The 72,089-nt window shown below is 33.7% G+C and overlaps 1 long non-coding RNA gene across 1 annotated transcript; it reads left to right on the top strand.

Annotated features, from left to right (window-relative positions):
- Positions 1-21,853: 21,853 nt before the first annotated feature.
- Positions 21,854-55,573, top strand: LOC119622486 (uncharacterized). The gene is made up of 4 exons (XR_005239098.1): positions 21,854-21,893; positions 23,633-23,667; positions 25,423-25,454; positions 55,282-55,573. It is a non-coding gene; the product is annotated as an uncharacterized lncRNA (long non-coding RNA).
- Positions 55,574-72,089: the final 16,516 nt, after the last annotated feature.

Genomic DNA, 72,089 nt, shown 5'->3' with positions numbered 1-72,089 from the left:
TAAAGAGGGATTGGGTGATTTAATTATATGTTTTTCAGAAAATTTTGGAAATGTTTTCAAGTAATGTATTTCAGTGATGTGAATTTAATTGCTACATTCACTGGACTACTGGGCCTCTAAATGCAAAATGTGCCTATATTTGTACATGTTTTAATTTAATGTAATCTAATTTTCAGAAGCTATGTCTGAATAGGCATGATGAAAATGTGGAGTTTTTACAATTATTTAAGATTCACCCTGACTATATCTGATGCACTTCTGCTTTAAATAGGAAATTAAAAAGTTAATTAGATGCTTAATAGCCTGCCATTGTGGGCAGTTAGAATCAGGAATACAGCATCACTAGGTATCTCCAGCCCTGTAACCAGGGATCCTAAGGATTTTACCAGGATGGCATCCCTTTGCAGAGGAAAGCCCCTTAATCTCATAGTTCATTTGTGCAGCTTCTAAAATCCTCTTGCTCAAATGGGTTGCTGTGAAGGTTGGTGGTTTAAGTAAAGGACGGGGGTTGCCTCTGGAGATACCAGCATGGAGAAATGTAAGACACCAGTCATAGATATTTGTACTTTCAGTTGCAGATTCTCCAATACTAAGTAGTAGAGAAACAGATTAGAAATATTCCTAGGCTGTAAAGTGCAGTGGTTAAGAGCACAGGCTCTGTTGTCTGAAGCAGACTTGGATTCAGACAAGATCTCCCAGACTCTAGCTGGACATTCTTGATGGTTTATTTCATCTATATAAGCCTCAGTTTTTTTATTTGTAAAATGGGGTAAAGCAGGGCCAATAGTACCCAATCCATAGCTGGTTGCAATGCCTCCATAATTTAGATAATTGATGATAAGCACAGTGCCTGTGCTAAGTGCTCTATAAATGTGAGTAGTATAATAGGCATGGGGCCTGGATTTGGTGATATCATACAGCCGTGGGTCACAATGCTGCCTGCACATTAGAATCACCGGGGGAACTTTTAAGACGTGCCAATGCCCAGGCCCACTCCCGGATATTAATTCAATTTAAAGCTCCCCAGGTGATTCTAATGTGCAGGCAAGGTTGCGCCCCACTGCCATAGTCCCTCAGACTTTCAAATCTATCAGGGCTTTTAGTAATCAGCTAAACCAATGCCCACATTTTACAGCTGGGGATGAGGACCAGCATAGTGTAATGATTTGTCTGGGATCATTTTTAGTAAGTGGCAGAGATGGTGCTGGAACAGGAGCTTACTGATTCCTAGCCCAGAGCACTTTCCCCTCCACTAAATAAATCAAAACCTGGCATATTTTCTATGATTGTTTTAGGTATTTTGTAATTTATTAAGTTAACTAGTAATGAGATTTAGTGTCAAGTGGTTAAAAGAGTCTGGTCACCATACCATGCTCCTTTGAGATGATAGTATTCCTAGAGCTTTATTGATGGTACTTCTCTTATTTGACAACCCTAAGATAAAAGAGAAAATAAATGATTTTAATAGAAAAGGGGGCTGTGTACGTGATCTTCAATGCTGTGTTATTCTTTGGGGTTGATCCCGGCACAAAGAAGCAAAACCATTTCTCTGTCGTGCCCAACTTTCTTAGGTACAAGCTACAGGTAGCTGATGGGCATAAACTGATCTCCAAAAAGCTGGAGGACTGGAGAGCAGTTTCAAGGCTGCGGATTTCCAAGTGTTCCTCCTTCCCTCCCTTCTGTTGCCCTAGTTACACAGCTGCTGGAACAGCACCACTAATTAGGTGATGTCCCTTGTTCCCCACCATCTGGATGTCACGGCCCAGTCCCAGCCCGAGTCTCCCTTGTGACTCTCCTTCCTGGCATTGTGTACTATGCTCTCAATCCCTGCAAAGTGCTCTGTGATCCTGCCCACACTGGAGCTCATTGTGGGGTTCAGTGGTTGAGCAGGTGTCACAAGGGAAAGTGCCAGGGTCCTTGTCCAGAAAAGACTCTGAAGTGTCCAGTAACCAAGATAAGAACAGCGAAGCTGAAGTTAAATCTTGTGTCACTAAATTTAGATATCTTCTCAGGAAGTAGTAACAATTCAATTGTTTTACTAAATTCTCAAAATGTATGAAGCTTGCAAATATACTTGTGAAATCAGAGAGTTTACACAGTATTAGGATATGCCTTACTGTATATATTGTAAAATATTAATTCTCTCTGTTTTTCTTACATTTGTAAGTTAGAATGTTATTTTCAAGCCTTTCTGTATCTCTGTTTTCTAAATCCAAATTTCTTAATTTTTTCATGGAGTCTTCACTACATCTAGTCTAAATATGTGTGCATATTTAAGTAAACCAAGACAATATGTATTCTAATATTTATACTTCAAGAAGATTCATAGTAATTTAAGAGGTCTTGATAGGAATTGAAAACACATTGTATTTTTATATTTATTTTTATATGTGATACTAAGTTAAGGTTTGCTTAATAATTTGTAGAAACCACTGCTCTTAAAGAGAATGAACTGTATCTAGGCTAAAATTCCCAGATTCATCCTTCTTCTGCCAAATGTTATTAGCAGCAAGTTAAAAGTGGGCCTGCTGTCACTGTGACCCCAGCTGACCTCTTAATTTCTTGAGTTCAAGTCCAATTAACCTCTACGAAGAGGCACAACTGCTCTAACCAGACAGGTCAATAGAATCCAATAGTAATCATTTCATCTTCTGCCTTGTCAAAGGGTGGCCCTCCCACCTAACCCATTTCACACAAAGGTGGTCATTTATCACCGTTTAGAGAACTGTACTGAGCTGTGTCCTACCCCTGCCTGAAGTACATTCATCAATCGTGTGGACAGGAGCTGGGGCGTCCCTTGATGTGGACGGGCCCAGCAGAAGGTGCTACTAGAAAACCTTCCTTGTCTGGACAACCTGTTGGTGCTCTTTGCAAAATGACACCCAAAGTTTGAACCCAGAAGGCAACTGAAACTGATTAATGGGTATTTCCTTCAAGGAAAGACTCCTCCCAATTCCTACCCCCATTAATCTATAAAGACTTTCTTTCTGGGAAGGTTAGACATTGTTATGATAATTTTTAAAAGACTTACTTTGAAAGTCCTGGTGAAACAAGACATTCAAAAGCAATAGACATTTATAACCAAAACTAGTTCCTAACTAGGCTGCTTTTGGAAAAGTGAGGGGTAGAGCTTTAACGGTGTAGTTAACATTTAAATCCCATTTTCTAGACAATTCCTCACAAATTCTAGATGTTCATTATGATATATCAATTTTTAGAAGTGGTTCTTTGCAATTATTTATTTATTTATTTATTTATTTATTTTGGTCTGGAGAGGCCTTGGTTTTGCTCCAGTGTTACTTAACTTAAAAAATTTGGCTTATTAGAAATTGAACTCTAAAAAAAATCTAAAACCAAATTATGTTAACATATTTTCAGTGTTTCCAATTAAATAAGATATCAGTGTGGAAACCTGATATTTTATTTATATTCCTATGTCAGGGCTATATACACAGGTATCTACTTATTTGCTTATGCTTTGTATTTTATCATTTATATTAATGTGAAAATTAAGAAGAATTAACAAGAAACTAGTTATTGAGAGAATATATAATGTCTGCCTTGGCAGACATTTAAAACTAACAAACACAATAATTCAATGTATTTTTTTTACTTCTAAGTTGGATCTCTTGGGGCTCAGTGAGTTTTTTTTTTTTTTTTTTTTTTTTTGTAAAAAAACAAAAAATTACCAAGGTTCAGAGTCCATCAGCATCGCTAACATATTGAATATATCTTGCCCTTCATTTTCCTTCTGTTTCTTTTTTACATTTCACTTCTTCTCTTACCCCCAAAGAGCATTAACTGCAAGGTACAAGCAGGAACATAAAATTGGTAGAATTAACAATTCCAGTTCCAGACTAAGTCACTCTCCAAAGTAAGACCACTAAAGAATCCTGGATTCTAAGGTATAAGGAATTGATCCCTTGCTTTCCAGATCAGCACTGTCCGATATAACTTTCTGTGAAGATGAAAGTGTTATATAACTCTGCTGTCTAATAATGGAACCAATACACCCATATGTGCCTTCTGAGCACTTGAAATGGATGAATGCTACTGAGGGACGGACACATAGTACCTAGAATACCCTCAGTCTTCACTAGGTAGGACTTAGCAGGTTGATTCTTTCCTTGAAATTGGAAAAAAAGTCTTAGACTCTCAAATGTACAATTAACCTTAAAGTCTGTGTGTGCCTTTCTTTACATTCTCATTGAGTCTGTGGCTTTAAGTGACACATGCATGGAGAGGATACACTGATCTTCATGACCCATAAACAAGACCTTTGTCTCAGCATGGGTAGTAACATAGCTATGCAAAAATTAGTGTTATCTACAATAGGAGTTAAAATAGAAACTTTTATGTTATCTTACCACCTTCCAGGTGGCTAGTCTCAAAGTGATCTGAGGCTAGTGTTCATGGATTAACTCATAAATGTAAAGGAATTAGGTCATTTTTAACACACAAAAAATGATTGTTCCTCATATTTCATGCACATATTTCTTATGGTTAACCAAATGTCTTCTGCAAATAAGTTGACACTGGATATAAATATTTTAAGACATACAGAATTGACATAAGTAAAAATGTAGGCAGCTTTTGAATTACTGTTATGGAGATATGAAATATTGTTTCTGTGAATTAGCCAACTATCCTCCTATGATTGTTCAAATGCATGAGACACAAAACAGCAGTGAAAAAAATCCCTCTAATTTAGTTGTTCAGTTTCCTACTGTCTTGTATTAAAAGCTACCTAATAGAATTTATAGTTGGAGAAACCTTTTAGGCAGCACTCTTTGTATTTTTTATTAAGTCCAAACCCAGAGAATCTACTTAATGTCAATTTTGTACAATGGTTATACTGCACAGCATATTTTATTTTAAATCTGCAGGACATGATGATAAATTGATAATTGACCCCAAGGCCATTATAAATAAAGAGGACCTGTTTTTCATTAGTACAGTAATACGTAGTCATAAGGGAAAGAAGACCAATGCTAATTTAGCCTCGAAAAGTGAGCAATCAAGAACTCGTGGTTTTAAAAACACACGTTTAAAGAAGGCAAATTTCTAGTTGTGAACAGTAAAAGAAAATTCAATTATAGGAACATGTGATTAGAAACATGCCAAGAGCAGTTTGTGTTGTGTGCTGATAAATAGAACATTCTTAACTGTGTTTACTTTAAAAAAAAAAAGTCTAACTGAGAAATAAACTAAATAATGTCAGGTAGGACAATTCCTGGTGGCATTTTTGTTTAGAGTATGTAAATGTAATTTTCTCCCCTTAACGTCCCCACCCTAGAAGCAGTTTTCATAAAAGTTCATTCATGTGGAGACATCTGTTTAAACATGCTCCCCAGACCTATATGAATTTTATATCACCATATGTAGACTACCTGTCTTAGCTCTACTGACTCTTGCTTCTTTAATAAATAAACAAAATTTGTTGTGAGACTCTTGTTATAAGCAAAGATACCATGAAGAATGCAAAGTCTATAAAATATAGACACTGATCTTGAGCATCCAAATATAAAGAAAATGAACATACCTAGAAGTTAACATTTTATAAATATAATAGCAGGTACTAATCAAGTATTCGCCCATTCAAAAATATAGAGATAGCATTAATTCGTGAGAACTAAAAAGTCTATCAAGAAATATGTGGTGTTTAGAAATAGTCTTGAATGATAAGCAGAATTTTAATTGCATGGTATTTGGGAGGTTTTGTTCTTCAAAGGATTCTATCAGGAATATAAAAAGACAATCCAAAGAATAGAGAAAACTGTTTACAAAATCTCTATCTAATAAGGCTTGGTATATCTAAAAGAATATACACAAATGACCCGCAAGCACATACGAGGACACTTATCATCTTAGTAATTTGGTAAATGCAAATAAAAACCACAATGAGGTACCACATTTTAGCCATTGTGATGGCTAAAATAAAAAAAGGCAGACAATGAAAAGCATTGGTGTGGATATGAGGAAATTGCTTCTGGAATACCAAATGGTGTAGCCATGTAGCCACTTTGGAAAACAACTTTTCAGTTCCTCGAGAAGTTTAATACAGAGTAACATAGGACCTAGCATTTCACTCCTAAGCATGTGCACAAGAGAATAGAAAACATTTGCCCACACAAAAACTTGCACATAAATGTTTATATTAGCATTATTTAAAATATCCTCAAAGTAGAAATAACCCCAATATCCATGAAGTGATGAATGGATAAACAAAATGTACAATATCCACACAGTGAAATATTATTCAACCATAAATAGAAATGAGGTACTGATACATGCTATAACATGCATGAACCTTAAAAATGTTATGCTGAATGAAAGAAGCTGGACACAAAGGCCCTATGTTGCATGATCTCATTTATTTGAATGATCTAGAGTTGAGAAATCCATAGAAACAGAAAAGAGTCAGGTGTGGTGGCTCACACCTGTAATTCCAGTACTTTGGGAGGCCAAGGTAGGCAGATCACTTGAGCCCAGGAGTTCAAGACCACTCTGGACAACATGGAGAAACCCTGTCTAACCAAAAAATACAAAAATTAGCAAGGTGTGGTGTGCACCTGTGGTCCCAGCTACTTGGGAGGCTAAGGTGGGAGGATCATTTGAACCTGGGAGGTGGAGTTTTCAGTGAGCCCAGATCACACCACTGTACTCCAGGCTGGGAGACAGTGAGACCCTGTCTCAATAAATAAATAAATAAATAAATAAATAAATAAAAAGAAAGAAAGTAGATGTGTAGTTTCCATAGACTAGGGGGAAGGAAAAGTGGGGAGTGACTGCTAATGGGTATAGGATTTCTTTTTGAGGTGATAGTGATGATGGTTGCACAACTTTATGAATATGCTAATAACCACTTAATTGTACATTTAAAAGGTTTAATTTTATAGTGTGTGAATTATATAGCAATTTAAAAAATAGGATACAAGAGGGCACATAGGTTGAGTGGATAGTATAAACAAAGGTGGGAAACTGAAGAGAAATCGGATATATTTGGAACAAGGTAAGTAATCTTGGTGATTGTAGTTTTGGATGGTTATGCAGATAGAGAGGTAGACATGTAGATAGATAGGCAGACAGACAGACAGACAGAGATAAAATGGTAGTGCTAACATGTCAAATAAAGGAAAGATCAGGGAGTGCTTCCACAGGACAGGCTAAAGAGTTTGTCATTTATTTGTTGATATTAAGCAGTCAAATTAATTTGGTAGTAGTGCTATTTTAATCTAAATTGGAAAGAGAAAAAGCTGGAAGGAGCATATCAGCTACTCACAATAAACAGCAGTTGCTCTGAAAGATAAGAAAGTGTCACACCTGATGGTTGAGGTAATGTGTGGAGAGGGTCAAGATAGTGGGCTAAAGAATCAGAAATGACTCAGAGAAACAGCTTCCCTGAGCCAAGAATTTCTCTCTGACCAGAAGAAAATGTCTCCTGGTCTTTATCATGGATACCAAATAAAATGAAGTCTATATCTTTTTAGAAGTATAAAAAGAGGAATTTTATCCTTTACTCCAGAAATGTTATTAGATGTCAGTTATGATTCTTCTTGAGGTTTTGCTAATAATTTTAACAAAGTCTTTTTAAATTAAAAAAAATAATAACAGAAACACAAACTAATGAACAATGAGAAAGTTTAGTCTTACTGAGAGTTAGGAATTTAGTTAAATTTTTTTTTTTTTTTTTTTTGAGGCGGAGTCTCGCTCTGTCGCCCAGGCTGGGGTGCAGTGGCCAGATCTCGGCTCACTGCAAGCTCCGCCTCCCGGGTTCCCGCCATTCTCCTGCCTCAGCCTCCCGAGTAGCTGGGACTACAGGCGCCCGCCACCTCGCCCGGCTAGTTTTTTGTATTTTTTAGTAGAGATGGGGTTTCACCGTGTTAGCCAGGATGGTCTCGATCTCCTGACCTCATGATCCGCCCATCTCGGCCTCCCAAAGTGCTGGGATTACAGTTAGTTAAATTTTTAAAGGAACTAGAGGCTACAATAAGTCTTAGAGCCGGCCAGGTGCGGTGGCTCATGCCTGTAATCCCAGCACTTTGGGAGGCCAAGGCGGGTGGATCACGAGGTCAGGAGATCGAGACCATCCTGGCCAACATGGTGAAAGCCCATCTCTATTAAAAATACACAAATTGGCCTGGTGTGGTGACGCGCATCTGTAGTCCCAGCTACTCAGGCAGCTGAGGCAGGAGAATCACTCGAACACAGACAGAGGTTACAGTTGGCTGAGATCACGCCACTGCACTCCAGCCTGGGCAACAGAGCAAGACTTTGTCTCAAAACAAACAAACAAACAAACAAAAATCTGAGAGTAAGTGGAAAGCATCCGTGGGACAAGGACTATTTCAATTCATGTGCTGGGTGGGCAAATTCCCCTTAATGATGAAAGGAAGTAAGTTAATTTTATCTGTGGAAGACTTTAGAGAGGATAGAGACAGAGCACAACCAAAGATAACTGATCAAAGGGCATCGCTGTCTCTAGCTGGGATCAATGGCCAGCTGGCACAGCAAATTGTCCTCTGATATCCAAGGGTGTCCACTACATATTGCAGAATTCCGCTGGTCCTGAATATATTATTATTTATAAGAATTTGCATATGGAACAATGGACAATTAAGTTATAAATTTTTTGCACATATATTTCAGAAAAGAAAAGGACAAGGACTGGAGCATTTCCTGAGAATGTTTGCCCAGGAAAGCTAAGTTTGCATTAAAATATAGATAGGCAAATAGAAACAGAGAAAGTATTTTTGGTAAGTAGGTTCCATGACAGGCAAAAGAAGGCAATGACTATATTTTAGCAGAAAAATGATATAGAAAAAAATAAGTTTAAAAATATCTAACACATCAAGGAAAGAACTCAGTGTGCTATTCGATGAACATGAATGGTGAGGACCCTGCCTAAGTACCAGTGAAATTCCAGCATCTGCAGCAGATGATTTGATATGGCAGACCATTGAGTGATTCCAGGAAGAAGCAATAATGCCCTTTTATCAAGTCAGGGGCAGTAAAAATGGAGAAGAAAGTTGAATTTAAGTGAAGTTTGAGGAAATCATTAAATGTGGCTGATTCAGAAGTGTGGACAGCCTTGGATGTCAGAAAGAATATTTAAGATGATAAAAGAGAGACAGCAAAGATGTGGGGCATGAAGAAAATGTTCCTCCACAAAACAACTGCATGATTCTCTGCTAGGCTGACTAATAATATGGTGACAGTATTAACAAAGAAAGAAAACTTTAGAAAGGAGACACCACTGGCCGGGCGCGGTGGCTCACGCCTGTAATCCCAGCACTTTGGGAGGCCGAGGTGGGTGGATCACGAGGTCAGGAGATTAAGACCATCCTGGCTAACATGGTGAAACCACATCTCTACTAAAAATACAAAAAATTAGCCAGGCGTGGTGGCAGGTGCCTGTAGTCCCAGCTACTCGGGAGGCTGAGGCAGGAGAATGGCGTGAACCCCGGGGGGCGAAGCTTGCAGTGAACTGAGATCTCGCCACTGCACTCCAGCCTGGGCAACAGAGCGAGACTCTGTCTCAATAAATAAATAAATAAATAAATAAATAAATAAATAAATAAAGGAGCTCACCATGCCAGAAATTCCCAAAAACATTTGAAAGGCCACATAGCAGTGTTTGCAGCCATGAGAAAACCAAAAGTAGAGAGTATTCTGAGTCATGATGAAAAATTTGGTGACCTTGGATCCAGGGATCCCTGTACGAAGGAGCTATTGGAGAGGAAGAAGATGAGGGAAGATGCTGAAGATAGTATGAAAACTTCAGATTTTGTTCCATAGGCAATGGGGGCCAGTGAAAGTTGTAGAGCTGGGGAATAACAGGATTATATTTACATTCTAGAAAGGTTAATTTTGTGGTAGGATCTGAGAGTGAAGGGGTGAGAAGGCTGCCTAGAATCTTGCCGTCTTCTGATGAGAGACTGAGATGATGAGGACCTCCTCTGGGGCTGGCTGAGGATATGGAGAAACAGGAACAGATTTTGGAGCTGTTTAAGAGCTTAAATCACCAGAAAGAAGTGATGTGATAGAGGGAGAAAGTGAGAGGGAATGGAAGCTATCAAGGAAGACTGGAAGGTTTCTGGTTTGTGTGACATGAAATGGATGTGTCGTTTGGGAAGATATGAAAGACTGGAAGAGAAGGAGGTCTCAGGTGGAAGAGGGGCAGACAATAAATTCATGTTGGTGTATGTTAAAAATGAGTTGCAAACAGCACTTTACTTTGAGTTCTATAGAACATTTCCAGAGACATGGCTGCTCTGCATCTTCAACTTGATGAAAGAAAGGCAATTAGTCTATACTTTTCTCTGCATCCAAAGATGCAGTATGGGAATGATTCCTTTAGGTTTTAACAGGGTCAGTAGTGCAATTTAATTGCTTTAGAGCCCTTCATCTTTTTTATTTACATAAGGAATATTTGGATTCCTGAACTAATCTTGTACATTTCTGTGCTACTGATTGTTCTTTCGGTGGTGGTGTTAGAATTGAGCTAGTTATTAACAGTTCTCTGTTGAAAGAGCCCACAGGGAGGAGAGGTGAGCTGAGCATTTGAAATTCAGGATCTGGTTAATGTTGTCAGCTCAGTGGCTTTGAGAATATTCACAGATAAGCAACTCAGAAGAATCATACTTGTATTGTAGGCCCTCAGGTATTCAGGAAATAGATCTTCTCCTGTGATTCAATAGCCATAATCCAAATTAAACATCTGGCTTCTCCAATGTGTATTTTTGAATCGGTGTGTCATTTCTTCATAGACATATCAAGTCATTACTATGTGGTAAGATTTTATACAGAAGATTCTCTTCTCAAAACCTTTACATATGACCCTTTTAAAGCATAACATTGTTTTAGGTGTGAAGTTTTGTTATACAATACAAGGATGCAGCCTTTAATTTTCTACCTTTAAGACACCGATTTAAATTTACATTACGATGTAATTGATTGAGAAGGTGGAGGGACAAAGTCCTTAGGCCATGGGTACCTGAGGGGATGTTGAATCAGGGGAGATAATTGGAGTAAGAATAAGACTACAACCTCCCAAATATAAACTTTGTTTCTGTCTCATTATTTCTATTATCTCTCAGTCTAAGTCTCCAGACTTTGTATGTGTGTTTGTGCATAAAGAGTTTAGGAAATATTAAAAAAGCAGCAAGGTTAATGAGAAAAGGTCAAGAACAGGAGTTTGAAAATCCTGTTTCTGAAACTATAAATCCCTGAAACTGTCACAACCTGAATGTTCACTCTCTGATGATTCTCTCACCGGACAGGACAGTGAATGGGAACACCAGAGGGAAACTGAAAGTGATGATTGTGGGGATGATGATAAGTATGAGTTGGATAGATGCATAAAATATAAGTCTGTAGGTATACTTTGTAATAGCCACACATGTCTTTTGAGAAATCTAAAAGTAGAAAGAACAGGGTGACTCTTTTGGTATTAGATTTTTTAAAATAGATAATTTAATTGGATTTTAAAATTAACTAGAAACGTTGCAGATCCAAATACCTTACAAATAATCTTTGGACCAAAAAGAAAGAAAAAGCAAGAAAGGAGAGAGGGAAAGAAGGAAGGAAGGAAGGAAGAAAGTAAGGAAGGAGAAAAGCATAAAATAATTTTTTATTTTATAAATAATGAGTTTCTAAATAATTTATCAATATAATATAAACATTTTATAAAATAAAAATGAAAAGCCTGCAATCTAAAAAATAGTAAAAATTAAAAAGCCTGCAATCAGCCTACTCATTAGAGTACACAGCAAAGAGTAATTGAATTAAAATTATTGATTTGTCTTAAGAATCTGTTTAGTGAGGCTATCTACCTATATTTATTTCTGTCTTGTCTCCACTAACCTGTTGTTACTGAAATAAGTGTGAAATAAGCAAATACACGCACATTTACTATTGCAAACAGGCTGCCCACAATCTAATTAGACAAAACTCTGCCCATCTGCTCTGCATTATCATGGGGCCTGCTCAAATGGATGCTGTTTCATTACTAAAAGGCAGAGAGATGCAAATTGAATTGAGCTGGACTTCCTCTCAGACAGAGACCAGGGCATGAAGTCAAACCCTTGCTGTGATCTAACAAAGCACCACTGGGAAAAAGTGGGATGAGAGGGGATTTCTTTTTCTAAGGCCACATGTCTAGTACCTACTAGAGGCCATAAGGGAGTGTTCATCCTATTGTTTAGTACAAGGCTACATGAGTCACCACAATATAAAGCTTGTTCACTATGCAAATTGTTGATTTTGGTACTTAGTCCCTTGTCACAGTTGCCCTTTTATTAGCTATATGCCGTGGCATGTTGAATCGGATTCAACATGAGTGAGATAATAGCTAGCAGGACAGACATAAGAGTTTGTTTCATAGAGTTAGCAATTTGCATTTAGTCCTAAGGTATATACAGAGATTAATTAAAATATATTGATGAAACTATTGTTCAACGAAGGCTCCATGGTATGCAACAATGTTCAAGACCCCATTTTTGGTGACATTCCTGACCAGTTTTAGACTGGTTTTGACAAATCTCTATGAATAGGGATAATTACTTGCTGACGTTTTCAAAAGATTTTAAAAACCCTTTGGCTTTAAAAATTTGTAAATTTAGAGCAAGAAAAAAGCTAATATAGTGTATTAAAAGTTCTGCATTTTGATCTTGGAAATAGGCTTTGAAATGACATTTTCCTCCATATGATGAATTTGTGCCATTTTCTTCAGTAAAAGCTATTTTCCTGCACAAATGGATGCATTTTATCCTGGATTCCATTCATACTTATTTTTTTGAAATGTTTATCTCTTTGTAGAAATGCACTCTAATAAGGATCCAGTCTTCCAAGCTTCAATAGGAGCAAAAAAATTAGATTTTATGTTAAATTTAAAGGTTTTTCCTGTAAGTATTTTTCCTGATAAAAGGTTACACTGTATCAAAAGAGAACTACATACAACTGGTAAAATCTTAAAAACTGGAGACATATGGTGACAGACTCAATGTTTCTTTTTGTGCTTTCAGTGACAGGTGAGCCTGAAGTAGGGGGAGCAACAGTTCCATGTCCCAAGTCTTCCCTATTGTATGCTATTCTCCACTCAAAGAGTTCATTCCCAGGTTACCTCCAGATACTCAGACTTTCTGGGTCAATAAAGCCCATTCCTAGGCTCCCAGGGAAGAATCAGATGAACAGTTCTATCCTGCAGGAATAATTGTTGAGATTCAAAGTGTTTTGTTACACTGCTCCTAAAAGACTGTAATTCCATTTTCTACAGATTGGAGTCATCATTTCCAAATGGGGAAGAAATATCATTTAGTATTGAAACAGCAGACATTTGTGTCTCATGAAACTGTCCCAAACTCATAATAGACATCAATGAGTGATTATAAAAGCCCTGTTAACCTAATACTCAGTGTCCCTGTTGTAATCATTACCCTCTGATAAAATGAAAACTCTTTGCTTTCCTTGCTCTGGCATCTGGAAGACCTACCATGAATTTCAAATAGAAGTCGCTATTTGAGCTCCACAGGAGTAAATCCATTGTGCTGACCTAGAAGTTAAGAAGATGAACATAGGCAGATGTTGTGGTAACTTTGCTATTTCGTTAGATTGAATAAAACGCATACCAAATAGTGTTCAAATCCAACAATCCCTTTTGCTTACACAGCTTCCTTGGACTCAACTCCACCTTTTGTGAATCTCTGTATTGTGGTATCTGTGATCTGAATACCTGCAGTTCCTTTTGCTTTTTGAGTATCCTATTTGGCTGTTCCTTCCATTTATTAAAAACTTATCAGCCTGGACTGTATAACTAATTTCCCCTTCAGTTGTTAATCTCACTATTCTCTGTTGTCACAGATGTGCAACACCCGGTTCACTTGTTCTAACATTCAGTTTTTGGGGTTTTTTTGTTGGTCATTGGTCATTGTCATTTGCTTTTTTCTTTCTTTCTTGTGTTCTTTTTCTTATTCCTTTTCTTTTCTCTCTTTTTCTTTTTCTTAGAGACAAGGTCTCACTGTGTCACCCAAGCTGGAGTGCAGTAGCACGATCATGGCTCACCGCAGCCTTGACCTCCTGGGCTGAAGTGGTCCTTCCACCTCAGCTTCCCAAGTAGCTGGGACTACAGGTGTGTGCCACTGTGCCTAGAAAATTTCTGTATTGACCTCCAGGACTCAAGTGATCAGCTCATCTTGGCCTCCCAAAGAGCTGGGATTATAGGCATGAGCCACCGCACCTGGCTACCTTTTTTCCTTTTTGTTGAGCAAGTAAATCTGTATTCCATTACTTTGCTTGTATATAGCTCTACCTACTCATCTGACTAGACTTGTCTGTATAATGACAAATATATATGTTTTTTAAAGTTTCTCTATTAGCTTTGTGTCCAGAACAAAGTCCACTCTCTGAGTCTTTCTTGCTGCCTCTCTCTATTGTTGATCACAAGTCACTCTAACAACTTACTATGCATTTAACTTTTGGCACAAAAAAAAAATCTGTGCTTTTGGTAAATGTTACACATGAAGTTATGTTTGTAAAGGTTTAGGTGTAAAATAAGGTTGTGAATGGGCATTTGAGGAGAAATTGCAACCTTGCCACTGCTACTGATATTATAGGATTTAAGTTGCAGCCTCTGCTTCTGGGATCAGCTCTGGGCACAAGCAGGAAAAAGACAGCAGTGATAAATTTTTAGACAATACAGCAAACAATTTAACCTGATCCAACTCTTAACTAATTATTAAATCTTTACACCAAAAGATTTATGGAGATAGAAATATCACTTTTTTATTTTGTTGAAGTTTTGAACTTTTAGAGACAAAATCTTTGATGTTAATTGAAGCAAGCCTAGTGCATCCCAAACCTGCACTAGGACTTTGGTTAGCTGCATATTCTGGGGAGAGATTGCCCAGAAAAATGAAAGTGATAAATAAATCAGTTTGAATTATATTATTTTGAATTTTGTTTCTAACATATATTAAACTAATGACTAGATAATACCTTTAATTCATTTTAGTTATAAAATAACACATGAAGACTTTTGAATATATTGTTAACAGATATATTGCTTCTTATCTAGGGAATATTTGAACAAGAATTGGGAAAGGAGGAGAGATAGAAATATTACTTCAGAAGTAGATGCCTGAGAGGAAGACCACACATATTTGGTGCGTAACTCATTCCATCTTTTATGAAAGAATCTATGTAAGACAAGGAACTAAAACTCTAGTGTCTCAGGGGGCCAGGCCTGTGATATAAAGGAATGAAGTCAGCTCGTTGTTGGCAAGAAGTAGAGACTGGAAAACTGGAAAGCACATGGCCTGCTATTCAGATCCACCTATTTGTGATCATCTTACGGTATTTCAAAGGAAGCCAGAAAGTCAGATTAGCATGTGGAATCATTCATTATTCAAATTTCATTCAAATGTTTGAAAACCTTATAGGCCCCTCCTCCCTGCCGAATATCTGTAGTCTCCATTGTAGCCTGTGGGCTGCCAGTTTATAATCTCAAATATAAGCTTTATCAAACTTATTTCATATCCATTTGAACTATAATTCTCTGCTTCCAATGAGGACTAGTCCATGTTAATTAGGTCCCATTGAAGCTGGTATTTAATAAGGACTCAAAATACATTTGTTGAAAACATGCTGAGAATTGCCTATTACAGTATAATCGCACTGTCCTCTTTACACTCTTATAGCACATTGGGCTAATGTAGCTGATTGCTAAAATGGGGTTATAGACACACCCATTCTATAAACCTTAGTGAATAGTTTAACTGTATATTTTTGATTATTAAAAATAAGTAGAAATTAAATTTGCCATTGCAGCATATTGGTGATTAGAAATTCTCAATTTTATGCAATTGATAATGTTTATTTTTAAAAATGTAAATGGTGATTAAATGTTCTAAGATCAGCAATTTTTACTTTGTTTACATTTTCCTTCTCACACAAATAAATCAGTTTATGCATTTATTTTCCACCAGAGTTTGTTATTTGGTTTTGCAGAGTTGAGTAACACAGAGGAATGCATGACATAGCACATGAAACCAAGATCTCTTAGAGCAATATTATGAAACCTGTTTTCGGGCCTGCAGTGCCCCCCAAGGCCATAGATTCTTGTGTTTGATCATTTCCTTGAATTGTTTTCAATTTATTTGAATGAAGTGTTCAAATTTGTACTTATTATCAATAACTTATTTAGATATTTGGATGCCATTTATGAAATTATTTTTTGGTTGCTGTTTATTTTTTAATTTGAAGGGAGAGAGTTTGTGTAATCATTATCAGTGTTAAACTTGCAGTCAAAGAATAAATCAGGGGGAATTATTTAGTTATCAGGTTTTTAATTTGTATTTTTATTGCATGATTTTAATGTCTGTATGAATCTCCTTTGTTCTCTTTTCATATGTCTGCACACAAAATGGGCTGACATCATTCTCCAGTGATTCATTAGGTACCGCAAACACCTATGTATCACCTGCAAAAACGTTTACTGGTGCAAGCAAAACCTTCCAGCAATCTCAAACAGATCTTTAAGGGCTGGGTTTTTGTTGTTGTTGTTTGTTTGTTTGTTTTAATTTTAAGGGTTATAAGTACCTGTTCCTGAGGTGGAATATCTTGTTGCATCTTCTCTGAAGCTAGATAGAGGCTGAATCTGGACTCCAGGAGTTCATTGACTGTTTAGGGTGTTCACTGTCATAGAGGCAACACTTGAGAAATAGTTACCTCTTCCCACCTGAGCTGGACTGCTTTGGCAGTGTACGGATTATGTATGGAGGGTGCTACTCCAACTGAACTATTGAATTCTATTATCAGCTTTGCTATAAAGCCATATTTTATGGTGGAGGCAGTTAGTAGTCATAACCACCGTTTGATACTACCTCTTCTGTAGGCTGTTCTATCAGCCAGTGGTATTACTTTATATTCATACATATCATGAGATTTTGTTCAGTGTGTGCAAGTTGTGGTAAGACAGCTTTAGTGATATATTAACCAAAGGTAAGACGTCTCAGTGAAACGAGGATTGATACCCATGGCCAAAGTTTGCGTGACTATGAGGAATGTGTTGCCTACATACAGGAGGTGTTCATGCTTCAGGTTGGAATTGCAGTCAGTGAATGAGAATAGAAGAAAATGGGAATAAGACATGGAGGAGAAGTTTTCAATCTACCAATTTTAAAGTCTAAAAGCCCGAGAGCTTAAAAGTCTTAGTCTGATATCTGAAAGGTTTATATCTATGTGTTTATATCTAAAGGTTTATATATAAAAGTTTATATCTAAAACCTGAACAGAAGTTTGGTGGTAGATATTTATTAGGGAACCATTTTTACATTGGATCAAAACATGTAAGATAGGTAACAGTAATTTCTTCTGCTTCAATGACTGTGATAACAAGACATATTAGCCAGAAAAAAAAAAAAAAAGAATGTATTAAAACATAGAGTTGAGTCATTTTTATGAAAAAATATACCTTAGCTTAAGGAGTATGTCTAAGAAGGTGGTGGGGCTCAGAACATGATACCCCAAAGTATGTTGTCTTGGCATGCTGAGTACTTTGAACTAAAGGAGATTAGAAGGCCTCAGAAACAAGTTCTCTCTGACCTTCTCCTGACCTCTTGTCTCCTGTCTCTCTTTCCCATCCGAAGAGAGTCATGGAAACCAGAATTCCTCTTCCCTTAGGGGGATCATAGAAACCAGAAGTCTTTTTCCTAAAAGCAATACCTAAAACCTAGAAAGGTCACTCCCTCCCTTCTTTCTTCTCCCTTGAAGGCCCTTGTTCCAGAAGACCCTTGCTCCATACCATATGTGGGGGAAGGAATGCTACACAGAGAGGCCAAGAAGAATCTGAATAGCCAGGCCTTTCCTGGTTCCACCCTCAGTCTATTACCATTCGATTATTTCCTTTTGTCCAATCACATTTCTACATGACTATCCATTTTTCATTGAACTTAAGTATAACAAAGGACAGTTTTTCTTTGAGTCTTTCCTTTCTGAAGCCTCCCATGTCATGTAAAACTTTGAATAAATACATTTGTTACACTCTTCTCTTAGTAGTCTTTTGTCATAGGAGTGTCAGTTATGACCCTTATGATGGGTGGTGAAAGGTATCACACCTTTCCACTTCTAAAAAGGTAACTGCTATTTCTGCCCTTAAAAGTTTGTTTAGATTGATTTAAGGCCAGAGGATTTCTTAGATATGGTTAACTAAACGAAACATAAATATGAGATACATATATTTTTCATCATTTCTGTGAAAATATATAGTGCTAACTTTTTTTCATTGAAATTGTTCAATACCCTAGTTACATCAGATTATCACTGTGTAAGAATCATAAGTAAAAAAAGGAGATTTAACTAATATAAAATTTATGAAAAAGGACTTTATTCATAGTTTAAGAAAAATAATTTTTGTTTTTCATTTTTGTGTCCAAGAGCTTTTAAGAGTGTCTATGAAGTAAGAATTGTAATGCCTACTTGACTGCTGGGTGAGAATAAGATATGTGATGATATGTGAAAACTACCACCAAAATGTCTAGAAACTTTAGGTGATCAATAAATGTTTATTTCTCTACCTCATCTCCACTATGTCCCCTTCCTTCCACCTTACTTTTTAAATCTGCCTCTTATTTGGACCATTTGAGGTCAGTATTTTACAAGACATATTACTTGATGAGTTTCAAATATCCTTATTTTCTACCTTTAATTGCTTGAAGTGTCTCATCTTAAGCAAGGTATACATTTGGCTATTTTACATAAATAAATACTGTTTTTTAAGTCCTGTATTCCAAATGCCCCTGGGTCATTTGAACTATATATAGCAGATCACACTTAGTTCTCCAAATAGGACATAAACTTTGACAATGTGCTTCTGATCATTCTGCTTATATTTCCTGGTATGTCATTAATTGCTCTATTGCTTTGGTATTCAAAGTATTTGAAAATATCTTATTTTTGACATTTATAGTACATTCAAATAACTTTTATTCTCTGATAAATAATGACTTTTTTCAGAATGGAGATTGTGTTACTTTTAACTTTGTATCTCGGGTGCATAACACAGAACCTGGTCTTTATTAGGAATGAAATAATGGATTGTTGAGTAAATTAGACCACGAACTGTTAACCAAATATAGAAATCAATGAGAGCTGTGAAGCCATGCTCCAACAAAGTAGGTTTAAACCTTTGATTAATGTCCTGGTGAATGAAGGATGGGATTTAGATACTCAACAAAGAGCAAGAGTGTACCTAGGATGGAGTGGTACTAAACCCAACTCTTCCCTTTTACCCCTTCTAATCAGGAAACATACCACAATGCAGGTAAGTAAGAGTTACGATCTTTAGAAGTAACCATGAAAATATATTTTAAAAATAAGAAAATCATTTCTAAATTTTTTGTAATTCCTTCAGAGGCCATGCTTCTAAAAGGAAATGATTATGAAGGAAATTGTCTCCATAATGGTTAAATGCACTACTGTTTTTTAAATAAGGAAATATTTCTGTTTAAGTACAAGACAGAGTGACATTATGTTTCCTGGAATTTATTAGGCCTTTGACTTTGCCAGTAATGTTATCTTTCATTCTTGGAAATTCACAATGAATGTTGAAGTATCTGAAAAGTCTTGCAGTTGAGATACAGCTTGGTAGTGATCTGAAAAGCATATGTATTAGCTACATATCAATTATAATCATTTTTTTACCTAAGTAAGTCCTGAAGTTTAACTTGTCTACATTTTCAGTTAAACCTTTGATTTTCTAATATTGATCTAGAAAATGATTTACTAGGAGATTCTCAATTATAGAGTAGTCCAGCTTTCACCTAGAAGAGGAGAATGTAGGAGCAATTGCTGGCTCCATATTAGGAAAACATTTTATTAGTTTGAGATAATTTTAGTTCCCAGGTATATACTTCCATAGTATATTTTGTCTATACATGCATTGCATTTATTTACTGTCCTAACAGAGTAGAGTTGAGCAGAATATATGACTTAATAGTACTTATCATCTATTTTATAGTACTAAGTTTAATTCCTTTTTATATCGTTAGGATTGATTAAGTTATATTAAGCTATCATACAAATACAAAATCTCAGTGGCCCGAAACAATAAAGATCTATTTTTGGACCATGCTACATATCTTTTCTGGTAAACTAGGGATTTTCTTCCACTTTGACTTCACCAAATGATTGAGGCTGATGAAGAAGCCACAGCGTGGAAACTATCATTTTGACAATTCCATGTTTCTGCTTGGAAGTGACATAGATCACTCCCACGCTCGTTTCTTTGCTAAAGTAAGTCACACACACATATGACATCAAGGGAACAGGGAAGCACACATTTCTCTTTTACTCAGAAGTTAAGAAGGACCTAATATTACTGAACAGTAGTAATGCTACCATATTAGCCCATATTTATGAGACTATATGCCAAATTAGAAAATAATTACTTAAAATAAAGTAATAGATTTATTTAAAAACAAAACAAACAAACAAACAAAAAAACATGAGAAGACTAAAGATTGCACCTAGCCTATGCTGTGATTGTTTGGAAGAATGGCATTAAAATCCCCAAATGACAGCAGTAACCATTATATTACACATCACTAGAAGATTTTATTACAAATATCCAGTATCACAGCATAGTAAATATTCCTGTAAACTTTCTCTCCACAGATAAGGCATTCTGATTGCTTTGCATTTCCCCATAAAATCTATTTTTCAAACTTCGCACTGAGAAACACTTGTTATTTTGCAAAAGCCTTTACAAAACCTTCAACTTCCAATTCCTTAATTGATGAGATAAATATAGTGGAGAGTCACTTGTAGTCCACAGAATTATTTAAATTTTCTGCCTTAAACATATTGCAAGGGTAATGACATTTTACAGGTTCTCATTAACTGTCTTCATAATGTTATAAATTGGTGTCTGGCAAAGAGCAGTTTCTAATATACATGAATAATTTGAGAAGGATGATGGAGATGGTATACTTATATGGCTGTACATATGTAACTCATGAACAGAAAAGATAAGGCCCAAAGAATACCTGATTTAGTTTGGTGATGCAAGGTAAAGCCACTAAGATTTAGTCTACTAAGCACGTGGAAAGTGTTCTAATATAAAAAGAGGTTTGTTCTTTTGTTGAAGTTTTGAACTTTTAGAGACAGAATCCTTGGTGTTAATTTAGGCAAGCAGCACATCCCAAACCTGCACTAGGACCTTGGTTAGCTGCATATTCTGGGGGAAGATTGCCACCTACTGGAACGCCAGCACCATTCCCTCAGGTTTTATGGTCGATGTAAATATGGCTCCTTTAAAATAACATACCTTCCCACATTTATTTCAACACAAACTCCTAGATATGAAATTAGTGTATTTTTCCTCCAAAGTAAGCTCAATATAACCTGCTCCAACAGTCAGCTGCTACTACTCCCCGTTCCAGGTATCAGTCCTACAGTTCTTTGGGAGAATGATAGATGAAATTCTGGTTTTCTTAATTGCCAGGTAGGCATCAGTTGATATCCTGCTTCAGTCGAACCCAGCTATTACCTAATAGATAACCATTCTAAAGAAACAAACAAACAAAAAAGCATGATATTTAAAAAATTTGACTGCTTAGAGCAGTTCTACTGTCTAAAAAATGTTCACCTTTGAAATATATTTTTGACCACATATTACAAGTTTGTGAACAAGAAAAATAATACTACAATTTAAAACGTATTCATATAAGCAGCAAAACTGTTGGTGATTTGTCTAAGCAAATGACATACAGTCAAAATTATACTTTCCATTCCGTTGTCACAGTGTGGACTTTTTAACATAGCAAGGGATTTCAATGCCATCTTTTGGGTATTGAAGGAAGGGTGGGTTTGAGACCACTCCATCATCAATTTTAAAGGTAAAATTGTTGTAAATGTTATTGGGTTGATAAAACTTAATGGTTTGAGAAGATGAGCATAAGGAAATATGAGAAGAGGATTTAAAGACACAGAACAGCAGCATGAGGAAGAGTACCAACTGGAGGAGTAGATCTACAATAAGAGAGGTGACTGATAAGAGAAAATGAGATAGGAGTAAGGGATTAAGGATAGCTATTAGAAATTAAGGTAAAAAGCTAAGATAGTGTCTATGGAGGAAGCAATGTGATATATAAAGAACAAAAGAGCAAAATCAAAGCTTCGGAATTGCATAGACCTGTGTCATCAGCAGGTCTGCTTCAACTGCTACAAGCTGGGAACAACAGTTTCCCCATACTTTTACTTCTATTAAGTTAAAGAGTATCTATGAAACACGGAAGCCCTTGGAAGATAGAGTAAACATTTCTCATTTCAGTAACAAGTTAAAAAGAAAAATACAAAATTAATAAAGATGAAAAGAAAGGTCAATACAAAAGAACTTCGGAAAGAAGAGTTGAGATGAAAAGAATTAAAATGGCAATAGCAATAAGAAAAATCAGATCTTGATGAGAAAATTGATAGGGTAATAAAAACAGTAATTATTCAACATGATGCCCATACTATCAAAAATATGCAGGCAGACAACATTTGCGTTGACCAAACCACATCAAGTAACCAATTTAGCTATTCGCATGACTTTCTATCCACATGAAAGTAATTTCCATTTATCAGCTGTAAATTTTTAACTTACCTATCTTTGAGCTACACTTTGACTTTTCAACAACTTTCTGGACACTTCAGTTTAAATACTTCACCAAAATCTTCAAATCCAAATGTCAATAATGAAATTTTGTTATTTTCATTATTAAACTTGACTCTTTCTCCCTGATTCTTTTACTTGGTAATTAGCATCACCATTCTCCCAGGACAGTGGCCACTTAATTTAGTACTTCTACTTTTCCTCTTTCTCTCTCTTCACCTTTCCCATGTGGTATATTTGTGGTGGCGATAATGATGAAAACCAGAATGTATATATTATTTTAGAATTTATCCAACATTATTTAAACTTTTCCTAAAGATTCTTCTGCTGAATCTATTTCTCTACATCTGTTTGAATTTTTTTCCTTAAAATAAATTATATGCTTCTTAACATGTCAATACCTTCCATGATCTTATATACCTTGGTTTTAGATTAATTTTCTTTATATCTTTTCAATATCCTGGTCCAACCTGTTTTTTCTCCAAGATAACTGGTTATGTCTTTCTCCCTGTGTATTGAAAGCTCATTCATATTTCAATACCCTGATTTGATGCTATTTTCTCTATGATCACTTCCCCAGTAGCAGGTCAGCCACCCAGAAGTTGCCAGATGCCAGTTTCTTCTACCACTCAGAACATTACTAGAATTAACTGGAGTTGTTTCTGACTAAATGAATACATATACACACACATATACATTCTCGATTACTCATAGTGATTTAAATTTAATGTTATTAAGAAATTCATTACATTGCTCCTTTGAGGCCAAATAATACATAGTGTAACTCTGCTTATTTAAAATTAGCGATCTATTTTATAATCGAGATGTTAAGTCTTCCCAAGTTAGTTATCTATTTAGAGCAGGAATTAAAATAAATAAATAAATAAATAAATAAATAAATAAATAAATAAAGAGGTAACAGGGGCCACATAGAATTGGTTAACTGTTCTTTTTTTTTGTTTGCTTTTAAATTTATTTCAGAACAGTGACTTGTCATTGGCCAGTGGAAGAAAATGGTAAGTGAATTTATTTCTGTGTGTAATATTTATGAATAGAAAAAGCATTTTCTGCACATATCCACTAAGTAAATACTGAACAAATAATTAATATGTTATGAAAGACCTTGACTGTATTAGACTTTTTAATGTTCAGATTCCTCTGAGTTTATGTTTCTCATCATATTTACTCTTTCATGTTTTTTTGTTTTGTTTTGTTTTGTTTTGTTTTTAGAGTTTAGCATGGGTTTGCCTTTTTCCGTAAGTTCCAGGAGGGCAGATTTTCTATCTTAGACAACACTGTGCTAGAACAAAAACATGAACAGTTGAGAAGTGGAAGTCAAGAACAATACTCTCCATGTTAGTTTCTGGGCACAAAGCCTAGTAAAAATTGACATTTTGTCTTATGGTTATCATTGGTGATATAGATGAAATGAGTTATGAAGACTTAACAATTAATTTGAATTTTAGGTTATTACAATATCACTAATGACATAAAATACTCAGGATTTCATACACACACACAAACACACAAAAAATCAGATTTAATGGTAGAAATAAGCTCAGTCTGTTTACTCAGTAAAGACTATTGTGTTCATAAATGCAAATGTTAAAAAACGAATGTACCCTCAAAGCAGCTATATGAGTTTTTTAGTATTTTTTTCTGAATTTTAGATTTATAAAAACCATGTCTCAGCTGCTACCTTTCAACAATTTTATCCTGAGGCAATAAATAATTCAATGTGCTAATTTGACAGATGACTCTCCAGGAGACTCCTACCATTACTAGCATCATTAGGCCATAATATGCGTGACGAGGAGGGGCCATTCAGCAAATGTCCTTCACTTGTTTACCCCTAAAGAGCTGTAGTCTGCACAATTAACTAATGAAGCATTATGGGCCTTTTTTTTTTCTTCCCTGCTATTTCAATATATCAATGCAGAGAGTCGAGGAAAAATACAGTCTGTTTCCTTTTGCTAGATCAGTATTTATGGGATGGTTAAGACTGCACTGTAGCTCCCAGATGAATAAGGTGAAAATAATAAGATGGTCAAAATGGATCATCGCCATCATTACTATTACTTCCTCTTCTTTCCATGATTTGTGAAAAAAATATAAAAGGAATTTGGTGTTGAAATGCAAAAACAAAACAAAAAATACCCAAAACAGTGCTCAAATTTTCTGCTTAATATTTGCTGATTATGAAGAATTTGTACAGTCTTCATCAAGTTAGGTAATTTTATGTTCACCTAAAACTCTGACCACATGTGAATTTTCTCATATTTCTTTTCAAGTTTAAAATTAAATTCCAGTTAAAAAGTTTTGAAATAAGAGTGTGAATACGGGCTTTGGTTCGTATGAATCTCCTCTTACGGTCCAATTCAACAAAGCATGTGCCTACAAAGGTTCAAATGAAGTCACTAAGTCCACATCTAAATAGTTTCATCCTGCAAAATTGGGTTAAACAAAGAAATATCATCTGACTAGACTGCTGTTATTGTTTCAATGAATTATTTAATTGCCAAGACATTTTGTTGCTCAGAAAAAGTGGCTTAAGGTAGAAGTGAGTTTAGGGACCCCTTTCTTGCATTTACAGAGTGTATTATAAGTTCTTAGTTTAAAAATTATCACATCCTTTACCATTCCTAGTATTGTTTTGTGCTTTAGAGTGAAAAAAAAAAAAAAACTCTGCTCGAATCATGTCAATTGATATAATAGTTGATAGGTCCTAGGAAAAGGACAGTTACATTTTTCTCTTTCCAATCTTCATCCAGACCCACAATGATGTCGATGCTATTTCCAAGACGTAAAAGTCACAACCATTCTTCTTAGATGTAAACTATTTTATCCAGTTGGAAATATAGTTTCAATGATAATTATTATAATGCTTCTTTTTCCCCAAAGAAACTAATAATACATAATAATCATTGTGCTATTAATAATAAAATAGCTATAATTTATTAAATGCCAGTTTAATCTGAGCCCTTTTTTACATGCATGAGAAACATGAAAAAATGGTGTGAAGGGCTTGTTGGTTCTTTTACGAACTTTGAGGCTAGAAAAATTTTCATATTACAAGAGAATGAGAACCATTATATTTTAAGAGTTCTGTGGACAAATTCTGGTAGATTATCAATACCCTGTCACATTTATGGGAATTCTCAAAATCACTACTACTATATACTATATATTTCCTCATACTATTCCACTTGAACAATCAATCTATTCATTTCTTCTCTCAGTAAAATCAATTTTAAACATGCTAAACCAGTAATGAGCAAATTTAGTGGAAAAACAATCTAAACCCTTTTTAAATATAAATGTTCCCAGTGGTCTTACTATAACCTGGTAAATCATAGATACAGTGAAAATCTGGTATTTCTGATATTTTGTATTTAACAAATTGAGTGCTGTTAACGTTTTTAAATATTTGCTTTTCAATCCACATATAAAAATGGAATACAATTAGTAGAGCATGTAAAATGTATTTTTTCAAAATGTACTTACAAATGGAAAAGACTACTTGAATGCCAAGGAAAGCAGTAGTTTCTTTGCTTTTATATTGTAGAGAAGGCCATGCATCATCTCTATGGAACATCCTATCCATAAAAATCTGAGGAACGTTTGTAAGAAGTGGGAACACTTCCAAAAAACCATGCTGGAGGAATTTCACAAGACTGAATATATTTAATACACAATTTCTTTAGAAAACATAAAAATCACCTTTTTATACCCATTCTTTTCTTTTCCTTACTTTCCGCGCCCATCCTTTACATATGAAACCTTCCATATGGTTTCTTTAAATTCTTCAACTGTAATGAAAAATTGTTATCATAAAGGTCCAATACATACTTCAAATTACTATTGCTATTTGAACTACGTATTGGACCTTTTGGTTTGGTATTTGTAACTCAGATACTTTATTAAGCAGAAAAGAGACCAAAATATGGAATACTTTGTTGAATAATTAAATGCTTTGTAAATACAGAATAGACAAATTCATTTTAAATATTTGATCATTTTATCCAAAAGAGATCGATTTATCTAGCAAAAATAATATGAGTCAGAATATTATATAATTAATACAATTACATGAACAATTTTAGGATTTTGGCATTTGAAAAATGCCAAGTATCACTAACAAGCACTGAAAATTACTTACAAATACTGCATATTAAAGAATATTTAAAAATACAATTTCCATAACACAAAAGCTATAAATCAGTACTCGATGAGATTCAAAAATTACAAGTACTAAAACAAATGTATATCATTTCCATATAAATTTATCTATAATCAACATTTAACCAAAATTATCTAAAATTTTATATTTCTTCTAATGAAATGTGTTCCTGCTTTGTGTAAGAAAAAATTAATATCTACATGTTGTATTTTTCTAGAGCTTTGCTCATTCTTATGTAGTAATTTTTTTTTTAGTGTGACTTTGCTAAAAATTCAATAATGTACCATTAAAAAAATAATACTTATACTAAATACATCCAAGAGAGGCACTCTCCCATACATACACCACTTAACTGTAGGCTCACAGTTCATCGGAGACATTTCTGTTTATTTTGATATCTTTTGTTAAAGAAATCCACAGTAACAATGATGACCAGACAAAGAGAGGAAAAAAAAAGCCATTCATCCATTCATGGGTAATTGAATTCCCTCATATTTCATAAACAGACTGCCTATCTGTAGGGTTGTGTTTTATTTCAATAACTTTCTTTAAAATGCTTTTCCTTATAAGATGGGGAATTACAATAATGTTTAAGAACTCAAGGTCAAAACAGTTTTTAAGTTAGTTTATTTGATGGATGCATTGCTGTGAGAGGAGTCACCCCCTCCCTTTCCTCTCCCCTCTCTCCTACAAATTGCCTTTAGACTGGATGTTTATTGCCCAATGTAAAGAACAAAACAGGGAAGTAATTAAACCTAGAATTGCCTGCTGGTGCTTATGACAGTCAGGCCATGGGCCTGAGCCTAAGAGTCTACCCAAATCTGCTGAGAAGGAGCTTTGGTTCTGAAACAAAGCCAAGCAGCAAGACATCATTACTGTTAATTACCTGATAAACAAAAAAGACTTGGTGTCGTGGCAAAACACCAAACTCAGTGTGGCAGCTGATGCTGTAAAAGACAGTTGGCCTTACTTTGTCCTGTTGAGCATTGTACTGTGAGATGATCCACCTCCATAAAGAGCTCAAGTAATTATACTCCAACAACTGTGTTTATACGCTCTGTACTCACTATTGTGCTCTACTAACAACAAACAACCTGTCCTCTGGAAACAGGTGGCATCTGCTAAACATCAAATAGAAGAGAAAAAGACATGCTCTCAAATGGAAATTTATTAATTGATAAGCCAGAGGACAAAGTACATGAAAGCAGGTGAAAAATATGGAAGGACATTATTTAGGTCCCTTATTAAATAAATAGGAACCAAATAAAATATGAGATATGTTTCTCAAAATAATCATTGGCTTTTGTGACCTACCCTGGAATATAATAGCACAAAAGAAATATTTTAATAATATTATTTATACATTGATATTTATATTTCATATATGATATGTGTATATGTATTTTCATTTTGTTTTTATATTTTGTCATTACAATTTTCATTGATTATGCATGAAAATCAACAACAAAAAAGTAGTTAAATGGAGTGGAGTGGCAGACACGATTATGTCAAGCTCAGATGAGATTGTGTCATAGAATCCTATGTCCACACCATTGCAGGACATGGAGTTAATCAAGTGGATTTGGGTGTCTTTGGGAGAGTGATGTAGCATTAATGGCACCATCAGATAGATCTGGTTAGCTTCTTGTCACCTGGGGCATGGCCTTAGGTGAGTTAGACTTCCAGAATCAACTTCTTCATATGTAAAACAAAGTTAATCCTACATTTCTCTCAGCACTGGTGTGAGGAGTCACAGATGTAATGTATACGTTCATTTAACATAGTGCCCAAGGCATACTAGGCTTTCAGTAAATAGTGGTTTTGGTAGCCATTTGGAATACATTAGTCACGTTTGAGGCAACTGGCTATTTAAGACAACTAAGAAACACAGAGTGGGCCGAATCATAGTTGATTTGGTAAGTACGGGCAGGTAGGCAAGTCATATTCTCCACCAGTAGATACCCTATCAGCTAAGGCAAGAACACGCAAAAGCTCTGAGGACCAGAATCTTCACCGCTTCAGGCATTCCTCATGTGCTTTACAGGATAATGAGATGGTTAAAAGTAGTGAATTTTGATTTCAGAATGACCTACATTCAAGTCCATGCTTTGTGGATTGCTATTTCTGTGTGCCTTGAAAGATGACTTAAACTTCATAACTCATGTTCTTCACCTAAAAAGTGACATGTACAGGTCTAACCTCTTTAGAACATGAACTACCTAAATTTGATTCACAGTTTCACGATTTACTTAGTTACGTATCATATCTCTGATTTAGCATCCTCACCTTACACTGAGAACAAATATTATAACTACTTTATAGGATTGTTAGGAAAAATGAGTAACTCACTAGCCCTTAAAATGGTGCTTGGAACATAAGAAATCTGTGCTATAATGTGCTTTTATTACCAGCTATTTAGGAATTTTTGAGCTGCTTTTGAGACCTTACCTACTTGTGATAGTAAATATTAGTAGTAATCCCTACCTGTGCATGGATGTCACCATGTGGCATGCTCTCAATCCTCCACGTACTTTTCTGAGAGACTTTGCAGTTTACCTTCATGTTTGCTTACAAGACAATGTCACCAGTATGCCCACTACAATTACCACATGACACTCCCCATGTACTTTCCCTCCTGCTTTGGCTCACCCTATTTTATATAAAGTCTTGGCAAAATAACTTAAAAGGTCTTCTCTGTTGCCACTGCTATTATAAGATCTCAAGTGTCTGTCATTCAAGGCCATTCAAGCGTCCTGTTCTTGTAGTGGGTTTCTAGCAGACATGGAGAAAAGGATACCTCCTTAATTCTCTGTCACACTTGGTCATCTGGACCTAGAACACTCCTCATGCCCGTATCTCTTTATGTCCATAAAAGCTCTTGTGAAATCGGCTCCCAACTCCCACTTCCCTAGGCCTCCAGCCCAGCCCATTCTCAGAAAGGAATAGAGCCCAAGATCATCCTGTTCACTGCCACGGGCTCCCCACCACATGCGTCAGGCTTGTAATGACATCATGCTTAGTGGGTGAAAAATGAAAAATTTATTATTGTTACTTATGTGTCCTCTCATGTAGGCCAGCATAATTATTTTTTAATTTTGGAATTCATGGAAGTTAATCAAACTGAATTTGCATATTTGAAGTCTCACAGACTGATTATTTCTGAAGAACCGTATGCCAGTGGCTGTAAAATTCTGCTCCTTTGTTATACAGTCAAATTTCTTGCTTACCTTTCATGATAAAAGAATTAGTCTGACATAGCACTCTATTCACTACTATACTGTTGAATAGTAAACTTTTCTGAGCTTTTTATGACTGCCAATAATTTACATAAATAACAAGAGCATTGAAGTGCACACACTGCAGTTCTAGGGTAATGAAAGAACCATTACATTTAGCTTAGTAAGTAAGCATCCTGAATAAAATCCACCAAGAAATCATAAAAATAACAACACACAGATGGTTCTTTATATTTTTGTGTATGTTAGCTCATGTAATTCTAAATTCAGAAGTAATAATTCAAATTCAAATTCTAAAAGGTGTGTATTCTGAAGTTGCCATCATCACTTGCTTAAGAACAATCACAAGCTTTAAGTAAGTTGTTTAAAATTTCTACATCTCTTAGCAGTAACTTCTATCCACTATTCAAAAAGGGGCTTTTCTATGTATTTTCTACCATAGAAACTTTTTGCTACAGTGTGTATGCATACGTGATATTACAATAAAACATGTGCCAAATAATATTAATACATTGTAAATTTTGATTAAAATGGTCATATTAGTATTTATATACATTTATATGTTAAACAGAGGACCTAAATAACTTGTCTTAAAATGGTAAAAGTAAAGGTGTTATTCAGGTAATATAAGTGAATTTTCAAGTGTTAATGAAAAGTTGAAAATGTTACTAAGGTGCCAAGATGCTTAAGATGTATGTTTGGAATAGAACAATGGAACCTTGTAGGTCTTGCAAAGTCAGTCTATAAAATTGAGGTAGATGACGCTGAGTGATTACAGCCAGCCCACCAATCTTGAGTAATACTTCACCAAGACATAGATTATGAAGGCATATTCCTTGCTTTCTAATGTCACCTCCACAATATTTTCATCAGTGAATGCAAAGCTATTGCCATTTTCTTCTTTGTTTCTCTCACTATACAGTTTACTCATGTTCTCCAAAATACACTGTCTTCTTAAGAAATTTTTATAGTATTTATAATAATAAAGCACTTGGAAATTGTAGAATAGAAGCTACTTTCTTTATAAGTATTGATATTATTTAAATCCTAAGCAGGAACTTGGGATTGATGTATTCAAAAATCAAACCAAAATTGTGATTTAATATTAACTATTTTTAAAGATTATCATCTAAAATATAGTTGTTCTAAATTTCAACAATTTTAAATATTTTTTATTAACTTAATACATATATTGAAGAGGGCAGGCATTTTTTACACTAACCAAGTTATTTATGCTGACTTATCAAATATTTACTGCTGTTTTTGTTATGTGCCTCATTCTATTTGTGTTAAATGACCTTTAGTCTCTAGTCTAAAGCAATAAAGTGAATGCTTCCTGTCCTATCGATTAGGAAAGGCCTATTTTCACACTAATAAAATGGGAAGCCTCATTTAATAAAATACTTTTTTCTGCCAGTGGCCATAGGTGAACTGGAGACTTGACAATGCTGGCAAAGGGCAACTGAGAGGACAGAGGTCAACTCTGCTGTAAATCAACTTCCAGGAACAAATCACTGGACACTATAAAAATCAAAAGTGGTTCTTTAAGAGACCAACTTGACCCTCCTTAACCAGAAAATAACATCTGACCTGGCAGTGAAATTTATCACAACATTTCAATTAAAACTTGGCAGGCACACTAGCAGCTTACTGTTTTTCTACAGTTGACCTTGTTATAGGAAAAAACAGAGACAGGAGGGGGAAAATGGATATTCTTGATTCATATTACATAACAGATATAATCTGCACAGTAAGATTTTATCAGTTACACGAAGTTTTCTAGAAACTAGATTAATATGTTATGAGTGAGTAAGATACAACTTTGCGTAAATTATTTGCTGTTCAATTGTTTCAGATATCTGATTTTTTTATGATATTAAAAAACAGCCTGCAAATGTTATCAGTTAAGCAATAACCTGAAGGTGTTATATTTTACATAAAAGTACATATCTGGAGTTTGGCAGGACAAAAAAACATTCTTAAGTATCCTCTTTTTAAATTTATTTTTGCAATCATCTACGTATTTATATTCTAGATTTCAAGTAATTTAATCATGATTTTCCTCTCACTTCTACCAAACACAAGTGTGATAAAAATTGAGAAAAAAATGTGTCTTATACATACCAGTCCTTTTGGGTACAGTAATTATGATTTTAAAACCAAGTATAAATTACAATATTTAAAAATGAGTTTTGAATCTAAATGACATGTATTGTCTCAACAGTTCTTATCACAATGGAAGCACTAAGAAAATGTGGACAGATTAACTCAAATGGCATCACATTTTTGACCACAAAGGGCCTTTATAAAAATTTTAAAATCTGAAGTTATCTGGGCGCAGTGGCTCATGCCTGTAACCCCAGCACTTCGGGAAGCTGAGACAGGAGGATTGCTTGAGCCCAGGAGACTGAGGCTGCAGTGAGCAGTGATGTTACCACTGCACTCCAAACTGGACAACAGAGTGAGAACCTGTTTCAAAAAAAAATCTGAAATCATATAAAAAGTTTGTTACTTCCTTTGAATTATTTCACTGCACACTGTGGCTCACATGTATAATAAAAGAGTAATAGGAGACAGGGACATTGGCCTCTCCTTTGCCAATGGTTACCTCTGTGACTCTTCAAAGGCATATCATCGTACCTTTCTCAGAGGCAAAACAAGATGGCAGAAATAGATAATTTTAAAGATTGTTATTTTATCATTAAATGGCTATAATCTCTAAACTTTTCAAATAATAATAATGCAATACAAACAAGTTACAGAATCAGGATAAAGCTTAGGATTTTATGACTTTTAGGAATTAGAAACATTTAATGTATAGGTTTTGGTAATACTTTGGAAAAAAGATACCATGCACATGTTTCCTACTCTATGCAGGCAAAAAATTCTAAAATCAAAGAGATGATGGGGCTACTACTGTTGAGGTAACAGAGGCCAAACATGAGGGAAGTAGGTAAGGTAATGGTATTATTATGATTAGATAGCTATAGATTTTTCTTTATATATTTATAATCATTGTATCTGTTTAATATTAATGATAATATTAAAATATGTAAACATAATCTAGATCATTCAGTTAGTGACCTCATGACAGATGTTGGTGTTTGTGTTAATAATTTCATTTTTAATCAAATAGGAATTTATCAATACTCTTTAATAGCCACAGGCTCTAAAGATAAGACCTGAGATGAGTGGTATACATGAGGGATTAAGGCCAAACAACAACACAACACTGCAAATGAAAGTTTCACAAAAAATCAAATAGAGCAAAGTCAGGGCAGGAGGAATCAGAGCAACATAGGACTCACTATAAAATAGTGATGAAAGGAAACTGCAGTGACAATATTTCCTTGCAAAGTGCTTGTGTAATTGGTTTCAGTAAAACATTTTCCATTATTGCATTCATATTTATGTTTGAATTGTATTAGAATTTGACTTCGTTATTCATTTGTAGTAACTTTTTGCATAATGAAAGCTAACTCAAAGAAGGAGAGAGTGATACAACCCTGAGGGGTTATGTCAGTGTGCAAGGGCTGGGAAAGTGTGTTTTCAAGGTAAATGGAGTAGCCAGATGAAGACTCAAGGAAAGATAGAACTTAGAATAGTCTCTCAAGAAGAACTGGTAGCTGGGCAGAGAGAAAAAGGTGCTCTCTGCCTGAGATGAAATTGGAGATTGTTGGCAATGTTTAAATGTTCTTTGCAACTTTTGTGTCATGTCTTTATTATGGTTTTAAATTACTCAAATGCTTAAAATAGAAATTTAAAGGAACTATTTACAACTTACATGTTAATGTTAATAAATATGTTTATATTCTCAATTCAGAATGTTGCCAATCACTATATTGCTGAAAGGATTCTCCTAGGATGAAGCAACCATGAACGTTCCGTGCTCAGAATTCCCCTCAAAAGAACCTTCGGCAGAAAGCAAATTTAGCTGACAGCTTTCAGCTGCCACCATTTTTGATGCATCAAGGTAGTCATCCAGGGCCACATTTACCTTGCATTGCTCTCATCTGCCGATTGAATATACTTTGCATATATTATACTTGCAGTAATCTTGAAAAATTAAAGATAGTTATTTAAATGCTTAATATTATATACTATGCACATTTATGAAGAAATTTGGTGATAGGGAGCTTACCAAAAAAATGTATAATTTACTATCAAATGTTTACCACAAAACACAATAAATCGTAAATCTTTATGGTAGATGATCTATAGCTTTTAAAAAGTTCCAAATTGCTGGAAAAAAATTGTCTTTTGAATTTTCTTACAGTATTTTTTTCTGTGTATGTCATCTAAAGAGATGGTTCACAAAGGCTATAACAGAAACTATAATTAATAATATTTATCTTTAAAAAGTAAAGATGGAGAATGAGAAATATTTTCACATTTTATATTCAGTAAATATTTTTATAACAAACTGCATTACCTTTGCATTTAGAAAAAAATTATAAAAGTCAGGTCCGACAATTTCTGAGTTCTCCATATGTTTACTTTTATACTATTGATTTTATGAAATAAGTGCCATAGTTATATATTAAAATTATAATTAGATAATTACATGATAAACATATTGTATTTATACATAAAATATGTTAGAATTAATATGTTCAACATTTCAAATCCCTATAATTTTCTTGACCAGAAAACTGGCTCAGAGAATCAATTGTATTTCCCAAGTTCATGTATGTACCTTTTGACAGAGCCAGCACTAGAAACCCTGTCTTTTGACTCAGTCAATCTATTAGATAAAAGTCTTTTAATAAGTGTATTCTATATGCCATTCTACAGTAGATGCTAGGGATACAACTGTAAGCAAGGCAAATGTTATCTTTGCCTCCATGGGACTTACATTCTATCACAGAAGATAAATATAATCAAATAATTAGAAGTTTTGAGAGATATGCTTGATAGATATTGAATGATTTAGAAATATGGTAACAGGGTTTCCTAATCTAGTTGGAGGGATTGGGAATGGCTTTCCTATGGAGGTGTCATTTGGGTTAAAACATGGATGGTTTATTTTTATGTTTAGTTTAGTTTTTTTTTTTTTTTTTTTTTTAACTTGACTATCTTGTCCTATGCCATGTAGCAGGTTGTGCTAAAGTGGCAATTGCATGCATGTTTCAAGCCATTATTCTCAGTGCCTACTTACCAGGCACTGAACATTCCCTTTACATCTAGTATTTACTATTGCATTATGCGGGGAATCATGTCTACCAACATCATCAGCAATATTTCAGCCATAGCACTTATCAAGCAGGGAAACACTCTCTGCTGAATGCCCTGTGTTTTCACCTGAATTGTTTCTGAACCAAACTGGGTCCTTTATATGTAGAATCTCTTTTATCCTCATATAGAAAATTACTGTTGAAATGAGATTAAAGTATTTTAATATGTGGTAATATTAGAGATATAAATTGAGCAATTATGAAATAAATGTGATAAACATTCTATTGATAGTGATGTATTTAGTTTTCATTTCTGCTATAACAAATTACCCCAAACTTACTGGCTTAAGCACTACAAGTTTATTTTTTTTATAGTTTTCCAGGTCAGAAGTTCAACATAGGTCTCACTAAGCTAAGTTCAAGTTGTGCACAGGACTGCCTTTGTTTCTGGAAATTCTGGAGGAGAATCCATTTCCCTTCTATTGCAAATTTATAGAAGCTCCCCACATTCTTTGGCTCGTGTCCTACTTCCTCTTTCTGCAAAGCCAACAACATTATTGTATCTCTCCAACTACTCTTCCATAGCCACATCTTCCTCTGACCACAGCTGGGAAAGATTCTTCCCTTTTAAAGACTTAAAATCATTATACTGAGCCCACCAGATAATCGAGGATAATCCTCCCTTTTTAAAGTCTTCAATTTAATTACATTAGCCATATCCTTTCTGACATGTAAGGTAACATATTGTCAGGTTCCACAGATTAGGATGTGGATATCTTTTGTGGGGAGAGGGCAGGCATTATTTTGTCTACTTCAGGTTGAATATTATGCTTAATCTTTCCTGTTCAGCTACTTGGTGAAAATAAATGAAAATTTAATTTGTAGAGAAGAGAAAAAATAGATTAAATATTAGTATGCCACAAGTATTTTAAATCCTCCCTTTAGAAATATCTTCATTCAAAATTTGTAAAACTTGTCATGAAGCTCAAACAGTAAACCTTCAGTAGCGTCCATAAAACATGGTTTGCAAATGGCCAGCCTATTATATTTGAAATTACAGAGCAATGATACAAAACTGATAGCAATAACTTCTCTTTTGTGGAAGCATGATTCTGTCCAAGTTCAAAGACCTCAAACTCAGGGAAGCTGATGGTGTAACTTTCAGTCTGAGTTGAATGTCTGAGAAACTGGGGCTGCTGGTGTGAGTTCCGGAGTCCAAAGGCCAGAGAATCTGGACCTCTAATGTCTAAGAGCAGGGGAAGAAGAGGGTCAATTCCAGAAGACACTAGAGAGTGTGAATCTGTCTTTCCTCTGTCCTTTTGTTCTATTTGAGTCTTCAGCCAGTTTCATGATGGCCACCCACACTGGGTGAGAGGATATCTTTTTTCTTCAGTCCACTGATTCAAATGCCAGTCTCTTCTGGAGACACTCTTACAGACATAATCAGAAGTACTGCTTTACTAATTAACTAGGTATCACTGAATCTAGTCAAGATGACACAGAATTAATCAATACAGTGTGCATGTCTAGGGCCAATATCCTTAATGAACATAGGAAAAAAAAATCCTCGATAAAATACTAGTAAACCAAATCCAGCAGCACATGAAAAAGCTAACCTACCACAATCAAGTGGTCTTTATCCCTGGGATGCAAGACTGGTTTATGTATGCAAATTAATAAATATGATTCAACACATAAATAGAACTAAAACCAAAATTCACATGGCCATCTCAGTAGATGCAGAAAAGTTTTTCACTAAAATTCAACATCCCTTCATGTTTAAAATCCCTCAACAAACTAGACATTGAAGAAACATCTCAAAATAACAAGAGCCATCTATGACAAACTCACAGTCAATATCATACTGAGTGGGCAAAAACTGAAAGCATTCCTCTTGAGAAATGGAACAAGAAAAGAATGCTCATTCTCACCACTCCTGTTCAGCAAAGTACTGAAAGTCCTAGCCACAACAATTAGGCAAGAGAAAGACATAAAAATTATCCAAATAGGAAGAGAGGAGGTCAAAATATCTCTGCTTTCATACATTATGACTCTATACCTAGGAAACCTCATAGTTTCTGTGCAAAATCTCCTAGATCTGATAAACAACTTCAGCAAAGTGTTAGGATACAAAAATCACTGTACAAAAATCAGCAGCATTTCTAAACACCAACAAGATCTAAGCAGAGAGCCAAATCAAGAATGCAACCCCATTCACAATAGCCACAAAAATAATAAAATCCCTAGGAATACAGTTAAATCAGGAAATGAAAGACCTGTACAATGAGAATCACAAAACATTGCTCAAAGAAACCAGAGATGACACAAACATGGAAAAAACATTTCATGCCCATGGATATGAAGAATCAATATTGTTAAAATAGTCATACTGCTCAACACAACTTACACATTCAATGCTATTCCCATCAAATCATCAATGACATTCTTCACATAGTTAGAAAAATATCTAAAATTCATATGGAACAAAAAAAGCTCAAATAGCGAAGGCAATCTTAAGCAAAAAGAGAAAAGCTGTAAGTATCACATTACCCAACTTCAAAATATACCACAAGACTACAGTAAGTCAAACAACATGGTACTGGTACAGAAACAGGCACACAGACTAATGGAACAGAATAGAGGGCCCATACATAAAGCCACACACCTGTGACCATTTGATCTTCAAAAAGTGGACCAAAACAAACAATGGGGAAAGAACTCCCTGTTCAATAAGTGGTCCTCGGATAACCGGCTAGCTAAATACAGAAGATTAAATCTGGAAACTTTCCTTACACCATATACAAAAATCAACCCAATAAGGGTTAGACTAAAATCTAAAACCAAGAACTATAAAATCTCTAGAAGATAACTTAGGAAATACTTTTCTGGACATAGGCCCTGGCAAAGGTTTCGTGACAAAGATGCCAAAAGCAATTGCAACGACAACAAAAATTCACAAATGGAACCTCGGTAAACAAAAGAGTTTCTGGAAAGCCAAAGAAACTGTCTACAGAGTCACAGACAACCTACAGAAAAGGAAAAAAATTGCAAACTATGCAGCTGACAAAGGTCTAATATCTATAAGGAACTTGAACAAAATAGCAAAAACCAAAGAACCTCATAAAAATTGTGCAAAGAACATGAAAAGATACTTTCTAAAAGAAGACATACACATGGCCAACAAGCATAAAAACATGCTTAACGTCACCAATAATTAGAGAAATGCAAATCAAAACCACAATGAGATCCTATCTCACACCTGTCAGAATGGCTATCATTAAAAAGTCAAAAAATTACAGATGCTGGTGAGGTTGCAGAGAAAAGGGAATGCTTATGCGTTGCTGATGAAAATGTAAACTAGTTCAGCCATTGTGGAAAGCAATTTGGCAACTTCTCAAAGAACTTAAAACAGAACTACCATTTACCCCAGCAATCCCATTACTGGGTATATAATCAAAGGAGTATAAATTTTTCTACCATAAAAATACATGCATGCTTATGTTAATCACAGAACTACTCATAATTGCAAAGTCCTGGAATTCATCAAGATGCCTACTGATGATAGATCGGATAAAGAAAATGTGGTACATATACACTATGGAATATTACACAGCAACAACAACAAAAAATGAGCTCTTGTTCATTGCAGCAACATGGATAGAGTTGGAGGCCATAACCCTAAGCAAACTAATACAGGAACTGAAAAACAAATACGACATGGTCTCACTTATAAGTGGGAGCTAAACATTGAGTACACATGTACACGAGGAAGGGAACAACAGACACAGGGGCCTAGTTGAGGGTGGAAGTTGGTAGGAGGGTCAGGATCAAAAATCAGATACTAGGCTTATTACTTGCATGATGAAATAATCTGTACACCAAATCGCTGTGCACACAATTTACCTATATAACAAACGTGCACAGGTACCCCTGAACCTAAAATAAAAGTTAAATAACAAATAAACAAAAAAAGAAAAAAAAGCAAACACTAAATTTCTTCTTCTTTTTGCTCACTGATGTGTTGCACAGATAACAGGGAGATCAACTTCAACTTAGAGGGACTGGCTACATTGAGAATTACATGCTATTGTGATCAGCCCTGAGTAGAGGAACAAATGCGGGGCTTTCCTGCAGGGTCACAGGTGAAGAGCAGTTTGAGGTCTATATTGTTGAGGAGGGAGGTGAAATTGAAAATATGGTTACAATACTCACAGAAATATTGAAATGTTTCCACAGTGTGAAAAACACATTAAAGTACAGTAATAATCTGTCATCCTAATGTATAAATCAAGTACTACTTAAAACAGCAAAGATCAGAAGACTACAAATATTGGTTATGTGCAAACTGAAAATTTGTAATCTGATAAGCTTACTCTTAGACATATAATCATTTCCATGTGAAGATAACATTTCGTACTATTCAAGTACAGAAAGCTATACTTCCCATACAGTCTCCCTAAATAATCTAGCAGCAAAGTATAGAAAACCAAAGAAAAAATTAATGAAGAAAATAATAGAAACACAGTAATACTTCAATACTTTATTAGAGCTCTCTTAGTTATTGACAGATCATGTAGTAAAACAATAAATACAATTATAATAGATTTAATTAACTTAATTAACAGGTATGTGACTTGAATGAAGTGTCCTTCAAGCAGAAAGTATAATTTTGCTGCTAACACTCATAGTACATTTATAGAAATTGAGCATGTAATAAGCCACAAAATTCAAACAGCAAGATTTACAAGATAATTATGTGGCCACTAGTGACATAAAATTAAGAATTAAGAAGATGAACAAAAATGGTAAGTTATATAAATTTTAAGAGAAAACTCATAGTTAGGTCTACTTTCAAGCATTTTTTCATAAAATAAAAAATACACATGAAAACTAATAAGGCCACATAAAATCTATGAGCTAGATACAAAGCAAGACACAAATGTGATTTTTTATCAAGTAAAAATACATGAAAATAAAATAATAATTAAACATCCATCTAAAGAATTTTGAAAGGGAGCAACAAAATAAACCTAAATGAAGCAGGAGAAAAAGATGTATAAATTAAAAAGCAGGTTAAGGACAATACTACAAATTGATAAATGCCTTTTGATATCACTTTTGGTAAAAGGTAAAACATTGTGAAAGACAAAACAACTAATATAATAAAAAACACACATTAACAAAGAAAATATAAATGACAAAGAGTAAAAGAATATACTTACAACATAGAGTGATATAATATACTTAAAATATAAAGGGAACTTTTTCAATAGGTAATTTAATTTTATAATATTTCATTATATTACACTCATTAGTTTAATAAAAATAAAATTATTTTATTTTTGTTTAAAACTTTTGGATATTTTAAGCTTTAATGTTTACATTGAGAATGCCTAATATACGTTTTAATAAAATTTACCACACCATAAAATAGAAGATGTCAATCTATGAGACCACTCAAATAAATGCTAAAATGAATTTGAGTAAATTTCATGTATCATTATGATAGAAATTAGATATAGAAGAAAAAAAATATATACATATTTTGTATTATATTTTAAGTTCTGCGGTACATGTGCAGAACATACTATTTTGTTACATAGGTACACATGTGCCATGTGGTTTGCTGAACCCATGAATCCATCGCCTACATTAGGTATTTCTCCTGATGCTATCCCTCTCGTAACTCCCCACCCCTGACAGGCCCTGCTGTGTGATGTTCCCTTCCTTGTGTCCATGTGTTCTCATTGTTCAACTCCCAATTATGAGTGAGAACATGTGGTGTTTAGTTTTCTGTTCTTGTGTTAGTTTGCTGAGAATGAAGGTTCCAGCTTTATCCTTGTCCCTAGAAAGGACATGAACGCATCCTTTTTTATGGCTGCATAGTATTCCATGGTGTATATGTGGCCACATTTTCTTTATCCAGTCTATCATTGATGGGCATTTGGGTTGGTTCCAAGTCTTTGCTATTGTGAATAGTGCTGCAATAAACATATGTGTGCATGTGTCTTTATAGTAGAATGATTTATAATCCTTTGAGTTTATACTTTTAACATGGTAAATACTATGTTTTAAACTACCAGCCAACGTTATCTTTATAAATGTGACTTTAGCAACATGCTCATGAAAATCAAATACAGTCATGCATCACTCCATGACAAGGATACACTCTGAGAAATGTGTCATCATGGGATTTGGCTATTGTGTTGACTACCACAGAGAGTATTACACAAGCCTAGATGGTAGAACCTACTACATGCCCAGACTATATGGTACAGCTTATTGATCCTAGGTTACAAACCTGTACGACATGTTACTGTACTGAATACTGTAGGCAGTTGTAATACAATGGTAAGTATTTTAAACACAGAAAAAGTACAGTAAAAATATGACTCAAGATTTCTCAAGTCCAGGCGTGGTGGCTCAGGCTTGTAATGCCAGCAGTTTGGGAGGCTGAGGCAGACAGATCACCTGAGGTCAGGAGTTCAAGACCAGCTTGGCCATCATGGTGAAACCCCATCTGTACTAAAAAAATACAAAAAATTAGCCAGGCGTGGTGGCATGAGCCTGTAGTCCCAGTTACTTGGGAGGCTGAGGCAGGAGAATCGCTTGAACCTGGGAGGCAGAGGTTGCAGTGAGCTGAGATTGTGCCACTGCACTCCGGCCTGGGTGACAGAGTGAGACTCCATCTTAACAACAACAACAACACCACCACCAACAACAAACAACAACAACAACAACAACAAAAGATTTTAAAAAATGATGTGTCTATGTAGGGCATTTACCATAAATGAAGCTTACAGGACTGTGACTTTCTCTGGGTAAGTAAGTAAGTGGTGAGTGAATGTGAAGGCCGAGGGCATTACTGTATAGTACTGTAGACTTCATACATGTTGTATACTTAGGCTACACTAAATTTATAAAAATAGTTTTCTTTCTTCAATATTAAATTAATCATAGCTTACTGTAACTTTTTATATTTTAAAATTTTTAAGTTTCTAACTTTTTATAATAATATTTAGCTTAAAAAACAAACACATTGGTCAGCTGTATGAATATAATATTTTTCTTTATATCCTAATGATAAAAGTCTTTAACTGCTTTACACATTTTTTAAACGTAAAACAAATGAAGACTTAAACACACAAATTAGCCTAGGCCTACACGGAGTTAATCATCAAGATATAACTAGACAATAGCAAGCTTTGGCTTCATTATAATCTTAAGGGATCATCATTGTATATGGGGTCTGTCCTTGACCAAAATGTTGTTACATGACACATGACTGTGTTAGACAATCATGTCTTCTACCACAACTGTAATTAAACATGTTTCTAAGTTTTAGCCACTGCACGTTTGTAAGAAAAATAAAGTATCTGCTAAAAATATATTTATAAATAAAATCTGTTTCATTTAAGAATATTATATATTTTATTGCATCCAAGACAGTCAATTTAAAATTTAAAAGAAAAATTAATTCCTCAGTAAATTGACCAGCGATATCACTAAAATCCTAAATGAAATAACTTTTCATCATGCTATTAGTTATCTGTAAAAAGTGAAAATGAAGAAAATCACATTCACCATAGCTATCAAAAAGATAAACTGGGGAATAACCTTAACAAAAAATGACAGATGTGTATAAATTTAAAACACATGGAATACCGTATATGAAGAAATGCATGTTTTCTCATCTGAGAAGTTAAAAGGCTAATTCTTTAACAAGAAATGTAAACGTGAAATACAATATAAAGAAATGCCCAGACATATATACAGATACTTTGACAAACTTATCCTCAGATTCAAATGAAATGTGGAAAAGACAAAAAGAATCAAAGATTTGACAAAAATTACTGAAAAGGGACGTTCACTTTTAGATATTAAGATTTATTAATACAAAACTTTAAAAATGTGCTACTATGTACTAAAGACTTAACATAGCTGGATCAATCACACAAAACAGAAAGCTTAGAAACATACCTACAAATATTTAAATGGTTTATAAATGCAATTGTTATCACATTAAATCAACTAAAAAATTGGGTTGGGAGGGAGAAAGATTAAAAATTAAATCAATCAATCAAACAAATAAAAATACCCTAAAAACATGTTGATGATTATTTATGCAATTTCACAGTATGATCTTTTTTTTCCCCCAAAAGAAGAGATAGTATACAAGCAAACAAGAAATGATTGGTAGGTGAATATTTTACACATAAAGAAGTTATATAAACAAATAAAACATGAAGATCCCAGGGAACATTGAGCAAATGAGATAAACATATAAGTCATAAAATTTGAAACACATAGGGCCAGTTAAACTATGAAAATTTTAAAGCATCTTATTAATAAATTAATAAATGTGAGAGATTATTTTTATCTACCAAAATGGTTGTGGAGCTTAATAGTTGAACATAGAAGAGTTAAACTGCATATTATAATTGAGCTTAAATCTTGACTTCACTTTACTAGTTTGATGATTTTGAGTAAATTATTTTAATTCTCCATGCTTTTGTTTTCTCATCCGAAATGTTAAGAATACTATTATACTTCTGCTTCACAAGTTTGTTGTGACGATTACATGCTTTTGTGTCTGTAAAACACTTATTTCAATGCATGGCACTTAGAAAACACTCAAAATTACTAGATTTAACCTACATACCCAAACATAGAGGACATATACATATGAGTTCACCATTGCAATAGAATAGAATGCAAACCTTTGCAATAGAATAGAATGCAATAGAATAGAATGCAAACTTTAAAAAATCATGTTACCATGGATACAATAGTCATTATCTCTTGACAAGTAGAAAATGTTCAAATAGTAAATATGGACTTTTGTTCTGAGCTATGACAGTAGCTATTATGGGACTAGCTCTCCTACTGAAAAGTATAACATTGATTAACTACATGAGGTATATGTTTCAATATATTGGACAAAAAAGAACAAGACTATGATCCTCAAGACTCCTCCAGGGAATAATTTCTTGGCCATGTCACAACAAAGTAGGGTCTAAACACACCCCAACAGTTTGAAGTAGCTTAAGAGGCTGGGCAAGGCTCTAGGTGGTAGAGATCTGTGCAGAGAGAAGCATCAGAAAATTTCTGTGAGTCCTTGGCCAAAAGCAGAGCAAAACTACACAAGACTCAACAGAAAGTGGCTCCTATGGCTTGGGAACAGAAAAGCACAGAGGTAGTACAGATTAAATAATGCTAGGAAACTTTGCAGTTCAGGTGCATGCAGTGTGCAGACATGGTTAGGTTAACACACTGTGAAAAATCTGGGCATTCAGCTTAGGAACCAGAAAGGCTATGAATTCTCCGTCTCAAAAAAAAAAAAAAAGAAAAAAAAAAAGAAAGGCTATGAATTAAAGAGTAAAGACAATGTCTTCAATTAAGGCCTATTCTACCTCTTCTCTAACTAAGTGTAAAATCAAATCCTGGAAAAACCTTTGGGGAGATGGATTCTGGACATCTAGTTCCTCAAGTGGGAGGGACTTCAGAAAACTTAGATGTCTATGGAATTGCTCTAAAGAAGCATAATTCGGCTGCAATCAGTTCAAGATGATCATCCAGTTGTAGATTTGCCAACAAATGCAAAAAATTCCTTCGGATGAACAAAATAGAACTAGAATTTCTAAACATGCCATTAACAAAGTATAATGCGAAGTAAGTAACACATGGAAAGAAACAGGAAAATGTGACCTAGAATCAAAAATAAAAAGTTCATAGCAATATTCAGTAGCAGTCAACAATGAGATAGCCCAGACATTGGATTTAGCAATGGAAGTCTTTAAAGAGGCTATTATAAATATGTTTACAGAAATAAGGGATAAAGTGTTCAGAAAATTAAAGGTCTTAGTGAGGAACAGGGAATATCAGCACAGCTACTGTGTAAAACAACTCAAGAGGAAATTTCGGAATTGAAAATTAAAGACAGAAATGAAAAAACAAATCACTGAAAGTGCTTAACAGGAGATTGAAGAAAGCAGATGGAAGAGTCACTAAGCTTTACAAAAGATCAATAGAAATACTCCAATCTGAAAAAGAGATAAAAGAGATTGAAGAAAAATGAACAGACAGTTAAGATACAAAAAGAGTCAAAACATATTTTCAAAAGTCTCAATAGTGAAAAGAATAACAACAAACTGTGCTAAACATTTTGAATAAGTAATGGTCCAAATTCTTCCCAAATTTGATGAAAATATTTACTAATTGACTCAAGATTTCAGCAAAACCCTAAAACATAAAGTACCAAAAAAAAAAAAAAAAAAAAGTACTTAAGCAATTCTTAGTCTAACTGCTAAAAACCATGCTAAAAATGTCACCTAAAATCTTGTAAGTAGGGAAAATATCTTTCAAACATAAGAAAGAAATAAAAACGTTTTTTAATGAATAAATGTTGAGAAAAAATTGTTGTCATTAGACTGACACTAAATTTATTACATTTGGAAAATGGGCAATGTCAAGTCAGAAGTAAGAACTGAGGGATGCATATGATTAGCTCCAGAGAAACAATTGAAAATTATTTTTAAAAAAGAGGGGAAGGAAGAACACAGTCACAAAAAGAAAAATTCAAATTAAACCCAATGTAAGTAGAAGGAAAGAAATAATTACAAGGCAGGAAGCAATGAAATAGAAAAAAGATAATAAGTAAAATTAACAAATCAAAAACTGATAAAGACCCTAGAAAGACCAATGAAGGGAAAAACAAGAGAAAGTATAAATTACCTGTATCAAAAATAAATGAGAAAATATCATTAGAGATCTGACAGGCACAAAAAGAGTAATAAGAAAATGTTATGAACAACTTTTGCAAACAAAGATGAAAAGGCCAAAATCCTTGAGAGGTATAATTTTCCAAAGTTGACTGGAGAAAACTAGGTAATTTAACCAAACTTTTAATATTTATTAAAACAATACAATTAATAATACCAAATCTTCCCATAAAAACTCTAGACTAAGCTAACTTCACCAGAGATTTCCATTAAAGAAGAAAATCTAAATCAAAAGTAATTTTATGATTCTGCCATATCTTTGATACCAAAATCTGGCAAAGCCAAAATAGGAAAAAAAAATAGAGACCAATACTTCTAATAATCCTAGAAACAAAGTCCTTAAGAATACATTAGCAAATGGAATCCAACAATAGATAGGAAAGCATGGTGGATCATAAGCAAGTAAGACTTATTCTACAAAAGTTTGTTTAGCATTTAAGATCAATCAATATACTCCTTCACATTTATTAAAGAATGTGTTCATTTCAAAAGATGCATGAAAATTGTTTGACAAATTTGAACACTTATTTATAACTCAGCAAATCAATAAAAGGAGGGATTTTTTTTTCAAACTGATAAAAAGAATCTATGAAAACTACACAATTAACATTGAAATTATAAATCTTGCCCCAGTAGTTGGGAACAAGGCAAGGATGTTTGTTCATATTTCCATTACATATTGTACTGAAGGTTTAAACTATTACAACAAAGAAAAATTTAAAAATTAAATATAGAACTGCCATATATTCCTGCAATCTTTTTACTGGGCATATATCCAGAGGAAAGGAAATCAGTGTATCAAAGTGGTGTCTACACTATTCACAATAGCCAAGATACGGAATCAACCCAAGTGTCTATCCACAGATGAATGGATAAAGAAAACATATTATATTTACACAATGGAATACTATTCATCCATAAAAGAATAAAATTATATCCTTCTTGGCAACATGGATGAGCTTGGTGGTCACTATGCTAAGTGGAATAAACCAGGCACAGAAAGGTAAATACCACATGTTCTCATTCATACATGGAAGCTAAAAAGTTGATCTCATGGAAGTAGAGAGTAGACTAGTGGTTACTAGAGGCAGGGGAAGTGATGGAGGAGGGAAAGATGAAGTTTGGTTAACAGATAATAAAGTACAGTAAGATAGAAGGAATAAGTTCTTCCATAGCACTAAACAGTGACTATAATTAACAATTTATTGTATATTTTCAAATAGAAGAGCAGATTTGGAATGTTCCCAACACAAACAAATGATAGAAGTTTGAGGTGATTTATATGCTAATCAGCCTGATTTTATTGTTGCATATTATATATATGTTTCTATAACACTATACCCTATAAATATATATAAATATTGTGTGTCATTGAAAAATAATGATAAAAGCAAACAATTAAAGTTTGAAAAGCTAGCATTCTAATTTGTCCCTATTTATAGATAACATGATTGTCTATGTTGAAAATCTTAAGGAATCTATTTAAAAAACTACTAAATTTAATAAGCGTATTTGGCAATGTCAAAGGATATAAGCTCAATATAAAAAAATCAATTGCATTTCTATATCTTGAAAAGAAAACTTTGAAGATAAATTTTAAAATTTATAGCAGTTTTAAGAATATTAAGTAGGAATTGATGTAAAAATTCATGTGCAAACATCTACACTAAAAAACAGAAAATATTGGTACGAGAAATAAGGAAGATCTAAATAAATGGAGGAATACACTGTATTAATGGATTAGAAAAACCCCATATTATTAAAATACAAATTTTCTGGAAATTGATATGCAGAATAAAATCAATCTCAACCAAGTTCCCATGTTGTTCTTTAAAATTTTCTAAATTGTGAGGTGGGGGAAGGGGGAAGGATAACATTAGGAGAAATAAGTAATGTAAATGACAAGTTTATTGGGTGTAGCACACCAACATGGCACGTATACATATGTAACAAACCTTCACGTTGTGCACATGTACCCTAAGACTTAAAGTATAATAAAAAAGTAAAAAAACAAAATTTTCTAAATTGACATGTGGATTGTGAAACATATATAGACATTCAAAAGACCACAAATAATCAACTATTTAAAAAAAATACAAACAGACAGATTGGTGGAACAGAGTAAAGAATTCAAGGGATATGACATGTTGTCAATTAATTTTTGTTGAAGGGACATATCAAAATCAATGAGGAAAGTCTTCTTCACAAATTGTACTGAAACAACTAGATATTAGTATGGAAGAAAATGATGAACCTTTGCCCCTCCCTCACATCATATGCAAAAGTAAGTTGTTTTGAAATAAATCATATAACTAAATATAAAGCAGAAAGTACAAAGTTTCTAGGGGAAAACATAGGAGAAAATCTGCACAACCATGAGGTAGAAGAACATTTCTTAGAAAACAAAAAGTACTAATAATAAAAAAATGAAAATTTTTGTATATCATCAAAATTAAAAACTTTTGCTCTTCAATAGATGCTATTAAGAAGATGAAATGATAAGCCACAAATTGAAAAAAAGTATATATTTTGAAAGAATTACTTCCTCCTAGAATATGTGTATAGTACTTAAAATTAATAAGACAATGCAATAAAAATTGGCAAAAGACTTTAAAAAGTGCTTCACAAAAGAATCAATGTCTGATAAACACAAACAAATAGTCCACTGGGTCTCAGCAAAATGCATGTTAGCAACATACACATGCTAGAATAATTAAAATTTAGAAGATGAAATATACCAAGTCTTGGCTCAACGCAAATGTTTTTCCACAGGTGAATGGATAAACAACTGTGTTCTCTTCATATAATAGAATACTAATTAACAATAAAAAGAACACACTATTGATAAACACATCAACATAAGTCTCAAAATATTTTGACAAGCTAAAGTAGCCAGACGTAGAAGAGTGTATATTGAATGATTTCATTTATATAAACTCTAGAAAGGGCAATCATACTTTCTAGTGACGGAAATCAGTGGTTGTCTTGGGTAGAACGTGGAAGTGGGTGTTAACTTAAAAATAACAGAAGGGGGTTTCCTGAAATTATATCAATATTCCAGATATTGATTGGAATGATGGTTATATAAGGGTATAGAATTTTCAATATTCATCAATCTACTTACTTAAAATGGTGCATTTTAAATATTTCATATATATGTCATTATCCCCGTTTTTGTAAGTGTAAAATTAAGCTGAGAATTCATTCACTAAAAATGAACATTTATTATAATCATAATGTTCTTATAGATAATTTTGATTCTGCTAGATTTCAGGGGATTTTTCCCAGTTTCCTCTATTGAATCTGTATATCCGTTAGATAAAAATAACTGTTATCAATAAATTCAAAACAGAATATATTCATTTATTTAAAGAAGACACGTTACAAAATTTAGGTAAGTAGAGAATACAGGCAAATCTCAATTGCTTGGTAGATTTTGCTTAGTGTGAAAGAAAACTTGCTTGGAAAATCATTTGAAATTTCTAAAGATACTAATTTGAGTCTTTTGAAGAAGTTATTCACGATGTTTGAAAAGGATGTTTGCCATAAAAATGGAATACAAAAATAATTTTACAGAAATAAATAGTTATTGATCATTGATGGACTTATGGATATTGAAAATGGAGAGCAATTTCAAATAATTTGGGATTTGCAAGTATGATTACAGAAGAGTACTAATACCATCACAACAACCTGAAAAGTGGTCTGACTTATGGCAAAGTGGTAGATTATGGTACTGACTACCAGACAGAGTTATATTAACATATTATAGATACTTAACACATACTTATTTAAATAATATGTGCTGAAGTAGAGTAGAAAAATAGTTCACATATCACAGAGTCTAAAACTGAGACTAAGAGACATACTGACTTGCTCATGGTCATTGAACAGTGAATTTTTGTTAATAATGACAATATGCTTTTTCAAAATAACCTTTTATAATGTAAGATTTATGAGGGTGGAGACTGTGATCTTTACCTCGTATGTGGAAGAGTATCTGAGGTTTAGGTGTGCTATAAGTATATATTAAATGAATGAATACATAATGCTAGTGAACTCCCATCAAATCTTTCACCAAATCGTCACACATATTAAACATTATAATTATATTAAAACAATAATAAGACATAATAATACACTGGAAAATATCAGTTGTTGAGATTTTTAAGACAGAATGATTGCCCTTCAGAAGTAAGAGAACATCTAGAATTTCACTTTAGCCTATCATCATACCGCCCTGCTCTGACCCCCTGCACTATTCCTGCACTTTCCACTTCTTTTCACTTTGTCTTAATCTCTAGAGATCCAAGGAATAATAGATCTTGTGGGGATTTAAGCCTACATAGCTGTCACTTTCCGTGTTGGAAGCAGAGTTTGCTTTTCTTTTTCATTTCTACAGAGCATTTATTTTTATTTCATATTTAAAGACAAATTCTGTCTTTACATGTCACACCAACCTTCTAGTGTACATGGAATCAAATCCCTAAAATAATAAATGATTTTTCATGAAAGGTGGAATGGATTTTAATCTTCAGTTATTCTAATACATCTCTCAATGTCAGTTTTCCGGGAGGTGTTAGTTCCATTTTCAACATATACACGGCATCAACATAGTGTCAAAAAGTGTCTTTGTCACAGCTTGTATCCCAATGGAACTATTAATTTCATTTGAAATCATGCTCCCTTTGTAATACAAGCAGATTATAAATAAATTTATTGGAAAAATTATTTTTATTATTTTAATATCTTGCCTATGTTCATTTAAGGGCCATGATCCAACATGTTCTCCTTTGATACACCAGCTAGACAAATGATTTATAATTCTTTTGGATGCAAAAATCTAAGAAATATTTAAAAATCATGAACACCCACTTCAGGATTGATACTGCATAAGGTTACTCTAATTTTCATGTGAAGTCCAAGTGTTGTAACAATTATGGCTCATTATGTTGTCAAAGAGAGACCTGTATTCAGTAACTATTTCCAACTCAAGACAGACTGTGTTATTGCCAACAGGCTTTTCAATAACCTGTGACAATCCAGCTTGCAGAGGTTAGAATTTAGCCATGACACTGTCATCGTTTTGTCTCAGTTCCTAAATTATCCAGCTTTTTTTTTTTTTTTTTTTTTTTTTCCAGAGATCTCAGATAAATCCCTTATTCTTGTTTATTCTTTAAGGGTTCTTCCTCTTAGTTCTCGGCATAATAAACATGTTTTCCGAATGATTATATTCTTCAAATTACCTATGGCTTTCATCTAGCAAAGAATATGAATGGAGAAAACAGAAGAAGAGGAAAGACAATCCAAATGGAATACAGTGTTTTTACTTAGCTTCTATGGAGGAGCAATAAGGTCTTTCATTTAAGGTATCTCATTCATCTCCTTGGCTGTGCACCTTGTCCATTTACAGCCACCTCCTATGACCTTGTTTACTCTGGAAGCTGCTCTTTTACAGATTATGGTGAGGCAGGCACTAGTGAATAACTGCATGACAGTCACCAATTCATATGCTTCTGGTGAAAGCATAATAAGCATCCTGTTTTAGAAATACAAATAAAATGACTGAGTGATAGTGTTTCTAATCTGACACACAAGACTTGAAATATAAGACTTCAATTTAAGCTTACAGGCAAAATTGCTTAGTTTAAAACTGTTTTCCTCTTCTCCAAAGTGAAAATGCAATTCCATAAAAGTTTAAGGGTGATGATCCATTTTTGTATGTAGAGAAGTTTTTAAAAAGCAAGTAAAATTTTGTCAATTATTTGGATTACAACGCAGTTTACTTATTTCCAATCCTAAAAAGGGCACTCAAAGAAGAAAAAAAGAACAAGGATGAGTGTTTCCCTTCATTTACCCCTGCTCTCTGATACAAATATTTAATGTCTTGGGATCTAATGATGTCTCTTGAGTTGGGTTAATTGAGAGGTGAGAAAATGTATGAAAAGATATCTACAGTCCTTCAAATGAAATAAGCCATGAAATCACCATCCTTATCATTAAAACTTTAATCACATTGAATTTATAACAATAATTATGAGAGTGACGGTGTTAATGGAGTAGAGGTAGGAGATGAAGTAGTGGCTGTTGTGCGAACATTATTTTATAACTTGATAATATCATTTTTGTATTTGCTATTAACTTTTCAGTGTAAATGTAGGGGGAATAAACTTTTCATTAAAATTTGTCTTGTCTAAATAGTCTTAGTAACTATTATATGAATATATGTATGTACATGTGCATATATCCAGTTAGTGAAATATTTATCTATATACATATACCTAAATACACATATATGTATACATACATACAACGCATCCACATGTATGTTTAATTCATTTAGATTTAGGCTTAAAATAGTGTTTTTGTTTGTAAAGGTCTCTCATCAATCTGGGGATAAAAGAGGAATGAGTTTGATTTATTGAATACCGCATGCATAAATGAAAGAAATAGAGAGAGGGTCCAGCCAAAATCTTCTGATGGCAAAGACTGATAGTCAGATCTGGCAGAATTTGCTTTTACTTTGCTTCAGGAGTCCATATTGTCATTTACTGATCAAAATGAGGAGGAATGTTGGGGTAATTAAAGTTAATTTACTGGCTCATAAACTTTAACACATTTGATGATGTGTAAGGCCCTGACTAGCACAAAAAGCAAGTCAGAAATTATTTTAGGCAAAAAGCACTGCACACATTTGTAAGTAGCTTTGATCAATAAAACAGCAACTATATATATATATATATATATATATATATATATATATATCCCATTAAAAACTGACATATTTTAGTTTCCTGTATACTTATTTCTATTATGTTTGGTTGTAACCTTCTGAATACAGTCATCAGTGTTCTTACTTCCAGAATGCCATGAAAACTTAAAGGTTTGTATATAAAATGAGCCTGAAAAATTTCAAGACCTCTATGAGAGATCTAAACTTTCAGTATTAATGATTCAACTTTTGGCATTAGGTAATAATCTTTATTAAATCTTACTGTGCTTAGGAGAGATGACATTCATACTTATCATGAATTAGTTTATCATACTTTGTCCCAAGAATCTACAAAAAAGGAGACAGGAGAGCAAAAGCACACCATAATGCATAGTGTCAGGGGTATTACAAACTGCCATAGGCCAGGGGAAAGGAAACTGGAAATTAACTGTTTTTTGGTTTTTTTCTCAAAATTTTTGTTGTTATTTAGTCCATGCTGCAATGCAAGGAAAGACCCTGACTTACTCTTTAAACTAGAAAAAACAGCTTTATTTTCTGAGGTATTTAGAAGGTATTGACAATGTCTGGTTGACACTTTGGTGCTTTTCTGTGACATTTGTCTCTGTTAAGCTTGAGAAAGGTATCATTATCGTCAATGCTCTCCCCCACCCTCGACACCTATCCCCCTTTCTATAAATCCTGATAAAATAAAAAGATTTTTACGTGGTATTTTCTTGACTCTGTATTATTTCACAATAGTATGTATGAGTGAAAGTCCTGTTCTTGTAAGAGTATTTGTTTATGGTGTTATTTATTTATTTAATTAATTATTCATATTCCAGGTAATGGAGGATCAACTGGTAGAACTGAGGTCAAATCGAACTATACCATAAATGTGTGATTTTAGAGCAGGAGACAGCTCCACAGATATGGGTTGACTGTCACTGACTATGGAACTGTCATCCCCATCATGGTTAGGCCTATTAAATGGCATGACTCTTTAGCGGGGCATGTCAAGTCAGTGAAGAATGATAAAGACTAAGCTACATGCATGCTAATCTGGAAAGTATTATGAAACTGCTTTGCAACCAAGGTTTCTAGTTTGAGATATGACAATGTCCAGTTTATTACTATGACAAAAGAAAAAGGAGAATTGTTCACAAAATTGCAAGCCTTATACAGAAATGTCTGCCTTTTTACTCTTTGGTTTATTATTAAATATGAATTTAAAAAGTAGGATTTAAGAATAGACATGAAAATGTTATCCAGAGTGGGAATAAAAATGAATACTAAGAATATATCTGAAAGATATATCCAGCCTAGAATTCAAGATGTCAAGAAAACTGAGATTCCAAAATCAGGGTTGTATAAAACTGAGCAACAAACAATAGAAGTCAGCAATCACAAAGCAAATGTGCAAGAACAAATATAACAGGTTAGCAATTCTCCTTGCCTGTTAGGAGTAGAGACCATTTATTTCTCTCCAGAGGGAAATTGAACATTTTTAAAGCCATAATTAATATTTATGTGTTTTAATTTGTGAATTTTTCTTTTTTTTTTTTTTAAACAGAAATGGTTGTGTTCTTAGGAAATTTGCAGTCTGATTATAACACAGGCTGATTTATAACATTGTCTTACTTATACAGGTAAGTGTTCAAAATAGATTCAGAGTCAGAAATCTAATAATATTCAGAGAAGGAATGCAAATTCCACCCAGATTCTGTAATGTCAGACCAGTTGGAAAACACCTGTGTTTCGCCCATATTGGGGCAGTGTTGCTCACTGAGATCATATAAATGTAAAGAATTTGGCAAGTCAACCAAATCTATCTTTTTTCTTAAAGTTATACATTTTATTGTTAATTTTCAGGAATTAATATAGTTAACTGTATTGTTTACAATGACTTTTGATAGGTCACATTTTCCCTAGAAAATTTATCATTTACCCTTAATAATTTTGACTTATCTCATTTTGTAAGGAAATAGTCCATTAAAAACTTGTATAGTATTTTTAAATTAGCATCTTTTGATTCTTAGATTTTGAGCCAGGTCTTGGACAACTAATCAAGTGACTTTGATCAAAATCTTTGGAAAATGTAATGTTTTAAGGACAAGTTTAATTGAATCACAGTTTGAAGTGGTAGCAAAGTGAGTTTGCCCTTTGTCATAACGTACCTAGGAATCCTGATCTATATTCCTGATTGCTATTGATTTTTCTAGATTTCATTATAAAATCAATAACTGTTGCACAGGGTAAAATAGTTTACAAGGGTTGCAACATACTGTGGACTTCTGAAAACATACTGAGCTCGGTGAAGCCACCCAGGCAGCCAATTAGGAGAAAACATCTATTAGGTAAAAACAGGGCAGTCCCATTGACTGCTATTGATTTTCTTAGCCCTGTGAAAAGACAATCAATTAGATAAAGAAGGCTAATGTTACAGCTGCAATTTAATAACCCCTAAAAAAAGAAGGAGGGCTATTGATTCCTGACATGGAATGTTGAGGCTTATTGAAATATACTGAACTTCACCTGTCTTTTAATCAGGCCTGTGGAGAAGAGAGGAAGCCTGCGATTGTAGCCTTGTGGTATAGAATCCCAATTGTTAAAGAGCTTTGGTGATGCCAGACCTAAGAGATGCAAATGAAACAGAACTTTAGAAGAAACACAGGCCCAGATTGAATACGAAATCATGGAAGCTATTGACAGAAACTGTCTTGGTGAACGTTGTTTTTTTCTCCATACAGAGCTCACCAGAGTACCACCTGTCATTTTCAAAAGCAAAGTCAGTTTTGCCAACCAGCCGTGAATGACAAATAAAGCTTTATATGAAACACAAGGGCATATTATGTGCTATTGTGAGTTCTGCTAAGTGCTAATTTATCTGGCTTGTTCTCTTCAGCAAACACAGGCATAGACACATGAAATAATCTACCTAATTACGTAGCTATTTAGGAGAAAAACAAAGCAAGGTGTTTTTGTGTGTTGCAGAAGGTACATGATACAAGAAAGGTTTTCACAAGCCCTAACATAGCTAATGAAAATAAATGAAATGTTGTAAGCTGCAACAATTTTAGAACAAATCAACTTTTGCTAGTTTTGGATTTAGGGAGTCCCAGCTGCTTTTCATAAATAGATGAGTACTTTCATTCATTTTTTTATAGTCCCTAATTGGAAATGGCTAATAGGCCTTGTCCCTTTCAAATATAAAATCTGGACTAAAATACCTCATATAGATATATTCTTTATGCTTTTCTTTTCTATTGCATGTATTTGATCCTTTCTCCCTCATTACATATATGCCTTTTTACCAGCAGACAGCTGCTATTCACAATAATTGCTAGGGCAGTCAATTATACTTTAAATAGACCTACTTGAGGACAAATGGTGGTCTAAATTGTACTAAAGACACACCATACACAAAGACTATGCCATTTCTACTATCTGAAATATTCTAAATATTCCTGAGCAGCAATCTAGTTTATATACCTTACTGCAGCATGTCAAAGCTTTTCTCCAAAATATTTCCAGAATACAAGTGAACTATTCTGTGAGCCATTACATAATTACTTAAGACTATATTGTGCTAATTCCCCCACATATATTTAGGTAGCATAAATCAGCATTGTACAAAATATATTTTTGTTGAGTGCTTTCCTTTTTATTTAAAAACAAGCATATTCAATATGCATATATTTCTACTTATTAACATGGATGTCTAAAATATGTTCTTTAAAGAGTACACTTTTCTTTAAGAATTACACATTTATAAAAATAACTTGTGATTTGGACAAATAATTAGATTTTAGAACTTAAGATCCAAGTGAAAAGTGGGTAAAAATGTCCCTTATTACAATGTATAGTGCCTTGTTTACCTACACAATGTACATTTTACAAACAATATTAGATATAGTGATATAAATGAGTGTAGCACATTTCTGTTTATAACAGTATTACATTGTCAGAATAATCAACACATCATTGATTGGCAAGAGAAGTACACTCCATACAAATCTGAAATGCCACGTTTATAAGTAAATCACAGTAATATTTTTAAAATCAAAATTTGGGGATGTAAAAATGTTTATTTAATTTAAATATTAGAAACTACAATTCATTCAGGCTCTTGGAACATTATACCAACAAGTCAAGTATTCTCTTTATTTTTCAATGTATTACACATAGTTCATTTTTTCTCCTCTTTATTTTTCTATGTATTACACATAGGTCATTTTTTCTCAAACTTGTGCTTTGCCATTAAGTATATAAAAACATATCTATATCTGGGGTAAAATACCAAGTCTCTTAGGCAGCTTAGATGTAGGTGTTTGGAACTGTATTTTGACCTTAAAGATTTAAGATAGCCCTCCCACTGTTAGATTAGCATAAATGAATTTATAGAAGAAATAAAATCTAGCTTATAAAGGATAAGAATCTGTCAAAAGAAGAGTAATGAAAGTGCATATTTAAACATCAAGGAATGAGCTTGTCGACACTTACACCTCTATTAGAGATATTGAAGTAGCATTTACCTGTACAACATGCAATAGAAGAGTCCTTCACTAAGACATCTTCCCTCAATTTTCCAAGACTGCAAAAATAAAAACTTCACTTTAAAGCATATGATGGGTGTAGGAACAAAGTCAAGCTCTATTTTCAAAACCTTACAAATAATTTGTGAATAAATGAGGACAAATGAACCAACTAAAAAGATTTTTACTGAGGGTTTTGTGGAACTCTTCTTAATAATATCATCTCTAAAGTCAGATTTGCTTGGTTCAAATTCTACCTCCCCCACTTTATAAGAGTGCAATTCCTGGTAAATATTGTCTTGGGGATGCTGTAATTCCTTTTGGGGATGGACTCTCTCCTTAGTTCTCAGTAGGCCTTGTGTGAGAATACAGAAGTTTTCAGGAAATCATTGTGTATCTTGATTTTTCTTCTTCTTTATCACATTAAAGAGCATGAGAGAAGAGGCCGGCAAGGGAAATTGTGAACACCTGGCTGATAATTATTCTTCAAGAGTTCTGTTGTGGAAATAGAAATTCTGTTAAAATATCTTTACTTTGGTATTCATAGAAGCTACATCATGTCCAAAATTTAAAATCAAGCCCAAAGCATTATCATTTTCTTGACATAACAAATAACACATTGTGTAAGAAAGAACCACAAAATTAGGTTTATGGATCTAAGTCTAAAACCATTTTACAGTTATGAAAAACAAGACACATTTTGTAAAAAATTCTTATTTTTCTCATTCTTAGAATGTTAAACATCCTCTTCTTTTGCTGTTAATTTGATAAATACTGTTCTTCAAGACTAAAGGGCTGACAGGTTAAATAGTAAGTCCTGTGAAACTTCCCAGCTAAGCTCCAAAGCATGTCACTTGAAACACTGAACTTTATCAGTCACTTCACTGGTAAAGTTTTAAGCAACTAACATATTAGCAAGAGTAGTTTCAAAAAATTTGATCCTAAAAATTAGTATAAGTTGTCTTCAAAAAATTTATTTTTTAAAGCTTTGAATTGTAGAGTAATATCAGAAATATATAACTTAAGAAAAATGAAAATATAAGCATCTACTTGTCAATCTGTGTAACTGGAAGAATAAAATATCATTGCAAAACTATTTCTATTAAAAAATAAATTAAAATGATGAGGGCAGGAGAACAAAGTGAATGTAAAAATCACCAATATTGGGGAATCTTTTCAAATGCTTTTAGAGGGGTTTGGTTTTTATTTTGTTTATTTTTATTATTTTCTCATATATTAAAAAAAAACAAAACAAAACAAAAAAAAAACCACTGACAAATGAGAGTTATTTTGACCCAAACAGTAGAAACAGTGAAGATTTGGTGCATATTTTTCTGAAATTACTTTTCTTCAATTTGTTATTGGTTTTTGAGCACTTATGTTTATAGTTCTCTGAAAAGACCTTTCAGAAAGAACAATAAATTTTAAGATGTGTAAAAAGGCAGTGTATCACTCGAGCCCAGGAGTTTGAGATCAGCCTGGGCAAGATGGTGAAATCCCATCTTTAGAAAAAATACAAAAATTATCCGGAGCTGGTGGTGAATGCCTGTAGTCCCAGTTACTTGGGAGGCTGAGGTGGAAGAATGGCTTCAGCCCAAGAAGCAGAGGTTCCTGTGGGCCATGATCTCACCACTGAAATCCAGTATGGGTGACACAGCAGACCCTGTCTCAATACATACTTACATACATATACAATATATATATTAAAAATTCTACCTACAAATCATATGAAATCTATTTGGGAATCATCTAATAAATGTAACACAAGACAAATCAACCTAAAATTATGCTATTATTTTTTTCTTAGACTTTATTTCACTGACTTTCTCCTCTTTTGACTCATTTACCAATACGTTCAGTTTTGTTTTGTGTAAACTCGTGACCTTCCATAATTCAATAATATTTAAAGTTGTTCAGTGAATGCATTACTATTAGATTTGTTGATAATACAATAAATTAATACAATAAATCAATAAATCAGTTAGCAGTATTTTGGAAAGCTTGTCATTGGGGAAATATAAAAAGTGTGAGACAGTGCTATTGTTTGACTGGTTAAGTGGAAGGATTTTGCTTAGTGGATACCAAACATTTATTCAAAGGAATTAATGCCATTTGTCATATTCTTCCTTTATCTATGTGACCTCAGAATTCCTTGCATATGTAGTAGTGTCACTATTCTGCCACATTTACTTTTCTCTCTAGTATTAGAGTTAATTGCATTCCTGTTTTAATAGGAATGGTTAGACTCTAAGCTTCTTGAAAAGCAGAGTGCATTTCTGGTTTATCTTTGCACTTTTCTCTAGGTGTTTAATATATAACTGGCATTCAATTAATACTTGTTGAATAAAAAAAAATAGAACTGTCAATGACTGAACGTGTGGCCTACTCATAGTTCCTTGATGTTTATACATCATTCAGGCTATTGTTCACATCCTTCCTGAAACTCTCTCTTTTTCACTTTACGGAAAGTACACCATCTCATTCACTTACCTTACCAGTTCCTTCTTCTTGTCTTAAATGTGGATAATCCCTAAAGTTTTCTCTTTGTCCTTCTTCTCCTCTGTTCGTTCTCTTCCCTTGCTTTCCTTGAATTATCATGTCAACAATCATGTGGTCTATCATGTGTATCTTGCCTTTATTTTGGTAACTTTAGCCTATATATTTAATGTCTTTTGGCCAAATCTTCTTAGCTCACAATAACTGCAATATCATTAAAACAAAATTAATCATAATTTATTAATTTGAATAATGTACATGAAATTTGACTGTACAATTGTCTTTTTGTGAAATTGATCTGTGTTGATCTGTGACCACAATAAAGATGCCATAAAATGTAGATACAACTAGGCTTTCTCACATATATTTTTAATGTACTGAAAACAATGACCAAAATGCGTTATTTAAAACAGATGTGGAACACGTTTACTCCATTACTTCTAGGCAACTGGATATAGTATAGCCATAAAATAATGATATTCTAAAAGTCCATTAATTAAATTAAAATTATATTCAAAATATATTATTAAATGAGAAAAAAAGATGAGAATGCCAGTTATCATCTTAGTTTTAATAAACTATGTAAATCCAGTCGTGCACCTTACAAAGACCAGTCGATGACAGACTGCCTTTATGATGGTAGTGCCATAAGATTATAATGAAGCTGAATAATTCTTACCGCTTGGTGATATAGTAACTATGATAGCATCATAACATAAAGCATTGCTCACATGTCTGTGGTGATGTTGGTGTAAACAAACCTATGGTGCTGCCAGTTGTATACAAGTATAGCACATAGAATTATGTAGAGTACATAATACTTGACAATAAATTACTATGTCACTGGTGTATGTATTTATTATACTATGCTTTTCATTGTTATTTTAGAGTGCATTCCTTCTATTTATTAAAAAAAAAAACAGTTAACTATAAAACATCCCCAGGCAGGTTCTTCAAGAGATATTCCAGAAGAAGGCATTGTTATCAGAGAAGACAACAGCTTCGTGGGTGTTATTGCCCTTGAATACCTTCCTGTGGGACAAGATGTGGATGTGGAAGACAGCCCTATGCATGATCCTGACTTTGTAAAGACCTAGGTTAATGGTTGTGTTTATGTCAGTTCTTAACAAAAAAGTTTAAAAACTATAAAAAATTATAATAGATAAAAGCTTATGGGGATAAGAATGTAAAGAAAGAAAATATTTTTGTACATCTGTAGAATGTGTTTGTGTTTTAAACTGCGTTCAATCATTTCAGGCTAATTTATTATTGAAGAGAGAAAAATTGTTTTTTAGAAAGATAGTGTAGCATAAGTTTTCGGTATTTATAGTATATAGCAGTGTACAGTTATGTCCTTGGCCTTCATATTCACTTGTCTGTCACTGACTCACCTAGAGCAACTCGCACTTCTCCAAGATTTGTTCATAGTAATTACTCTATACAGGTGTACCATTTTAAACATTTTACACTGTATCTCTACTGCACCTTTTCTCTCTTTAGACATGTTTAAATACATGAATACATACCATTATGTTATAATTGCCCATAGCATTCAATATAGTGACATATTATACAGATTTGTAGTTTAGGAGGAATAGGCTAAAACATATAGCCTAAGCTATACCATATAGGTTTAAGTATCCTTTATGTTGTTCACAGGACAAAATTGTCTAAAGATATATTTCTTAGACTACTTCCCCATTGTTAAGGAGCACATGACTGTAGTTATATCACCTTCCACATTAATCCACATTAACAATGCATACTAGTGTTCTAATTACAACAACTCATTTTATCTTCATTTTGCTCCATTTATCATTTCCGATTTTTTAAGCCAATACACATGTGGATGCATGGACTTTGAAGAAAAATATATGCATATGGACACACATATATGTAAACAATAAAATATTTTTTAAAATACATTAAGTTCAATAGTGTTTCCTTTCTTCAGAATAAACATAACTTACTAGGATTCTATTTAAAATAAACAAACACCTAACTAGAGAGTGAGAGAGAGTTGAGAGAAACAGCACTTGTGAAGAATACCACGTTTCTGAGGCTTTCACTACCTCTAAGCCAGGATAGAAGGTCAAGGAGACTGGCAAAAAAAAAAAAAAAAAATCATGCAAAGATGCTATTGTGACTGTAAGAATGGGAACCAGATTCCTGTTTCCCAGCTGGGTTCTTTCTGAGCTGCTCAGTCTACAGTCCTGTCAGGTGGTTTTATCCTAGTCAAATATGTTGACGAATCGTTGAGAAACTTTTGCATGATCTTTGTAATTTGGGGTTACAAATGAATATATATTATATAATATACAAATTATATATAATATATATGTAGTATATACAATACATTTTATATATGTATGTGTGTGTATATATACACACACACACAGATGCAAATCCTATTGGATAAACAGTTATATATCACTTAACTATGGAGATATATTCTGAGAAATACGGTGTTAGGTGATTTTGTCATTGTGTGACCATTATAGCCTGTACTTACCCAAACTCAGATGGTAGAGCCCACTTATACACCTAGGATGTACGTTATGGATATTGCCCTTAGACCACAAATCTGTACAGCAGGTTAGTTTACTAAATACCATAGGCAATTGTAACACAATCATAAGAATTTGTGAATTTAAACATATCTAAACATAGAAAAAATATTTTAAACATACTGCATTAAAATCTTATGGGACCACGATTGTATATGTAGTCCACTACTGACTGAAACATTGTTATGAGGCACGTTACATGACTGTATATATGATTTTGGCAGATGCAATCCTGAAGGCTGACAAGTCTGAAATCCACAGAGCAAATTAGCAGGCTAGAAATTCCACTAGGAGTTGATGTTGTAGTCTTGAGTTTGAAGACAATCTGGAGGCAAATTCTTTTTACTTTGGGATACCTCAGGCTTTGTCCTAAAGGCCTTCTGCTGATTGAATGAGATTCATCAGATTATGGAGGGTAAACTGCTTTACTCAAAGTCTGCTATTTAAAGGTTAATCTCATTTGAAAAATACCTTCACATTAACACCAGACTTACGTTTGACTAAACAACCAGGCACCATAATCCAGCCAAGTGAGGATCTTTGAGTGATGTTCACTCTTTCTTTTCTTTGTTATCCTATAATTTAATAACTATGATGTAAAGTTAGTTAATCTTATGTTACATGGAAAGATAAGAGAAAACAAAAATTTTTCTTGTACACACATACACAAAAGTGTTCATAGCAAAATTGGAAGAAAAACTGGTGACAATTATAGTCCTCATTTCTGGAGCTGGTCATGTTGTCATAGCTGATATTTGTTAATCATCATCTTCTACTGTCCGTGTTGTATTCCCTTTGTACTCGGCATGCACCTCCATTGGTTGTGGATTTTTCCTTGGTAAGATGACCCAAACCCTCATTTGTAAAGTGATATCAATCTGTATATATGTGTGTGTATATGTATATACACACACACACATACAGAGTGATATATATATGATTTTCCTTATTTATATATGTTTTTCTTTTTCCTCAGTTATATTCCATATAGATATATGATCTTCGAAATATATATATATCACATGCCTGTGGTCCCAGCTGCATGGGAGGCTAAGGCAGGAGGATCACTTGAGTTCAGGAAGTTGAAAATACAGTGAGCTGTGTTCATACCATTGCACTCCAGCTTGAGCAACAGAGCGAGATTCTGTCTCAAAAAAACAAATATTAAAAAATAAAGAGTAAAGTCATCAACAAGATATGGTGTTCCTTAATATGTATGAACTTAGTAACAGATGTCCAAAATACCTGAAGCAAAAATGGACTAAATTAATAAGAGAAATATATCAGTCAGCAAATATGTTTAAAATTGAAATATGAGTTGAAATTTATGTTTCAACTCTCTTATCTCAGTAATTGATGGAATCAATAGACATAAAATCAGTAGGTATTTAGAGGACTTGAACAACATAGTTAACCATCTTAACCAGGTTGACGTTTTTAAAACACTATACCCTAAAATAGCAGAGTAGACATTCGTTCAAAGTGCACAGGAGTATTCACCAAAATGGACAAGATTTTGGTACATAAAACAAGTTTTGATATATTTACTAAGTTAAAAATCATACAAAGGACCTTGTCTTAGCAAAATGACTAAAATGAAATTATATTAGTTATTGAAAATCAAATAATTTCCAGAAAAATATCCAAATATTTGGAGTCTAAATAATATTCCCCTAAATACTTAACAGTGAATGATAAAATTATAATCAAAATTTGAAAATATTTCTACTAAAATAAAATTTACCACACAAAATAATAAATTTTGTGAGATGTAGCTAACCCAGCACTTGGAATGAAATAGACTAAAATCAAAATCTAAGTCTATGTTATGACACCAGAAATATAAGAGAAAAATCCTAAATTCAATAGAAAAAATACTGAAAATAAGATTATAAATTGTTTTAGTCTATTTTGTGCTCCTACAACAGAATACCTGGAACTGGATAATTTACACAAAGCAAAAATTTATTTTCCCACAGTTCTGAAGGCTGTGAAGTCCAAGATCTGATGAGGGATTTTGTTTGTCTGTTCATTTGTTTTTGCTGTGTTCTCATATGGAGGGAGGTCAAGAGATAACCAACCCACTTCCACAGCCCCCTTTTTATAATGGCATAAATCCATTCATGAAGGTGGATTGCTCATGACCTAAACATCTTCTAACACTTTTGCATTGGGAATTAAGTTTCCAACACACGATTCTGGGGGTACATATTCAAATCATAGCATTAATAAAATAGAAAATGAGCAAACATTATAGAATGCACAGTAAACCAAAAGCTGTTTATTTGAAATAATCAATACAATAATCAAACATTAGCCAGACTGATCAAGAAAAAAAATCACATTATCAATGTTCAGAGGTAAAGAATATCATTATAGTTCCTGTGACTAAAATCTTCCAACAAAATAAACTTTTGTTCCAGATGTTGGACTATATTCAGTGGTGGATTTTATCACACTGTTTAGCAAGAAATGAAATTAGTCCAACCTGAACTCTTTCAGAAAATGGAAGGTATTGAAGACTTCTTAAATAATGTTATAAGACTGCATTACCCTTACACCATACCAAATAAAAGCACTATAAAAATCAGGAAACGGCAGATATATGTCTTATGAAAATATATACCAACATACATAAGTCCAGCAAAATAAGACAATAATTTACATCATGACCACCTGGGGTTTGTTGCAGGAATGAATATTCATTTAACATAGAAAAATAATCAACAAAATTTACCATATTGATTAAAAAAGAGAAAAATACAACACAATCATGTTAAAAAGGAGACCAAAAATGTTAACTGTCATTGCCCATATACAATAACGTCTCTTAAAAACTAAGAATAGAATATAATTTCCTCAATTTGATGAAAGGCACCTACAAAAAACTACAGCTTACCTGATATCTAGTGATGAAAGACCAAATGCTTTCCTTCTAAGCATGAACAAAGAAATGATGTCCAATTTCACCATTATTATTTAACATAGTACTGGATGTTTTAGCCAGTGCAAAAAGGCAAGGAAAAGAAAAAGCAGAAAGATAATACAAAGAAATAAAACAGTCATATTTACAGATGTCATGATTACATAGGAAATTCAAAGGAATCTGCTAAATATACATCTAGAGCTAAAAAGTGACTTTATCATGGTCACAGGATGCAGGACCAATGCAAAAAAATCAATCATACTTCTGTATATTAACAAACATGTGGAAATCAAATAAAAACTTGAATGCCATTTACAGTGTCTCCACAGAATATGAAATGATAGGTGAATATCTAACAAAACATGTAAATGTGCATTCTGAAAATCACAAAATGATGTTGAAGAAAATTTTTTAAAAATCTAAAAAAAACGGAGAAACATATCACGTTTATGGATTGGAAGACTCAACATAGAAAAATAATAATTACTCATTTCTTTTTCTAGTTTTAATGCAATGTCTATCAAAATGTCAGTTTTTTTGTGGACTATACAAATCTATTCTATAATAATTTGGAAAGCCATACAGCATAAAATAAAATAATTTTTAAAAGCAGAATGGGAGAAGTTGCTTTCCCTGATGTTAACATTTGCTACATATAATAGTTAAGACAGTGCAGTATTGGTGAAAGGATAGACACATAGGTCCATAGAACATAACAGAGATCTTAAAAACAGAACCACAAAAATATGTTCAATGTTTTTTTACAATGGTACAAAAACAATTTAGCAGAGGAAAAAATAGCCTTTCCAGTAATCGGTGCTGGGACAGATTGGCATACCTAGGTCAAAAATATGAGCATTGATCTAAACCTCACACCTTATACAAAATTAATTCCTATGGATCAATGACTTAATGTATAATTATAAAATGTTTAAAAAATACAGAAGGCAATATTCATAATCTGGGGCTAGGTGTAGTGTTTAGGCTTAACACTGAAAGCACAATTTATAAAAGAAAAACTTGGTAAGCTGGACTTCAGACAAATTCAAAACTTTTGCTTTGTGAAATAATCTGTTTATAGATTGAAAAGACACGCTTTAGTCTGGGAGCAAATATTTACAAAAACCTATTTGCAACAAAAGACTTGTACCTGGAGTATAAAAAATAAAAACAAATTTGTATTTGTATGACAAAATTTGTCAAAAGATACAAGCAGAAATTTCATTGAGGAGAATATACAGATGAGAAATAAATATGTTAAAAGACTTCAACATCATTAGTCATTAGATAAATGCAAATTAAAACCACAATGAGATATCAATGCGCTTCTATATAACTTTAAAAATAATGACACAGCCAAATGCTAGCAATAATGAAGAAAAAAACAGATCACTTAAACAATTCTGGTGGGAATGTAAAATGATTCAGCCACTCTGGAAAGTAATATGTGACTTCTTACAATCCAAATACTTCCTTATCATACTATCCGGCAATTGCACTCTTGAACATTTATCCCAGAGATAAGAAAACACAATAATCTGTACATGCATTTTCATGGCGGTATCCTGGAGATAAGAAAACACTATAATCTTTACATGCGTTTTCATTAATAAGAGCAAGAACTATGCACAACTAATGCTCTTCAACTTGTGAATGATGAAACAAAATGTAGTATTCGGCGATGTAAAAAAATGAACACAGCAATTTGAATTCATTTTAAAGGAATTATGCTGAATGAAACATAAAGCCAATATAAAAGTATGGACTGTGTGGTTTTACTTATATAAATCTTGAAGTGAGAAAATAATACAGATAAAGAACAGCATAATGGCTGTCAAATGATTGGTTAAACAGTGGTAGAGCGATAGAGGAGTCTGTACTTGTGATGGAACTGCTCTGTATCTTGACTGTAGTGGTGGTCTAAAAAAAACTTTGCAAGTCTTATTAAGGTGTTGAAAAGGGGCCAGGCGCGGTGGCTCAAGCCTGTAATCCCAGCAGTTTGGGAGGCCGAGACGGGCGGATCACGAGGTCAGGAGATCAAGACCATCCTGGCCAACACGGTGAAACCCCGTCTCTACTAAACAAAAAAAAAAAAAAAAAAAAAAAAAAACAAAAAAAACAAAACAAAAAAAAAAAAACTAGCCGGGCGAGGTGGCGGCGGGTGCCTGTAGTCCCAGCTACTCGGGAGGCTGAGGCAGAAGAATGGCGTGAACCCGGGAGGCGGAGCTTGTAGTGAGCAGAGCTGGTGCCACTGCACTGCAGCCCGGATGACAGAGCGAGACTCCGTCTCAAAAAAAAAAAAAAAAAAAAAAAAAAAAGATATTGAAAAGGAATAATAAAGGCATTTAAATAATACCTATTTCAATGTATGAAAGAATATTATGTACAACATTACACAAATGAATCTCCATTATTAGGTTTATGTTTCTCATAGGTGCAATTTTGAGGATTTTGTTTGTTTGTTTGTGTAAGGCTGTCCAATATTGGATCCTGTTTATTGGGCCTTCTATACATTATTAGTATCTAGTGAGTCTACCTAGTTATTGTAAAAGTCAAAAATACCATCATACACTTTCAGACATCCTTTGTGGGTGGCCCAAGTTGACAACCATCAATCTGGATTAATCATCTACTTTTCAAAAAATTAAATTATCAAAGTTCCCTCAAAAAATAGAAAAAAAAGTGAATGGCTTAAATTTTTTGAAGATATTGAAAGAAGAGTCGAGTATATGCCTCTTGAAAAGGTGCCAGGACAAGGATATTTTTTATAGGTGAGTTTTAGCAAACTTTGAAGAAAGAGATAATTCCTTTGTTATTGAAGTAGTACCTATCTGTCTTTGTCTACACAGGCTGCTAAGACAAAATGCCTCAACCAGTGTAATTTATAAACAACAGAAATTTGTTGCTCACAGTTCTAGAATCTGGAAAGTTTAAGATCAAGGTGCCAGCTGATATGGTGTCTGATGAGGACTCATTCTTGCTAGATGGCACCTTCTTTGTATCCTGAGGTATCAGAAGGAGAAAGGAGGCTCTTCAAACTTCCTTTATGAGAATACTAATTTCATTCATGAGGGTTCCTCACTCAAGACTTAATCACTCCTAAAGGCCACATCTCTTAATACGATTACATTGAGAATTAAGTTTCAACAGGTGAATTTTAGCAAGACACAAACATTCAGGCCATATTACTCTCCTAAGAAAAAGATGGAAATATTTTTTGACTGTTTACCAATCCAAAAATGTAAGTATGAAATTTTAAAATGTAATGCAAGTTATGAATATTAATGCAAGTAAAATATTAATAACTAATAATAAATATAATAACCAAATGTACTTTATCTCAGAAATACAGGAATATGTATATGTTCAAAAATATATCAATGTTTTTTGTTATTAAAATTTGAATAAAATAAAATTTGTTGTTATTGTTGTTATTATTATTTGAAACAAGGTCTTGCTGTGTCACCCAGGCTGGAGTGCAGTGGTGGGATCATGCCTCACTGTAGCCTCAAAATTTTGGGCTCAAGCAATCTTCCCAACTCAGCCTCCAGAGTAGCTAGGACTACAGGTGTGCACCACCATACCATGCTATCTTTTTTTTTTTTTTTTTTTTTTTAAATAGAGACGTGGTCTTATTTTGCCCTGGCTGGTCTGGAACTTCTGGGATCAACTCCCTCACTGACCTTCCAAAGTGCTGGGATTATAGGCATGAGCCACTGCACCCAACTTAATATTATTTTAATTGATGTTGAAATGCAATTGAAATAAAATGAAATATTCCTTATTTAAAATTATAAATGAAGAAAAAATAACAAGCAGAATAAAACAAACTTGGATAATTTTTATTTTTATTTTATTTCAGGTTCAGGGGTACATGTGCAGGTTTTCTATATAGGTAAATTGCATGTCACAGGATTTTGGTGTACAAATTGTTTTGTCACCTAGGTAATAAGCATAGTACTTGTTAGGTAGTTTTTCGATCCTGCCCCTGCTCCCAACTTCATCCTCAACTAGGCCCTGGTATCTGTTGTTCCCTTCTTTGTGTCCATATGTACTCAATATTTAGCTTCCTCTTCTAAGTGAGACCATGTGGCATTTGTTTTTCTGTTTCTGCATTAGTTTGTTTAGGATAATGGCCTTCAGCTCCATCCATTTTGCTGCAAAAGTCATGATTTCATTCTATTTTATGGCTGCATAGTATTGTATGGTGTATATGTATCATATTTTCTTTATTCAGTCTACCATTGATGGATAATTTAGGTTGATTCCTTGCCTTTGCTACTGTGAATAGTGCTGTGATAAATATAAGCATGCATACATCTTTATGGTAGAATAATTTATAGTCCTTTGAGTATATACCCAATAATGGGATTGCTGGAGTGAATGGTAGTTCTGTTTTAAGTTCTTTGAGAAATTGCCAAACTGCTTTCCACAATGGCTAAACTAGTTTACATTCCCACCAGCAGTGCATTAGCATTACCTTTTCTCCATAACTTCTCCAGCATCTGTTATTTTTTGACTTTTTAATAACAGTCATTCTGACTGGTGTGAGATGGTACATCATTGTCATTTTAAATTGCATTTCTCTAATGATTAGTGATGATGAGCATTTTTGCATATACTTGTTGGTCTCGTGTATGTCTTCTTTTGAAAAGGATCTGTTCATGTCCTTTGCCCACTTTTCAATGGGGTTGTTTGTTCTTTGCTTGTAAATTTAAGTTCTTCATAGATTCTGGAAAAAAAATACTTTTGTGAGATGCATAGTTCAAAAATATTTTCTCTCATTCTGTAGGTTGTCTCTTTACTCTGTTGATAATTTCTTTCACTATGCAGAAGTTCTTTAGTTTAACTAGGTCTCATTTGTCAACTTTTGTTTTTTGTTGAAATTGCTTTTGGCATCTTTGTCATGAAGTCTTTGCTGGGTCCTATGTCCAGAATGGTATCTCCTAAGTTATCTTCCAGGGTTTTTATAGTATTTGGTTTTAGATTTAAGTCTAATCAGCTCATGTTGAATTGATTTTTATATATGGTATAAGGAATGGGTCCAGCTTCCCTCTTCTGCATATGGCTAGCCAGTTATCCCAGGACCATCTATTGAATAGGGAGTCCTTTCCCCATTGCTTTTGTTAACTTTGTCAAAAATCAGATGGTTGTAGGTATGTGGCATTATTTCTGGGCTTTCTATTCTGTTCTATTGGTCCATGTGTGTGTGTTTGTACCAGTAACATGCTGTTGTGGTTGCTGTATCCTTGCAGTATAGTTTGAACTTGGGTGACATGATGCCTCTAGCTTTGTTCTTTCTGCTTATGGTTGCCTTGGCTATTTGAGTTATTTTTTGGTTCTCCATGAATTATAAAATAGTTTTTTTCTAATTCTGTGAAAAATGTCATTGGTAGTTTGATAGGAACAGCATTGATCTGTAAATTGCTTTGGGCAATGTGGCCATTTTGATAATATAAAATAATTATTCATTTATTAACATTGAGTATAATATTATAAGATGGTTTTATGATTCTGTATTGTACAAAATATTCTAATTACAATGTTTTCAAAAATTTAAACAATGAGTAGAAAAACTAAAATGATCTAAAATTTCACTACCTAAAAATAAACTATAAAGAACATATTGGTAAAATCCACACATCTCTCTCTATATATATCCAAAAATACACTTAACAAGTAGACTGTTAGTAAATACATATGTTTTTAATTTAAAGATTAATACATTGTATAATCTTTATTTATTTTCTGGATTTTTTAAATTTTCTACATCTTTCACTCAATACTGAAACTGATGGTATTGATAACTTACTTTCTCTCAAGCCTCACTCTAAATACATAAGTAGAATTGCATAAAGATAATATGAATTTGTTACTAGATGGGAAGATTCAACATTAAAAAACTCTTTTTCCTAAATTTATCTATAATGCAGTACAATCTGAATCCAAATCAAGACAAGATTTTCTTAAAATTTAACAAGCTTTTCACAGAAGAATAAAAGAAAAAATTGAAGAAACAATTTTTTAAATAAGTAGAACAGTTATCAGTTCTCAAGCTATTTTATAAAGTATAGATATTATAAAAAGTGGCATTAGCCTGAGAATAGATAAACCCCATAGGGAAATTGGTCAGTAAATTATACTAGTAGTATTATGGAATGCCGAGTAGCAGTAAAATTTTAAAACATAAAACCTTATACCGTGAATAAAATTTTCCTAAGCCTCTTAAAACTATGAAGTTGCAAGATAAAGTAGTGTAAAAATCATATAATGGCATATTTATAATTAATGCCAAATTCTTCTCAAAGACCAATGGAAAATCTGTAGGGATCAAACATCAAATTGAATTCGTAAGAAACTTGCCACCGATCAGATGAATTTATTCACATGAAATTCTGAAGTAACTTGAGTACTTGGGTTTTAGAAAGTTTTGTCGTGTAGGATTAGGCCACGGGGTACTTAATTTCAGGCAAGGATTATTAAGGAAGATTCTGCCCAGACAGGGCTTGTATAGAGTTGGCAAACAGGATAATTTCATTGGTCCAGCAGGGAGTTGAGACTGGGCAAAATTGTCCATGTTTAAACATTTTATACAGTTTGTCAAGGATCTTGTTTTTCTGTAGTACATGGAACAAACACAGAAGATTCACCTGGTTATATGGACATATATCTATTGTTCTCCAGAAAACTAATAATCCCATTTGATGCACAGAAAGAAAAGTAATCCTAAATTAAACCTCAAACTGAGTCAATTTTTAATATATTTCAAATATGATTACTGGTATCAAGGAAAGTAATTCATATCTGATCCGTTTTCCTTGTCAATGTAATAAT

Source organism: Chlorocebus sabaeus, chromosome 4, assembly GCF_047675955.1.
Source record: "Chlorocebus sabaeus isolate Y175 chromosome 4, mChlSab1.0.hap1, whole genome shotgun sequence".
NCBI lineage: Eukaryota > Metazoa > Chordata > Mammalia > Primates > Cercopithecidae > Chlorocebus > Chlorocebus sabaeus.
Note: the sequence above shows the minus strand (reverse complement) of the source record. Positions and strands in the feature narration are given on the sequence as shown.